The 53,789-nt window shown below is 36.1% G+C and overlaps 1 long non-coding RNA gene across 3 annotated transcripts; it reads right to left on the reverse strand.

Moving 5' to 3' along the window:
• Window positions 1-32,151: 32,151 nt before the first annotated feature.
• On the reverse strand, window positions 32,152-51,346 carry LOC127931597 (uncharacterized). 3 transcript variants are annotated; one of them, XR_008141889.1, is made up of 4 exons: window positions 51,230-51,346; window positions 43,010-43,097; window positions 41,173-41,260; window positions 32,152-32,234 (listed from the first exon to the last, which is right to left on the reverse strand). It is a non-coding gene; the product is annotated as an uncharacterized LOC127931597 (long non-coding RNA). The 3 variants fall into 3 exon arrangements; XR_008141890.1 differs by lacking the exon at window positions 32,152-32,234 and adding an exon at window positions 34,077-34,159; XR_008141888.1 differs by lacking the exon at window positions 32,152-32,234 and adding an exon at window positions 38,062-38,150.
• Window positions 51,347-53,789: the final 2,443 nt, after the last annotated feature.

The raw sequence follows: 53,789 nt of genomic DNA on the forward strand, positions 1-53,789 counted from the left end.
CTAAAATTTAGAAGTAGTATAAGACCAAATAATGTAAGATTAAATAAATATAGAATTTAAGTAATATAAGTTTAGGAATTTAGAAGTAGTATAGGTTAAATAATAGAGATCCAAATAGTATAAGGTTGCGACCTAGTATAAAGGTTAAATAGTAACAAAGGAGTTGGAAATATAGTATAGGGTTAGGGTTAGGTAGTATAGGGTTAGATAGTATAGGGTTAGGGTTAGATAGTATAGGGTTAGATAGTATAGGGTTAGATAGTATATGGTTAGGTAGTATAGGGTTAGGTAGAATAGGGTTAGATAGTATAGGGTTAGGTAGTATAGGGTTAGGTAGTATAGTGTTAGATAGTATAGGGTTAGATAGTATAGGGTTAGGGTTAGATAGTATAGGGTTAGATAGTATAGGGTTAGGGTTAGATAGTATAGGGTTAGATAGTATAGGGTTAGGGTTAGATAGTATAGGGTTAGATAGTATATGGTTAGTTAGATTGTATAGGGTTAGATAGTATAGGGTTAGATAGTATAGTTTTAGATAGTATAGGGGTTAGGTAGTATAGTTAGGTAGTATAGGTTAGATAGTATAGGGTTAGATCGTATAGGTTTAGGTAGTATAGGGTTAGATAGTATAGGGTTAGGGTTAGGTAGTATAGGGTTAGATAGTATAGGGTTAGATAGTATAGGGTTAGATAGTATAGGGTTAGGGTTCGATAGTATAGGGTTAGGTAGTATAGGGTTAGGTAGTATAGGGTTAGATAGTATAGTGTTAGATAGTATAGGGTTAGGGTTAGATAGTATAGGGTTAGATAGTATAGGGTTAGGGTTAGATAGTATAGGGTTAGATAGTATAGGGTTAGGGTTAGATAGTATAGGGTTAGATAGTATAGGGTTAGGGTTAGATAGTATAGGGTTAGATAGTATAGGGTTAGATAGTATAGTTTTAGATAGTATAGGGTTAGATAGTATAGGGTTAGATAGTATAGTGTTAGATAGTATAGGGTTAGATCGTATAGGTTTAGGTAGTATAGGGTTAGATAGTATAGGGTTAGGGTTAGGTAGTATAGGGTTAGATAGTATAGGGTTAGATAGTATAGGGTTAGATAGTATAGGGTTGGGTTCGATAGTATAGGGTTAGGTAGTATAGGGTTAGGTAGTATAGGGTTAGATAGTATAGTGTTAGATAGTATAGGGTTAGGTAGTATAGGGTTAGGTAGTATAGGGTTAGATAGTATAGGTTTAGATAGTATAGGGTTAGGGTTAGGTAGTATAGGGTTAGGGTTAGATAGTATAGGGTTAGGTAGTTAGATAGTATAGGGTTAGGGTTAGATAGTATAGGTTAGATAGTATAGGGTTAGATAGTATAGGGTTAGATAGTATAGGGTTAGATAGTATAGGGTTAGGGTTAGATAGTATAGGGTTAGATAGTATAGTGTTAGATAGTATAGGGTTAGATAGTATAGGGTTAGATAGTATAGGGTTAGATAGTATAGGGTTAGGGTTAGATAGTATAGGGTTAGATAGTATAGGGTTAGATAGTATAGGGTTAGATAGTATAGTGTTAGTAATATAGGGTTAGATAGTATAGGGTTAGATAGTATAGGGTTAGATAGTATAGGGTTAGATAGTATAGGGTTAGATAGTATAGGGTTAGGGTTCGATAGTATAGGGTTAGATAGTATGGAGTATTAGAGGGTTAGGTAGTATAGGGTTAGATAGTATAGGGTTAGGGTATAGGGTTAGGTAGTATAGGGTTAGATAGTATTGGTAGTAGGGTTAGTATAGGGTTAGGTAGTATAGGGTTAGGGTTCGATAGTATAGGGTTAGGTAGTATAGGGTTAGGTAGTATAGGGTTAGATAGTATAGTGTTAGATAGTATAGGGTTAGGTAGTATAGGGTTAGGTAGTATAGGGTTAGATAGTATAGGTTTAGATAGTATAGGGTTAGGGTTAGGTAGTATAGGGTTAGGGTTAGATAGTATAGGGTTAGATAGTATAGGGTTAGGTAGAATAGGGTTAGGTTTAGATAGTATAGGGTTAGATAGTATAGGGTTAGGTAGTATAGGGTTAGATAGTATAGGGTTAGGTAGTATAGGGTTAGGTAGTATAGGGTTAGATAGTATAGGGTTAGGTAGTATAGGGTTAGGTAGTATAGGGTTAGATAGTATAGGGTTAGATAGTATAGGGTTAGATAGTATAGGGTTAGATAGTATAGGGTTAGATAGTATAGGGTTAGATAGTATAGGGTTAGATAGTATAGGGTTAGATAGTATAGGGTTAGGTTTAGATAGTATAGGGTTAGGTAGTATAGGGTTAGATAGTATAGGGTTAGATAGTATAGGGTTAGGGTTAGATAGTATAGGGTTAGGTAGTATAGGGTTAGAGTATAAGTTAGAATAGTATAGGTTAGATAGTATAGGGTTAGGCAGTATATAGGGTTAGATAGTATAGGGTTAGATAGTATAGGGTTAGATAGTATAGGGTTAGATAGTATAGGTTAGATAGTATAGGTTTAGTAAGTTAGATAGTATAGGGTTAGATAGTATAGGGTTAGAATAGTATAGGGTTAGGGTTAGATAGTATAGGGTTAGGGTTAGATAGTATAGGGTTAGATAGTATAGGGTTAGATAGTATAGGGTTAAATAATATATTAGGGTATAGGGTTAGATAGTATAGGGTTTAGATAGTATAGGGTTAGGTAGTAGATAGTATAGGGTTAGATAGTATAGTGGTTTAGATAGTATAGTGTTAGATAGTATAGGGTTAAATAGTATAAAATTAGAAATAGTATAAGGGTTAGATAGTATAAGGTTAGATAATATAGGGTTAGAATAGTATAGGTTGGGTTAGATAGTATATAACTAGATAGTATAAAATTAGATAGTATATAGGGTTAGATAGTATAGGGTTAGCTAGTATATATAGTTAGGGTTAGGTAGTATAGGGTTAAATAATATAAGTATAGGGTTAGATAATATAAGTATAAATTAGATAGTATAGGGTTAGAAATAGTATAGGGTTAGATAGTATAAGGGTGTTAGATAGTATAAAATTTAGATAGTATAGGGTTAAATAATAAGTATATAGTATTAGTTAAATAGTATAAAATTAGGTAGTATAGTATTAGTATATTAGGGGTTAGGGTAGTATATAGGGTTAGTAGTATAAAAAAGTTATAGTATAGGGTTAGATAGTATAGGGTTAGGTAGTATAGGGTTAGATAGTATAGGGTTAAATAGTTCGATAGTATAGGGTTAAATAGTATAGGGTTAGATAGTATAAGGTTAGATAAATAGGGTATAAAGTTTAGATAGTATATTGGTAGTATAAGGTTAGATAGTATAGGGTTAGGTAGTATAGGTTTAGATAGTATAGGGTTAAAATTAGGGTATAGGGTTTAGATAGTATAGGGTTAGATAGTATAGGGTTAGATAGTATAGGGTTAGATAGTATAGGGTTAGGTAGTATAGGGTTAGGGTTAGATAGTATAATTAGATAATATAAATTAAATAGTATAAAGATTCAAATAATATAGGGTTAAATAATTAGAATAGTATAAAATTTAGATAATATAAAATAGAAATAATATAAGGTTAAATAGTATAAAATTTAAATAATATAGGGTTAGATAGTATAGGGTTATAAATTAGGGTTAGATAGTATAGGGTTAGATAGTATAGTAGATAGTATAGGGTTAGATAGTATAGGGTTAGATAGTATAGGGTTAGATAGTATAGGGTTTAGATAGTATAGGGTTATATAGTATAGATAGTATTAGGTAGATAGTATAGTGTTATATAGTATAGGGTTAGATAGTATAGGGTTAGGGTTCGATAGTATAGGGTTAGGTAGTATAGGGTTAGGTAGTATAGGGTTAGATAGTATAGGTTTAGATAGTATAGGGTTAGGGTTAGGTAGTATAGGGTTAGGGTTAGATAGTATAGGGTTAGATAGTATAGGGTTAGCTAGTATAGGGTTAGGGTTAGATAGTATAGGGTTAGATAGTATAGGGTTAGATAGTATAGGGTTAGATAGTATAGGGTTAGGGTTAGATAGTATAGGGTTAGGGTTAGATAGTATAGGGTTAGGGTTAGATAGTATAGTGTTAGATAGTATAGGGTTAGATAGTATAGTGTTAGATAGTATAGGGTTAGATAGTATAGGGTTAGATAGTTTAGGGTTATGGTTAGATAGTATAGGGTTAGATAGTATAGTGTTAGATAGTATAGGGTTAGATCGTATAGGGTTAGATAATATAGTGTTAGATAGTATAGGGTTAGCTAGTATAGGGTTAGCTAGTATAGGGTTAGGTAGTATAGGGTTAGATAGTATAGGGTTAGGGTTAGGTAGTATAGGGTTAGATAGTATAGGGTTAGATAGTATAGGGTTAGATAGTATAGGGTTAGATAGTATAGGGTTAGATAGTATAGGGTTAGGGTTAGATAGTATAGGGTTAGGTAGTATAGGGTTAGGTAGTATAGGGTTAGATAGTATAGTGTTAGATAGTATAGGGTTAGGTAGTATAGGGTTAGGTTTAGATAGTATAGGGTTAGATAGTATAGGGTTAGGTAGTATAGGGTTAGATAGTATAGGGTTAGGGTTCGATAGTATAGGGTTAGGTAGTATAGGGTTAGGTAGTATAGGGTTAGATAGTATAGTGTTAGATAGTATAGGGTTAGGTAGTATAGGGTTAGGTAGTATAGGGTTAGATAGTATAGGTTTAGATAGTATAGGGTTAGGGTTAGGTAGTATAGGGTTAGGGTTAGATAGTATAGGGTTAGATAGTATAGGGTTAGGTAGAATAGGGTTAGGTTTAGATAGTATAGGGTTAGATAGTATAGGGTTAGGTAGTATAGGGTTAGATAGTATAGGGTTAGGTAGTATAGGGTTAGGTAGTATAGGGTTAGATAGTATAGTGTTCGATAGTATAGGGTTAGGTAGTATAGGGTTAGATAGTATAGGGTTAGGTTTAGATAGTATAGGGTTAGGTAGTATAGGGTTAGATAGTATAGGGTTAGATAGTATAGGGTTAGGTAGTATAGGGTTAGATAGTATAGTGTTAGATAGTATAGGGTTAGGTAGTATAGGGTTAGGGTTAGGTAGTATAGGGTTAGGTAGTATAGGGTTAGATAGTATAGGGTTAAATAGTATAGGGTTATATAGTATAGGGTTAGATAGTATAGGGTTAGGTAGTATAGGGTTAGGGTTAGGTAGTATAGGGTTAGATAGTATAGGGTTAGGGTTAGGTAGTATAGGGTTAGGGTTAGATAGTATAGTGTTAGATAGTATAGGGTTAGCTAGTATAGGGTTAGGGTTAGATAGTATAGGGTTAGATAGTATAGGGTTAGATAGTATAGGGTTAGGGTTAGATAGTATAGGGTTAGAAGTAGTATAGGGTTAGGTTAGTATATAGGGTTAGATAGTATAGGGTTAGATAGTATAGGGTTAAATAATATAGTATAGTATAGGGTTAGATAGTATAGGGTTAGATAGTATAGGGTTAGATAGTATAGGGTTAGGGTATAGGGTTATAGTATAGGGTTAGATAGTATAGGGTTAGAATAGTATAGGGTTAAATAGTATAGGGTTAGATAGTATAGGGTTAGATAGTATAGGGTTAAATAGTATAGGAGTTAGATAGTATAGGGTTAGATAATATATAGGGTTAGGTAGTATAGGGTTAGATAGTATAGGGTTAGGGTTAGTATAGGATAGTATAGGGTTAGATAGTATAGGGTTAGATAGTATAGGGTTAGATAGTATAGGGTTAGGGTTCGATAGTATAGGGTTAGGTAGTATAGGGTTAGGTAGTATAGGGTTAGATAGTATAGTGTTAGATAGTATAGGGTTAGGTAGTATAGGGTTAGGTAGTATAGGGTTAGGTAGTATAGGGTTAGATAGTATAGGGTTAGGGTTCGATAGTATAGGGTTAGGTAGTATAGGGTTAGGGTTAGATAGTATAGGGTTAGGTAGTATAGGGTTAGGTAGTATAGGGTTAGATAGTATAGGGTTAGATAGTATAGGGTTAGGTAGTATAGGGTTAGGGTTAGATAGTATAGGGTTAGATAGTATAGGGTTAGATAGTATAGGGTTAGATAGTATAGGGTTAGATAGTATAGGGTTAGATAGTATAGGGTTAGGTAGTATAGGGTTAGGGTTAGATAGTATAGGGTTAGATAGTATAGTGTTAGATAGTATAGGGTTAGATCGTATAGGGTTAGATAGTATAGGGTTAGGTAGTATAGGTAGTATAGGGTTAGTATAGGGTTAGGTAGTATAGGGTTAGATAGTATAGGGTTAGATAGTATAGGGTTAGGTAGTATAGGGTTAGATAGTATAGGGTTAGATAGTATAGGGTTAGATAGTATAGGGTTAGGTAGTATAGGGTTAGATAGTATAGGGTTAGATAGTATAGGGTTAGATAGTATAGGGTTAGATAGTATAGGGTTAGATAGTATAGGGTTAGATAGTATAGGGTTAGGGTTAGATAGTATAGGGTTAGATAGTATAGGGTTAGGGTTAGATAGTATAGGGTTAGATAGTATAGGGTTAGGTAGTATAGGGTTAGATAGTATAGGGTTAGGGTTAGGTAGTATAGGGTTAGATAGTATAGGGTTAGATAGTATAGGGTTAGATAGTATAGGTTAGATAGTATAGGGTTAGGGTTAGATAGTATAGGGTTAGATAGTATAGGGTTAGGTAGTATAGGGTTTAGATAGTATAGGGTAAAGTTAGATAGTATAGGGTTAGGTAGTATAGGGTTAGATAGTATAGGGTTAGAGTATAGGGTTAGGGTATAGGGTTAGATAGTATAGGGTTAGATAGTATAGGGTTAGGTAGTATAGGGTTAGATAGTATAGGGTTAGGGTTAGATAGTATAGGGTTAGGTAGTATAGGGTTAGGTAGTATAGGGTTAGATAGTATAGTGTTAGATTGTATAGTGTTAGATAGTATAGGGTTAGGGTTAGGTAGTATAGGGTTAGGGTTAGGTAGTATAGGGTTAGGTAGTATAGGGTTAGATAGTATAGGGTTAAATAGTATAGGGTTATATAGTATAGGGTTAGATAGTATAGGGTTAGGGTTAGATAGTATAAGGTTAGGGTTAGATAGTATAGGGTTAGGTAGTATAGGGTTAGGGTTAGGTAGTATAGGGTTAGATAGTATAGGGTTAGATAGTATAGGGTTAGGTAGTATAGGTTTAGGGTTAGGTAGTATAGGGTTAGATAGTATAGGGTTAGATAGTATAGGGTTAGATAGTATAGGGTTAGATAGTATAGGGTTAGATAGTATAGGGTTAGATAGTATAGGGTTAGATAGTATAGGGTTAGGGTTAGATAGTATAGGGTTAGATAGTATAGTGTTAGATAGTATAGGGTTAGATCGTATTAGTATAGGGTTAGATAGTAAAATATTATAGTTTAGATAGTATAGGGTTAGATAGTATAGGGTTAGATAGTATAGGGTTAGATAGTATAGGGTTAGGTAGTATAGGTTAGATAGTATAGGGTTAGATAGTATAGGGTTAGATAGTATAGTGTTAGATAGTATAGGGTTAGATAGTATAGGGTTAGGGTTAGATAGTATAGGGTTAGGTAGTATAGGGTTAGGTAGTATAGGGTTAGATAGTATAGGGTTAGATAGTATAGGGTTAGGTAGTATAGGGTTAGATAGTATAGGGTTAGATAGTATAGGGTTAGATAGTATAGGGTTAGGTAGTATAGGGTTAGATAGTATAGGGTTAGATAGTATAGGGTTAGAATAGTATAGGGTTAGATAGTATAGGGTTAAATAGTATAGTGTTAGATAATATAAAATTAGGTAGTATAGGGTTAGAAATAGTATAGGGTTAGATAGTATAAATTAGATAGTATAGGGTTAGGGTTAGATAGTATAGGGTTAGATAGTATAGGGTTAGATATAATATAGGGTTAGAAATAGTATAGTGTTAGATAGTATAGGGTTAGATAGTATAGGGTTAGATAGTATAGGGTTAGATAGTATAGGGTTAGATAGTATAGGGTTAGGGTTAGATAGTATAGGGTTAGATAGTATAGGGTTAGATAGTATAGGGTTAGATAGTATAGTGTTAGATAGTATAGGGTTAGATCGTATAGGGTTAGGTAGTATAGGGTTAGATAGTATAGGGTTAGGGTTAGGTAGTATAGGGTTAGATAGTATAGGGTTAGATAGTATAGGGTTAGATAGTATAGGGTTAGGGTTCGATAGTATAGGGTTAGGTAGTATAGGGTTAGGTAGTATAGGGTTAGATAGTATAGGTTTAGATAGTATAGGTTTAGGGTTAGGTAGTATAGGGTTAGATAGTATAGGGTTAGATAGTATAGGGTTAGATAGTATAGGGTTAGGTAGTATAGGGTTAGGTAGTATAGGGTTAGATAGTATAGGGTTAGGTAGTATAGGGTTAGGTAGTATAGGGTTAGATAGTATAGTGTTAGATAGTATAGGGTTATAGGGTTAGGTAGTATAGGGTTAGATAGTATAGGGTTAGATAGTATAGGGTTAGATAATAGTATAGGGTTAGGTAGTATAGGGTTAGGGTTAATAGTATAGGGTTAGTATAGGGTTAGATAAATAGTATAGGGTTAGGTAGTATAGGGTTAGATAGTATAGGGTTAGATAGTATAGGGTTAGATAGTATAGGGTTAGGTAGTATAGGGTTAGATAGTATAGGGTTAGATAGTATAGGGTTAGGGTTAGGTAGTATAGGGTTAGGGTTAGTTAGTATAGGGTTAGATAGTATAGGGTTAGATAGTATAGGGTTAGATAGTATAGGGTTAGATAGTATAGGGTTAGATAGTATAGGGTTAGGGTTAGGTAGTATAGGGTTAGATAGTATAGGGTTAGATAGTATAGGGTTAGGTAGTATAGGGTTAGATAGTATAGGGTTAGGTAGTATAGGGTTAGATAGTATAGGGTTAGATAGTATAGGGTTAGGTAGTATAGGGTTAGATAGTATAGGGTTAGGTAGTATAGGGTTAGATAGTATAGGGTTAGATAGTATAGGGTTAGATAGTATAGGGTTAGATAGTATAGGGTTAGATAGTATAGGGTTAGATAGTATAGGGTTAGGTTTAGATAGTATAGGGTTAGGTAGTATAGGGTTAGGTAGTATAGGGTTAGATAGTATAGGGTTAGATAGTATAGGGTTAGGGTTAGATAGTATAGGGTTAGATAGTATAGGGTTAGGGTATAGGGTTAGATAGTATAGGGTTAGAGATAGTATAGGGTTAGATAGTTAGGGTATAGGGTTAGATAGTATAGGGTTAGATAGTATAGGGTTAGATAGTATAGGGTTAGATAGTATAGGGTTAGTTATAGTATAGGGTTAGATAGTATAGGGTTAGATAGTATAGGGTTAGATAGTATAGGTTAGGTAGTATAGGGTTAGATAGTATAGGGTTAGGGTAAGTAGTAGGGTTAGATAGTATAGGGTTAGGGTTAGTATAGTTAGGGTTAGTATAGGGTTAGATAGTATAGGGTTAGATAGTATAGGGTTAGATAGTATAGGGTTAGGTAGTATAGGGTTAGATAGTATAGGGTTAGGGTTCGAGGTAGTATAGGGTTAGATAGTATAGGGTTAGATAGTATAGGGTTAGATAGTATAGTGTTATATAGTATAGGGTTAGGTAGTATAGGGTTAGGTTTAGATAGTAGTATAGGGTTAAATAAATATAAGGGTTAAATAGTATAAAATTAGATAGTATAAATTAAATAGTAATAAATATAAAATTAGGGTTAGTATAAAATTAAATAATATAAATATAGTATAGGGTTAGATAGTATAGGGTTAGGTAGTATAGGGTTAGATAGTATAGGGTTAGATAGTATAGGGTTAGATAGTATAGGGTTAGATATATAGGGTTAGATAGTATAGGGTTAGATAGTATATGGTTAGGTAGTATAGGGTTAGGGTTAGATAGTATAGGGTTAGATAGTATAGGGTTAGATAGTATAGGGTTAGATAGTAGTATAGGGTTAGATAGTATAGGGTTAGATAGTATAGGGTTAGGGTTAGATAGTATAGGGTTAGATAGTATAGGGTTAGATAGTATAGGGTTAGGTAGTATAGGGTTAGGGTTAGATAGTATAGGGTTAGATAGTTATAGGGTTATAGGGTTAGATAGTATAGGGTTAGATAGTATAGGGTTAGATATAGTATTAGATAGTATAGGGTTAGTATAGTTAGGTAGTATAGGGTTAGATAGTATAGGGTTAGATAGTATAGGGTTAGGTAGTATAGGGTTAGATAGTATAGGGTTAGATAGTATAGTTAGGGTAGTATAAGGGTTAGATAGTATAGGGTTAGGGTTAGGGTTAGATAGTATAGGGTTAGGTAGTATAGGGTTAGATAGTATAGGGTTAGATAGTATAGTGTTAGATTGTAGGGTTAGATAGTATAGGGTTAGATAGTATAGGGTTAGATAGTATAGGGTTAGATAGTATAGGGTTAGATAGTATAGGGTTAGGGTTAGATAGTATAGGGTTAGATAGTATAGTGTTAGATAGTATAGGGTTAGATCGTATAGGGTTAGGTAGTATAGGGTTAGATAGTATAGGGTTAGGGTTAGGTAGTATAGGGTTAGATAGTATAGGGTTAGATAGTATAGGGTTAGATAGTATAGTGTTATATAGTATAGGGTTAGATAGTATAGGGTTAGGGTTCGATAGTATAGGGTTAGGTAGTATAGGGTTAGGTAGTATAGGGTTAGATAGTATAGGGTTAGATAGTATAGGGTTAGATAGTATAGGGTTAGATAGTATAGGGTTAGATAGTATAGGGTTAGATAGTATAGGGTTAGATAGTATAGGGTTAGATAGTATAGGGTTAGGTAGTATAGGGTTAGATAGTATAGGGTTAGATAGTATAGGTTAGATAGTATAGGGTTAGATAGTATAGGGTTAGGGTTAGATAGTATAGGGTTAGATAGTATAGGGTTAGGGTTAGATAGTATAGGGTTAGATAGTATAGGGTTAGATAGTATAGGGTTAGATAGTATAGGGTTAGATAGTATAGGGTTAGATAGTATAGGGTTAGATAGTATAGGGTTAGGTAGTATAGGGTTAGGTAGTATAGTGTTAGATAGTATAGGGTTAGGTAGTATAGGGTTAGGTTTAGATAGTATAGGGTTAGATAGTATAGGGTTAGGTAGTATAGGGTTAGATAGTATAGGGTTAGGGTTCGATAGTATAGGGTTAGGTAGTATAGGGTTAGGTAGTATAGGGTTAGATAGTATAGTGTTAGATAGTATAGGGTTAGGTAGTATAGGGTTAGGTAGTATAGGGTTAGATAGTATAGGTTTAGATAGTATAGGGTTAGGGTTAGGTAGTATAGGGTATAGGGTTAGATAGTATAGGGTTAGATAGTATAGGGTTAGATAGTATAGTTAGGTTTAGATAGTATAGGGTTAGATAGTATAGGGTTAGGTAGTATAGGGTTAGTTAGATAGTATATAGGGTTAGATAGTATAAAAAGTTAGATAGTATAGGGTTAGGTAGTATAGGGTTAGGGGTTAGGTAGTATAGATAGTATAGGGTTAGATAGTATAGGGTTAGATAGTATAGGGTTAGATAGTATAGGGTTAGATAGTATAGGGTTAGATAGTATAGGGTTAGGGTTAGGTAGTATAGGGTTAGATAGTATAGGGTTAGGTAGTATAGGGTTAAATAGTATAGGGTTAGATAGTATAGGGTTAGATAGTATAGGGTTAGGGTAGTATAGGGTTAGATAGTATAGGGTTAGATAGTATAGGGGTTAGGGTTAGATAGTATAGGGTTAGATAGTATAGGGTTAGATAGTATATGGTTAGGTAGTATAGGGTTAGATAGTATAGGGTTAGATAGTATAGGGTTAGATAGTATAGGGTTAGATAGTATAAGTTAGTATAGGGTTAGATAGTATAGGGTTAGGGTTAGATAGTATAGGGTTAGATAGTATAGGGTTAGATAGTATAGGGTTAGATAGTATAGGGTTAGATAGTATATTAGGTTAGATAGTATAGGGTTAGATAGTATAGGGTTAGATAGTATAGGGTTAGATAGTATAGGGTTAGTATAGTATAGGGTATAGGGTTAGATAGTATAGGGTTAGATAGTATAGGGTTTTAGATAGTATAGGGTTAGATAGTATAGGGTTAGATAGTATAGGGTTAGATAGTATAGGGTTAGGTAGTATAGGGTTAGATAGTATAGGGTTAGGTAGTATAGGTAGTATAGGGTTAGGTAGTATAGGGTTAGGTAGTATAGGGTTAGATATAGGGTATAGTATAGGTTAGATAGTATAGGGTTAGGGTTAGGTAGTATAGGGTTAGGTAGTATAGGGTTAGATAGTATAGGGTTAGATAGTATAGGGTTAGGTAGTATAGGGGTTAGATAGTATAGGGTTAGATAGTATAGGGTTAGGTTAGATAGTATAGGGTTAGATAGTATAGGGTTAGATAGTATAGGTTAGATAGTATAGGGTTAGATAGTATAGGGTTAGGTAGTATAGGGTTAGAATAGTATAGGGTTAGCTAGTATAGGTTAGGTAGTATAGGGTTAGATAGTATAGGGTTAATAGTATTGGTAGTATAGGGTTATTATAGTATAGGGTTAGATAGTATAGGGTTAGATAGTATAGGTTAGTAAATAGGGTTAGATAGTATAGGGTTAGGTAGTATAGGGTTAGATAGTATAGGGTTAGGGTATAGGGTTAGATAGTATAGGGTTAGATAGTATAGGGTTAGATAGTATAGGGTTAGATAGTATAGGGTTAGGGTTAGATAGTATAGGGTTAGATAGTATAGGGTTAGGGTTAGATAGTATAGGGTTAGATAGTATAGGGTTAGGGTTAGATAGTATAGGGTTAGATAGTATAGGGTTAGATAGTATAGGGTTAGATAGTATAGGGTTAGATAGTATAGGGTTAGATAGTATAGGGTTAGATAGTATAGGGTTAGATAGTATAGGGTTAGATAGTATAGGGTTAGATAGTATAGGGTTAGATAGTATAGGTTAGATAGTATAGGGTTAGATAGTATAGGAATTAGAGTAGTATAGGGTTAGATAGTATAGGGTTAGATAGTATAGGGTTAGATAGTATAGGGTTAGATAGTATAGGGTTAGATAGTATAGGGTTAGGGTTAGATAGTATAGGGTTAGAATAGTATAGGGTTAGATAGTATAGGGTTAGATAGTATAGGGTTAGGGTTAGATAGTATAGGGTTAGGGTTAGATAGTATAGGGTTAGATAGTATAGGGTTAGATAGTATAGGGTTAGATAGTATAGGGTTAGATAGTATAGGGTTAGATAGTATAGGGTTAGATAGTATAGGGTTAGATAGTATAGGGTTAGATAGTATAGGGTTAGGGTTAGATAGTATAGGGTTAGATAGTATAGGGGTTAGATAGTATAGGGTTAGATAGTATAGGGTTAGATAGTATAGGGTTAGGGTTAGATAGTATAGTGTTAGATAGTATAGGGTTAGATAGTATATGGTTAGGTAGTATAGGGTTAGGGTTAGATAGTATAGGGTTAGATAGTATATGGTTAGGTAGTATAGGGTTAGATAGTATAGGGTTATTAGATAGTATAGGGTTAGATAGTATAGGGTAAATAGTATTGGTTAGATAGTATAGGGTTAGATAGTATAGGGTTAGATAGTATAGGGTTAGGTAGTATAGGGTTAGGTAGTATAAGGGTTAGATAGTATAGGGGTTTAGATAGTATAGGGTTAGATAGTATAGGGTTAGATAGTATATAGGGTTAGATAGTATAGGGTTAGATAGTATAGTGTTAGATAGTATAGGGTTAGGTAGTATAGGGTTAGTAGTATAGGGTTAGATAGTATAGGGTTAGGGTAGTATAGGGTTAGGGTATAGGTATAGGGTTAGATAGTATAGGGTTAGATAGTATAGGGTTAGATAGTATAGGGTTAGGGTTAGTATAGGGTTAGATAGTATAGGGTTAGGTTAGATAGTATAATATAGGGTTAGATAGTATAGGGTTAGATAGTATAGGGTTAGGTAGTATAGGGTTAGAATAGTATAGGGTTAGATAGTATAGGGTTAAAATTTAAATAATATAAAATTTAAATATAGTATAGGGTTAGGTAGTTAGGGTTAGATATATAAATATTAAAATTAGATAGTATAGTGTTAGATAGTATAGGGTTAGATAGTATAGGGTTAGATAGTATAGGGTTAGATAGTATAGGGTTAGATAGTATAGGGTTAGATAGTATAGGGTTAGATAGTATAGGGTTAGATAGTATAGGGTTAGATAGTATAGGGTTAGATAGTATAGTGTTAGATAGTATAGGGTTAGGTAGTATAGGGTTAGGGTTAGGTAGTATAGGGTTAGGTAGTATAGGGTTAGATAGTATAGGGTTAGATAGTATAGTGTTAGATAGTATAGGGTTAGATAGTATAGGGTTAGGGTTAGGTAGTATAGGGTTAGATAGTATAGGGTTAGATAGTATAGTATTAGGTTTAGGGTTAGATAGTATAGGTTAGTTATAGTGTTAGATAGTATAGGGTTAGATAGTATAGGGTTAGGTAGTATAGGGTTAGATAGTATAGGGTTAGATAGTATAGGGTTAGGTAGTATAGGGTTAGATTATAGGTAGTTAGGGTTAGATAGTATAGGGTTAGATAGTATAGTGTTAGATAGTATAGGGTTAGATAGTATAGGGTTAGATAGTATAGGGTTAGATAGTATAGGGTTAGGGTTAGATAGTATAGGGTTAGTATAGGTTAGATAGTATAGGGTTAGATAGTATAGGGTTAGATAGTATAGGGTTAGGTTAGATAGTATAGGGTTAGATAGTATAGGTTAGGGTTAGGTAGTATAGGGTTAGATAGTATAGGGTTAGATAGTATAGGGTTAGATAGTATAGGTTAGATAGTATAGGGTTAGGTAGTATAGGGTTAGATAGTATAGGGTTAGATAGTATAGGTTAGGTTAGATAGTATAGGGTTAGGTAGTATAGGGTTAGGTAGTATAGGGTTAGGGTTAGGTAGTATAGGGTTAGATAGTATAGGGTTAGATAGTATAGGGTTAGATAGTATAGGGTTGATAGTAAAAAAGTTAGATAGCATAGGTTAGATAGTATAGGGTTAGGTAGTATAGGGTTAGATAGTATAGGGTTAGGTAGTATAGTGTTAGATAGTATAGGGTTAGATAGTATAGGGTTAGATAGTATAGGGTTAGATAGTATAGATAGTATAGGGTTAGATAGTATATAAAGGTTAGAATAGTATAGGGTTAGGGTTATAGTATAGGGTTAGATAGTATAGGGTTAGGGTTAGATAGTATAGGGTTAGATAGTATAGGGTTAGATAGTATAGGGTTAGATAGTATAGGGTTAGATAGTATAGGGTTAGATAGTATAGGGTTAGATAGTATAGGGTTAGGGTTAGATAGTATAGGGTTAGATAGTATAGGGTTAGATAGTATAGGGTTAGATAGTATAGGGTTAGATAGTATAGGGTTAGATAGTATAGGGTTAGATAGTATAGGTTAGATAGTATAGGGTTAGATAGTATAGGGTTAGGGTTCGATAGTATAGGGTTAGATAGTATAGGGTTAGATAGTATAGGGTTAGATAGTATAGGGTTAGATAGTATAGGGTTAGATAGTATAGGGTTAGGGTTCGATAGTATAGGGTTAGGTAGTATAGGGTTAGGTAGTATAGGGTTAGATAGTATAGGTTTAGATAGTATAGGGTTAGGGTTAGGTAGTATAGGTTAGGTTAGGATAGTATAGGGGTTAGATTATAGATTAGTATAGGGTTATAAGGGTAGTATAGGGTTAGGTAGTATAGGGTTAGATAGTATAGGGTTAGATAGTATAGGGTTAGGGTAGTATAGGGTTAGATAGTATAGGGTTAGATAGTATAGTGTTAGATAGTATAGGGTTAGGGTTATAGTATAGGGTTAGGTAGTATAGGGTTAGGTAGTATAGGGTTAGATAGTATAGGTTAGATATTAAGGTAGATAGTATAGGGTTAGGTAGTATAGGGTTAGGGTTAGATAGTATAGGGTTAGATAGTATAGGGTTAGGGTATAGGGTTAGATAGTATAGGGTTAGGGTTAGATAGTATAGGGTTAGATAGTATAGGGTTAGATAGTATAGGGTTAGATAGTATAGGGTTAGAGATAGTATAGGGTTAGATAGTATAGGGTTAGGTAGTATAGGGTTAGATAGTATAGGTTAGATAGTATAGGGTTAGATAGTATATAGGTTAGATAGTATAGGGTTAGATAGTATAGGGTTAGGTTAGATAGTATAGGGTTAGATAGTATAGTTTTAGATAGTATAGGTTAGGTAGTATAGGGTTAGGTATAGGTTAGATAGTATAGGGTTAGGTAGTATAGGTTAGATAGAATAGTATAGGGTTAGATAGTATAGGGTTAGGTAGTATAGGGTTAGATAGTATAGGTTAGGTAGTATAGGGTTAGATAGTATAGGGTTAGGTAGTATAGGGTTAGATAGTATAGGGATAGTATAGGTTAGATAGTATAGGGTTAGGTAGTATAGGGTTAGATAGTATAGGGTTAGTAGTATAGGTTAGGTAGTATAGGTAGTTAGGGTTAGTAGTATAGGGGTTAGGTAGTATAGGGTTAGGTAGTATAGGGTTAGGTAGTATAGGGTTAGATAGTATAGGGTTAGGTAGTATAGGGTTAGATAGTATAGGGTTAGGGTTAGATAGTATAGGGTTAGAGGTAGTATAGGTTAGGGTTAGATAGTATAGGGTTAGATAGTATAGGGTTAGGTAGTATAGGGTTAGATAGTATAGGGTTAGGTAGTATAGGGTTAGATAGTATAGGGTTAGAGATAGTATAGGGTTAGATAGTATAGTGTTAGATAGTATAGGGTTAGATCGTAGTTAGGTAAATATAGGGTTAGATAGTATAGGGTTAGGGTTAGGTAGTATAGGGTTAGATAGTATAGGGTTAGATAGTATAGGGTTTTAGATAGTATAGGGTTAGGGTTAGATAGTATAGGGTTAGGGTAGTATAGGGTTAGATAGTATAGGGTTAGGTAGTATAGTGTTAGATAGTATAGGGTTAGGGTAGTATAGTATTAGGGTTAGATAGTATAGGGTTAGGGTTAGGTAGTATAGGGTTAGATAGTATAGGGTTAGATAGGGTATAGGGTTAGGTAGTATAGGGTTAGATAGTATAGGGTTAGATAGTATAGGGTTAGATAGTATAGGGTTAGATAGTATAGGGTTAGATAGTATAGGGTTAGGTAGTATAGGGTTAGATAGTATAGGGTTAGATAGTATAGTGTTAGGGTATAGGGTTAGATAGTATAGGGTTAGATAGTATAGGGTTAGATAGTATTAGGGTTAGATAGTTAGGGTTAATATAAAATTAGATAGTATAGGGTTAGATAGTATAGGGTTATAAAGTTAAATAGTATAGGGTTAGATATAGGGTTATATAGTATAGGGTTAGATAGTATAGGGTTAGGTTAGATAGTATAGGGGTTAGATAGTATAGGGTTAGGTAGTATAGGGTTAGATAGTATAGGGTTAGATAGTATAGATAGTATAGGGTTAGATAGTATAGGGTTAGATAGTATAGTATATGGTTAGATAGTATAGGGTTAGATAGTATAGGGTTAGGGTAGTATAGGGTTAGATAGTATAGGTTAGATAGTATAGGGTTAGATAGTATAGGGTTAGGGTTAGATAGTATAGGGTTAGATAGTATAGGTTAGGTTAGATAGTATAGGGTTAGATAGTATAGGTTAGATAGTATAGGGTTAGATAGTATAGGGTTAGATAGTATAGGTTAGGGGTTAGATAGTATAGGGTTAGATAGTATAGGGTTAGATAGTATAGGGTTAGATAGTATAGGGTTAGATAGTATAGGGCCAGTTAGATAGTATAGGGTTAGGGTTAGATAGTATAGGGTTAGATAGTATAGGGTTAGGGTAGTAGTATAGGGTTAGATAGTATAGGGTTAGGGTATAGGGTTAGATAGTATAGTGTAGGTAGTATAGGTTAGGGTATAGGGTTAGATAGTATAGGGTTAGATAGTATAGGGTTAGGTAGTATAGTGTAGTATAGGGTTAGATAGTATAGTGTTAGGGTAGAGTATAGGGTTAGATAGTATAGGGTTTAGGTTAGATAGTATAGGGTTAGGTAGTATAGGGTTAGGTAGTATAGGGTTAGATAGTATAGGTTAGATAGTATAGGGTTATATAGTAAGGTTAGGTAGTATAGGGTAGGGGTTAGATAGTATAGGGTTAGTAATATAGGGTTAGATAGTATAGGGTTAGGTAGTATAGGGTTAGATAGTATAGGGTTAGATAGTATAGGTTAGATAGTATAGGGTTAGGGTTAGATAGTATAGGGTTAGATAGTATAGTTAGGGTTAGATAGTATAGGGTTAGATAGTATAGGGTTAGGTAGTATAGGGTAGGGTTAAATAGTATAGGGTTAGGTAGTATAGGGTTAGATAGTATAGGGTTAGATAGTATAGGTTATAGTATAGGGTTAGGTAGTATAGGGTTAGGGTTAGGTAGTATAGGTTAGGTAGTATAGGGTTAGATAGTATAGGGTTAGATAGTATAGGGTTAGATAGTATAGGGTTAGGTAGTATAGGGTTAGATAGTATAGGGTTAGGGTTAGATAGTATAGGGTTAGATAGTATAGGGTTAGATAGTATAGGGTTAGATAGTATAGGGTTAGGTAGTATAGGGTTAGATAGTATAGGGTTAGGGTTAGATAGTATAGGGTTAGATAGTATAGGGTTAGATAGTATAGGGTTAGATAGTATAGGGTTAGATAGTATAGGGTTAGATTAGGTAGGTTAGGGTTAGATAGTATAGGGTTAGATAATATAGTGTTAGCTAGTATAGGGTTAGTTAGGGTTAGATAATATAGGGTTAGATAATATAGGGTTAGATAGTATAGGGTTAGTAGTATAGGGTTAGGGTAGTATAGGCTATAGGGTTTAGATAGTATAGGGTTAGGGTTAGATAGTATAGGTTAGATAGTATAGGGTTAGATAGTATAGGGTTAGATAGTATAGGGTTAGATAGTATAGGGGTTAGATAGTATAGGTTAGGGTTAGATAGTATAGGGTTAGATAGTATAGGGTTAGATAGTATAGGGTTAGATAGTATAGGTTAGTTAGATAGTATAGGGTTAGATAGTATAGGGTTAGATAGTATAGGGTTAGATAGTATAGGGTTAGGGTAGTATATAGGGTTAGATAGTATAGGGTTAGGGGTTAGGTAGTATAGGGTTAGATAGTATAGGGTTAGATAGTATAGGTTAGTTAGATAGGGTAAGGTTAGATAGTATAGGGTTAGATAGTATAGGTTAGGGTTAGATAGTATAGGGTTAGGTAGTATAGGGTTAGATAGTATAGGGTTAGATAGTATAGGGTTAGATAGTATAGGGTTAGATAGTATAGGGTTAGTATAGGGTTAGATAGTATAGGGTTAGATAGTATAGGGTTAGATAGTATAGGGTTAGGGTTAGATAGTATAGGGTTAGGTAGTATAGGGTTAGATAGTATAGGGTTAGGGTTAGATAGTATAGGGTTAGATAGTATAGGGTTAGATAGTATAGGGTTAGGGTAGTATAGGGTTAGATAGTATAGGGTTAGATAGTATAGGGTTAGGGTTAGATAGTATAGGGTTAGGGTTAGATAGTATAGGGTTAGATAGTATAGGGTTAGATAGTATAGGGTTAGGGGTTAGATAGTATAGGGTTAGATAGTATAGGTTAGATAGTATAGGGTTAGATAGTATAGGGTTAGGGTAGTAGTAGGTTAGGGTTAGATAGTATAGGGTTAGATAGTATAGGGTTAGGTAGTATAGGTTAGATAGTATAGGTTAGATAGTATAGGGTTAGATAGCATAGTATAGGGTTAGTATAGGTATAGTATAGGGTTAGATAGTATAGGTTAGATAGTATAGGGTTAGATAGTATAGGGTTAGATAGTATAGGGTTAGATAGGGGTTAGATAGTATAGGGTTTAGATAGTATAGGGTTAGATAGTATAGGGTTAGGGAATAGGTAGTAGGGTTAGATAGTATAGGTTAGATAGTATAGGGTTAGGGTTAGTTAGGGTTAGATAGTATAGGGTTAGGGTTCGATAGTATAGGGTTAGATAGTATAGGGTTAGGTAGTATAGGGTTAGATAGTATAGGGTTAGATAGTATAGGGTTAGGTAGTATAGGTTAGGGTTAGATAGTATAGGTTAGATAGTATAGGGTTAGATAGTATAGGGTTTAGATAGTATAGGGTTAGATAGTATAGGGTTAGATAGTATAGGGTTAGATAGTATAGGGTTAGGGTATAGATAGTAAGGTTAGAAAATAGTATAGGGTTAGATAGTATAGGGTTGAAGTATAGGGTTAGATAGTATAGGGTTAGATAGTATAGGTTAGATAGTATAGGGTTAGGGTTAGGGTAGTAATAGGGTTAGGGTTAGATAGTATAGGGTTAGATAGTATAGGGTTAGATAGTATAGGGTTAGATGAGGGTTAGATAGTATAGGGTTAGATAGTATAGGGTTAGATAGTATAGTGTTAGATAGTATAGGGTTAGGTAGTATAGGGTTAGTAGGGTTAGGGTTAGATAGTATAGGGTTAGATAGTATAGGTTAGATAGTATAGGGTTAGATAGTATAGGGTTAGATAGTATAGGGTTAGTTAGGTAGTATAGGGTTAGATAGTATAGGGTTAGATAGTAAGGGTTAGGGGATTAGATAGTATAGGGTTAGATAGTATAGTGTTAGATAGTATAGTATAGGGTTAGATAGTATAGGGTTAGATAGTATAGGGTTAGATAGTATAGGGTTAGATAGTATAGGGTTAGATAGTATAGGGTTAGATAGTATAGTGTTAGATAGTATAGGGTTAGATAGTATAGGTTTAGGTAGTATAGGGTTAGATAGTATATAGGTTTAGGGTTAGGGTTTAAATAGTATAGGGTTAGGTATAGTATTAAAATAGGGTAGGTTAGATATATAGGTTAGATAGTAGAGGTTAGATAGTATAGGGTTATAGTATAGGGTTAGGTAGTATAGGGTTAGGTAGTATAGGGTTAGATAGTATAGTGTTAGATAGTATAGGGTTAGATAGTATAGGTTAGATAGTATAGGGTTAGATAGTATAGGGTTAGGTAGTATAGGGTTAGATAGTATAGGTTAGATAGTATAGGGTTAGATAGTATAGGGTTAGATAGTATAGGGTTAGGTAGTATAGGGTTAGGTAGTATAGGGTTAGGTAGTATTTAGATAGTATAAAATTTAAATAATATAAAATTTAGATAATATAGGGTTAAATAGTATAGGGTAGTATATAATAGTATAGGTTAGATAGTATAGTTTAGATAGTATAGGGTTAGATAGTATAGTTAGGGTATAGGGTTAGATAGTATAGGGTTAGATAGTATAGTATAGGGTTAGGGTTAGATAGTATAGGTTAGATAGTATAGGTTAGATAGTATATAGGGTTAGATTATAGGGTTAGGTTAGATAGTATAGGGTTAGTATAGGGTTAGATAGTATAGGTTTATAGTATAGTGTTAGATAGTATAGGTTAGATAATATAGGGTTAGTAGTATAGTATTGGAAATAGGTTTAGATAGTATAAGGTTAGATAGTATAGTGTTAGATAGTATAGGTTTAGTATAGGGTTATAGGGTTAGATAGTATAGGGTTAGATAGTATAGGGTTAGGGTTAGGGTTAGGGTTAGATAGGTATTAGATAGTATAGGGTTAGATAGTATAGGGTTAGATAGTATAGGGTTTAGATAGTATAGGGTTAGGTATAGGGTTAGTAGTATAGGGTTAGTTAGATAGTATAGGGTTAGATAGTATAAAAATTGGGTTAGATAGTATAGGGATAGTTAGGTTAGTAGTATAGGGTTAGATAGTATAGGGTTAGATAGTATAGGGTTAGATTATAGGTTAGTATATAGGTTAGATAGTATAGGGTTAGTTATAGGGTTAGTATAGGGTTAGATAGTATAGGGTTAGATAGTATAGGTTAGGTAGTATAGGGTTAGATAGTATAGGGTTAGATAGTATAGGGTTAGATAGTATAGGGTTAGATAGTATAGGTTAGATAGTATAGGGTTAGGTAGTATAGGGTTAGATAGTATAGGGTTAGGGTAGTATAGGGTAGTATAGGGTATAGGGTTAGATAGTATAGGGTTAGATAGTATAGGGTTAGATAGTATAGGGTTAGGTTTAGAATAGTATAGGGTTAGATAGTATAGGGTTAGATAGTATAGGTTAGGTAGTATAGGGTTAGATAGTATAGATAGTAGGGTTAGGGTTAGATAGTATAGGGTTAGGTAGTATAGGGTTAGATAGTATAGTTAGTTAGATAGTATAGGGTTAGATAGTATAGGGTTAGTTAGGTAGTATAGGGTTAGATAGTATAGGGTTAGATAGTATAGTATAGGTTAGATAGTATAGGGTTAGGTAGTTAGGGTTAGGTAGTATAGGGTTAGATAGTATAGGGTTAGGTAGTATAGGGTTAGGGTTAGATAGTATAGGGTTAGATAGTATAGGGTTAGATAGTATAGGGTTAGATAGTATAGGGTTAGGTAGTATAGGGTTAGGATAGTATAGGGTTAGATAGTATAGTGTTAGATAGTATAGGGTTAGGTAGTATAGGGTTAGATAGTATAGGGTTAGGTAGTATAGGGTTAGGTAGTATAGGGTTAGATAGTATAGGGTTAGACAATAGTATAGGGTTAGATAGTATAGGGTTAGATAGGGTTAGATAGTATAGTGTTAGATAGTATAGGTTAGGTAGTATAGGGTTAGGTAGTATAGGGTTATAGTTAGGTAGTATAGGGTTAGATAGTATAGGGTTAGGTAGTATAGGGTTAGATAGTATAGGGTTAGGGTAGTAGTATAGGTTAGATAGTATAGGGTTAGATAGTATAGGGTTAGGTAGTATAGGGTTAGATAGTATAGGGGTTAGGGTTATAGTATAGGGTTAGATAGTATAGGGTTAGATAGTATAGGTTAGATAGTATAGGGTTAGATAGTATAGGGTTAGATAGTATAGGGTTAGATAGTATAGGGTTAGATAGTATAGGGTTAGATAGTATAGGGTTAGATAGTATAGGGTTAGATAGTATAGGGTTAGGTAGTATAGGGTTAGATAGTATAGGGTTAGATAGTATAGGGTTAGATAGTATAGGGTTAGGTAGTAGTATAGGGTTAGATAGTATAGGGTTAGGTAGTATAGGGTTAGATAGTATAGGGTTAGATAGTATAGGGTTAGATAGTATAGGGTTAGATAGTATAGGGTTAGATAGTATAGGGTTAGATAGTATAGGGTTAGATAGTATAGTATAGGGTTAGATAGTATAGGGTTAGATAGTATAGGGTTAGATAGTATAGGGTTATAGGGTTAGATAGTATAGGGTTAGATAGTATAGGGTTTAGGTATAGAGGTAGTATAGGGTAGTAGGGTTAGATAGTATAGGGTTAGATAGTATAGGGTTAGGTAGTATAGGGTTAGGTAGAATAGGGTTAGGTAGTATAGGGTTAGGGTTAGATAGTATAGGGTTAGGTAGTATAGGGTTAGGTAGTATAGGGTTAGATAGTATAGGGTTAGATAGTATAGGGTTAGATAGTATAGGTTAGGGTTAGATAGTATAGGGTTAGGGTTAGATAGTATAGGGTTAGATAGTATAGGGTTAGGTAGTATAGGGTTAGGTAGTATAGGGTTAGATAGTATAGGGTTAGGTAGTATAGGGTTAGATAGTATAGGGTTAGATAGTATAGGGTTAGATAGTATAGTGTTAGATAGTATAGGGTTAGATAGTATAGGGTTAGGGTTCGATAGTATAGGGTTAGGTAGTATAGGGTTAGGTAGTATAGGGTTAGATAGTATAGGTTTAGATAGTATAGGGTTAGGGTTAGGTAGTATAGGGTTAGGGTTAGATAGTATAGGGTTAGATAGTATAGGGTTAGATAGTATAGGGTTAGGTAGTATAGGGTTAGGTAGTATAGGGTTAGATAGTATAGGGTTAGGTAGTATAGGGTTAGATAGTATAGGGTTAGATTGTATAGTGTTAGATAGTATAGGGTTAGGGTTAGATAGTATAGGGTTAGGTATAGATAGTATAGGGTTAGATAGTAGGGTTAGATAGTATAGGGTTAGGGTTAGGTAGTATAGGGTTAGATAGTATAGGGTTAGGTAGTATAGGGTTAGATAGTATAGGGTTAGATAGTATAGGGTTAGATAGTATAGGGTTAGATAGTATAGGGTTAGATAGTATAGGGTTAGGTAGTATAGGGTTAGATAGTATAGGGTTAGGTAGTATAGGGTTAGATAGTATAGGGTTAGGGTTAGGTAGTATAGGGTTAGGTAGTATAGGGTTAGGGTTAGATAGTATAGGGTTAGGTAGTATAGTGTTAGATAGTATAGGGTTAGGTAGTATAGGGTTAGGGTTAGGTAGTATAGGGTTAGGTAGTATAGGGTTAGGTAGTATAGGGTTAGGTAGTATAGGGTTAGGGTTAGGTAGTATAGGGTTAGATAGTATAGGGTTAGATAGTATAGGGTTAGGTAGTATAGGGTTAGGGTTAGGTAGTATAGGGTTAGATAGTATAGTGTTAGATAGTATAGGGTTAGATAGTATAGGGTTAGGGTTCGATAGTATAGGGTTAGGTAGTATAGGGTTAGGTAGTATAGGGTTAGATAGTATAGGGTTAGATAGTATAGGGTTAGGGTTAGATAGTATAGGGTTAGATAGTATAGGGTTAGGGTTAGATAGTATAGGGTTAGATTAGATAGTATAGGGTTAGATAGTATAGTGTTAGATAGTATAGGGTTAGATAGTATAGGGTTAGATAGTATAGGGTTAGGGTTAGATAGTATAGGGTTAGATAGTATAGTGTTAGATAGTATAGGGTTAGATCGTATAGGGTTAGATAATATAGTGTTAGATAGTATAGGGTTAGCTAGTATAGGGTTAGCTAGTATAGGGTTAGGTAGTATAGGGTTAGATAGTATAGGGTTAGGGTTAGGTAGTATAGGGTTAGATAGTGTAGGGTTAGATAGTATAGTGTTAGATAGTATAGGGTTAGATAGTATAGGGTTAGGGTTCGATAGTATAGGGTTAGGTAGTATAGGGTTAGGTAGTATAGGGTTAGATAGTATAGTGTTAGATAGTATAGGGTTAGGTAGTATAGGGTTAGGTTTAGATAGTATAGGGTTAGATAGTATAGGGTTAGGTAGTATAGGGTTAGATAGTATAGGGTTAGGGTTCGATAGTATAGGGTTAGGTAGTATAGGGTTAGGTAGTATAGGGTTAGATAGTATAGTGTTAGATAGTATAGGGTTAGGTAGTATAGGGTTAGATAGTATAGGGTTAGGTAGAATAGGGTTAGGTTTAGATAGTATAGGGTTAGATAGTATAGGGTTAGGTAGTATAGGGTTAGATAGTATAGGGTTAGGGTTCTATAGTATAGGGTTAGGTAGTATAGGTTTGGTAGTATAGGGTTAGATAGTATAGGGTTAGGTAGTATAGGGTTAGATAGTATAGTGTTCGATAGTATAGGGTTAGGTAGTATAGGGTTAGATAGTATAGGGTTAGATAGTATAGGGTTAGATAGTATAGGGTTAGGTAGTATAGGGTTAGATAGTATAGGGTTAGGTAGTATAGGGTTAGATAGTATAGGGTTAGGTAGTATAGGGTTAGATAGTATAGGGTTAGGTAGTATAGGGTTAGGGTTAGATAGTATAGGGTTAGGTAGTATAGTGTTAGATAGTATAGGGTTAGGTAGTATAGGGTTAGGGTTAGGTAGTATAGGGTTAGGTAGTATAGGGTTAGGTAGTATAGGGTTAGGTAGTATAGGGTTAGGGTTAGGTAGTATAGGGTTAGATAGTATAGGGTTAGATAGTATAGGGTTAGGTAGTATAGGGTTAGATAGTATAGGGTTAGGTAGTATAGGGTTAGATAGTATAGGGTTATATAGTATAGGGTTAGATAGTATAGGGTTAGGTAGTATAGGGTTAGATAGTATAGGGTTAGATAGTATAGGGTTAGGGTTAGATAGTATAGGGTTAGATAGTATAGGGTTAGATAGTATAGGGTTAGGTAGTATAGGGTTAGATAGTATAGGGTTAGATAGTATAGGGTTAGATAGTATAGGGTTAATAGTATAGGGTTAGATAGTATAGGGTTAGGGTTAGATAGTATAGGGTTAGATAGTATAGGGTTAGATAGTATAGGGTTAGGTAGTATAGGGTTAGATAGTATAGGGTTAGATAGTATAGGGTTAGATAGTATAGGGTTAGATAGTATAGGGTTAGGTAGTATAGGGTTAGATAGTATAGGGTTAGGGTTAGATAGTATATGGTTAGGTAGTATAGGGTTAGGTAGAATAGGGTTAGATAGTATAGGGTTAGGTAGTATAGGGTTAGGTAGTATAGGGTTAGGTAGTATAAGGTTAGGTAGTATAGTGTTAGATAGTATAGGGTTAGATAGTATAGGGTTAGGGTTAGATAGTATAGGGTTAGATAGTATAGGGTTAGGGTTAGATAGTATAGGGTTAGATAGTATAGGGTTAGGGTTAGATAGTATAGGGTTAGATAGTATAGGGTTAGGGTTAGATAGTATAGGGTTAGATAGTATAGGGTTAGATAGTATAGTTTAGATAGTATAGGGTTAGATAGTATAGGGTTAGGGTTAGATAGTATAGGGTTAGATAGTATAGTGTTAGATAGTATAGGGTTAGATCGTATAGGGTTAGGTAGTATAGGGTTAGATAGTATAGGGTTAGGTAGTATAGGGTTAGATAGTATAGGGTTAGATAGTATAGGTTAGATAGTATAGGGTTAGGGTTAGATAGTATAGGGTTAGGGTTAGATAGTATAGGGTTAGATAGTATAGTGTTAGATAGTATAGGGTTAGATAGTATAGGGTTAGATAGTATAGGGTTAGGGTTAGATAGTATAGGGTTAGATAGTATAGTGTTAGATAGTATAGGGTTAGATCGTATAGGGTTAGATAATATAGTGTTAGATAGTATAGGGTTAGCTAGTATAGGGTTAGCTAGTATAGGGTTAGGTAGTATAGGGTTAGATAGTATAGGGTTAGGGTTAGGTAGTATAGGGTTAGATAGTATAGGGTTAGATAGTATAGGGTTAGATAGTATAGTGTTAGATAGTATAGGGTTAGATAGTATAGGGTTAGGGTTCGATAGTATAGGGTTAGGTAGTATAGGGTTAGGTAGTATAGGGTTAGATAGTATAGTGTTAGATAGTATAGGGTTAGGTAGTATAGGGTTAGGTAGTATATAGGGTTAGATAGTATAGGGTTAGGTAGTATAGGGTTAGATAGTATAGGGTTAGATAGTATAGGGTTAGATAGTATAGGGTTAGATAGTATAGGGTTAGGGTTCGATAGTATAGGGTTAGGTAGTATAGGGTTAGGTAGTATAGGGTTAGATAGTATAGGTTTAGATAGTATAGGGTTAGGGTTAGGTAGTATAGGGTTAGGGTTAGATAGTATAGGGTTAGATAATATAGGGTTAGCTAGTATAGGGTTAGGGTTAGATAGTATAGGGTTAGATAGTATAGGGTTAGGTAGTATAGGGTTAGATAGTATAGGGTTAGGGTTCTATAGTATAGGGTTAGGTAGTATAGGTTTGGTAGTATAGGGTTAGATAGTATAGGGTTAGGTAGTATAGGGTTAGATAGTATAGGGTTCGATAGTATAGGGTTAGGTAGTATAGGGTTAGATAGTATAGGGTTAGATAGTATAGGGTTAGATAGTATAGGGTTAGGTAGTATAGGGTTAGATAGTATAGGGTTAGGTAGTATAGGGTTAGATAGTATAGGGTTAGGTAGTATAGGGTTAGATAGTATAGGGTTAGGTAGTATAGGGTTAGGGTTAGATAGTATAGGGTTAGGTAGTATAGGGTTAGATAGTATAGGGTTAGGTAGTATAGGGTTAGATAGTATAGTGTTAGATTGTATAGTGTTAGATAGTATAGGGTTAGGGTTAGGTAGTATAGGGTTAGATAGTATAGGGTTAGATAGTATAGGGTTAGGTAGTATAGGGTTAGGGTTAGGTAGTATAGGGTTAGATAGTATAGGGTTAGGTAGTATAGGGTTAGGTAGTATAGGTTTAGATAGTATAGGGTTAGGTAGTATAGGGTTAGGTAGTATAGGGTTAGATAGTATAGGGTTAGGTAGTATAGGGTTAGGTAGTATAGGGTTAGATAGTATAGGGTTAGGTAATATAGGGTTAGGTAGTATAGGGTTAGATAGTATAGGGTTAGATAGTATAGGGTTAGGTAGTATAGGGTTAGGTAGAATAGGGTTAGATAGTATAGGGTTAGGTAGTATAGGGTTAGGTAGTATAGGGTTAGATAGTACAGGGTTAGGTAGAATAGGGTTAGATAGTATAGGGTTAGATAGTATAGAGTTTGGTGATGATAACTGTGTCAGAAGGTGTGGTGGTATAGGGTCGAAGGTCACAGGGGATTTTTCCAACACAAGTCTCTCAACCCTATTTGGGCTATTTGCCTTTTGATCAAAAGATAAATAATGGTTCCACAAGATGGGCCTCGCCCTGAAAGCTTTCTATCTAGGTGAATGAACAAAGACAGGGGGGCAAAGAGAAAGAGATGAGTGAGGGAAAGAGAGAGTGAGAGGCAAACTCCAAAGTATTATTTTGTTTTTATTCAGTTGACTTGAAGCCGAATAGATGGAAGACACATCGCTGTAGCATAATAATATAATATATATATATATAACATAATATATATAACATATAATAATAGCTAGGACCCTCCTGACTAAAATCGAAAACTGACCCTAACCCTAAATACATTTGATCATATTCTGAAGCTAAATATAACTTTGCAGTTCAGTAGTGTCCCTATACCCGTTTCCATCATAATATCCCTACAAGCTTGGCTTGAGTTCCCATAGCAACAGGTTACCATGTGAACAACAGCTGCAGCACAGTGATATGGCATGTCTCCCTCAGTTTGATTGTCAGTGACTCCGTTCCAAATGGTCTCAAATGGCATTCTATTTCCTATATAGTGCACTACTACATAGGGCTCTGGTCTCTACTGTATATAGCCCCTCTACTGTATATAGCCTCTCTACTGTATACAGCCTCTCTACTGTATATAACCTCTCTACTGTATATAGCCTCTCTACTGTATATAGCCTCTCTACTGTATATAGCCCCTCTACTGTATATAGCCTCTCTACTGTCTATAGCCTCTCTACTGTATATAGCCTCTCTACTGTATATAGCCTCTCTACTGTATATAGCCTCTCTACTGTATATAGCCTCTACTGTTATAGCCTCTCTACTGTATATAGCCTCTCTACTGTATATAGCCTCTCTACTGTATGTAGCCTCTCTACTGTATATAGTCTCTCTACTGTATGTAGCCTCTCTACTGTATATAGTCTCTCTACTGTATATAGCCTCTCTACTGTATATTTCCTCTCTACTGTATATAGCCTCTCTACTGTATATAGCCTCTCTACTGTATATAGCCTCTACTGTATATAGCCTCTACTGTATATAGCCTCTACTGTATATATCATCTCTACTGTATATAGCCTCTCTACTGTATATAGTCCCTCTACTGTATATAGCCTCTACTGTATACAGCCTCTCTACTGTATATAGTCTCTCTACTGTATATAGCCTCTCTACTGTATATAGTCTCTACTGTATATAACCTCTCTACTGTATATAGCCTCTCTACTGTATATAGCCTCTCTACTGTATATAGCCTCTCTACTGTATATAGCCTCTCCACTGTATATAGCCTCTACTGTATATAACCTCTCTACTGTATATAGCCTCTCTACTGTATATAACCTCTCTACTGTGTATAGTCTCTCTACTGTATATAGCCTCTACTGTATATAACCTCTCTACTGTATATAGCCTCTCTACTGTATATAACCTCTCTACTGTGTATAGTCTCTCTACTGTATATAGCCTCTACTGTATATAACCTCTCTACTGTATATAGCCTCTCTACTGTATATAACCTCTCTACTGTATATAACCTCTCTACTGTATATAACCTCTCTACTGTGTATAGTCTCTCTACTGTATATAGCCTCTACTGTATATAACCTCTCTACTGTATATAGCCTCTCTACTGTATATAGCCTCTCTACTGTATATAGCCTCTCTACTGTATATAGTCTCTCTACTGTATATATCCTCTCTACTGTATATAGCCTCTCTACTGTATATAGCCTCTCTACTGTATATAGCCTCTCTACTGTATATAGCCTCTACTGTATATAGCCCTCTACTGTATATAACCTCTCTACTGTATATAGCCTCTCTACTGTATATAGCCTCTCTACTGTATATAACCTCTCTACTGTATATAGCCTCTCTACTGTATATAACCTCTCTACTGTATATAGCCTCTCTGCTGTATACAGCCCTCTACTCTATATAGCCTCTCTACTGTATATAGCCTCTCTACTGTATATAGCCTCTCTACTGTATACAGCCTCTCTACTGTATATAGTCTCTCTACTGTATATAGCCTCTCTACTGTATATAGCCTCTACTGTATATAGCCTCTCTACTGTATATAGCCCCTCTACTGTATATAGCCCCTCTACTGTATATAGCCTCTCTACTGTATATAGTCTCTCTACTGTATATAGCCCCTCTACTGTATATAGCCTCTCTACTGTATATAGTCTCTCTACTGTATACAGCCTCTCTACTGTATATAGCCTCTCTACTGTATATAGTCTCTCTACTGTCTATAGCCTCTCTACTGTATATAGCCTCTCTACTGTATATAACCTCTCTACTGTATATAACATCTCTACTGTATATAACCTCTCTACTGTATATAGCCTCTCTACTGTATATAGCCTCTCTACTGTCTATAGCCTCTCTACTGTATATAGCCTCTCTACTGTATATAACCTCTCTACTGTATATAACCTCTCTACTGTATATAGCCTCTCTACTGTATATAGCCTCTCCACTGTATATAGCCTCTCTACTGTATATAGCCTCTCTACTGTTATAGCCTCTCTACTTTATATTGCCTCTCTACTGTATATAGTCTCTCTACTGTATATAGCCTCTACTGTATATAGTCTCTACTGTATATAGCCTCTCTACTGTATATAACCTCTCTACTGTATATAGTCTCTCTACTGTATATAGCCTCTACTGTATACAGCCTCTCTACTGTATACAGCCTCTCTACTGTATATAGCCTCTCTACTGTATATAGCCTCTACTGTATATAGCCCCTCTACTGTATATAGTCTCTCTACTGTATATAGCCTCTACTGTATATAACCTCTCTACTGTATACAGCCTCTCTACTGTATGTAGCCTCTCTACTGTATATAGCCTCTCTACTGTATATAGTCTCTCTACTGTATATATCCTCTCTACTGTATATAGCCTCTCTACTGTATATAGCCTCTCTACTGTATATAGCCCCTCTACTGTATATAGCCTCTACTGTATATAGCCCCTCTACTGTATATAACCTCTCTACTGTATATAGCCTCTCTACTGTATATAGCCTCTCTACTGTATATAACCTCTCTACTGTATATAGCCTCTCTACTGTATATAACCTCTCTACTGTATATAGCCTCTCTACTGTATACAGCCCCTCTACTGTATATAGCCTCTCTACTGTATATAGCCTCTCTACTGTATATAGCCTCTCTACTGTATATAGCCTCTCTACTGTATATAGCTCTCTACTGTATATAACCTCTCTACTGTATATAGCCTCTCTACTGTATATAGCCTCTCTACTGTATATAGCCCCTCTACTGTATATAGCCCCTCTACTGTATATAGCCTCTCTACTGTATATAGCCTCTCTACTGTATATAGCCCCTCTACTGTATATAGCCTCTCTACTGTATATAGTCTCTCTACTGTATATAGCCTCTCTACTGTATATAGCCTCTCTACTGTATATAGTCTCTCTACTGTCTATAGCCTCTCTACTGTATATAGCCTCTCTACTGTATATAACCTCTCTACTGTATATAACATCTCTACTGTATATAACCTCTCTACTGTATATAGCCTCTCTACTGTATATAGCCTCTCTACTGTCTATAGCCTCTCTACTGTATATAGCCTCTCTACTGTATATAACCTCTCTACTGTATATAACCTCTCTACTGTATATAACCTCTCTACTGTATATAGCCTCTCTACTGTATACAGCCTCTCTACTGTATATAACCTCTCTACTGTATATAGCCTCTCTACTGTATATAGCCTCTCTACTGTATATAACCTCTCTACTGTATATAGCCTCTCTACTGTATATAACCTCTCTACTGTATATAGCCTCTCTACTGTATACAGCCTCTCTACTGTATATAACCTCTCTACTGTATATAGCCTCTCTACTGTATATAGCCTCTCTACTGTATATAACCTCTCTACTGTATATAGCCTCTCTACTGTATATAGCCTCTCTACTGTATATAGCCTCTCTACTGTATATAGCCTCTCTACTGTATACAGCCTCTCTACTGTATGTATCCTCTCTACTGTATATAGCCTCTCTACTGTATATAGTCTCTCTACTGTATATAGCCTCTCTACTGTATATTTCCTCTCTACTGTATATAGCCTCTCTACTGTATATAGCCTCTACTGTTATAGCCTCTCTACTGTATAGAGCCTCTCTACTGTATATAGCCTCTACTGTATATAGTCTCTACTGTATATAACCTCTCTACTGTATATAGTCTCTCTACTGTATATAGCCTCTCTACTGTATACAGCCACTCTACCATATATAGCCTCTCTACTGTATATAGTCTCTACTGTATATAACCTCTCTACTGTATATAACCTCTCTACTGTATATAGCCTCTCTACTGTATACAGCCTCTCTACTGTTATAGCCTCTCTACCGTATACAGCCTCTCTACTGTTATAGCCTCTCTACTGTATAGAGCCTCTCTACTGTATATAGCCTCTCTACTGTATATATTCTCTCTACTGTATATAGTCTCTCTACTGTATATAGCCTCTACTGTATATAGTCTCTCTACTGTATATAGCCTCTCTACTGTATATAACCTCTCTACTGTATATAGTCTCTCTACTGTATATAGCCTCTACTGTATACAGCCTCTCTACTGTATACAGCCTCTCTAATGTATATAGCCTCTCTACTGTATATAGCGTCTACTGTATATAACCTCTCTACTGTATATAGCCTCTCTACTGTATATAGCCTCTCTACTGTATATAGCCTCTCTACTGTATATAGCCTCTCCACTGTATGTAGCCTCTCTACTGTATATAGCCTCTCTACTGTATATAGTCTCTCTACTGTATATATCATCTCTACTGTATATAGCCTCTCTACTGTATATAGCCTCTCTACTGTATATAGCCCCTCTACTGTATATAGCCTCTACTGTATATAGCCCCTCTACTGTATATAACCTCTCTACTGTATATAGCCTCTCTACTGTATATAGCCTCTCTACTGTATATAACCTCTCTACTGTATATAGCCTCTCTACTGTATATAACCTCTCTACTGTATATAGCCTCTCTGCTGTATACAGCCCCTCTACTGTATATAGCCTCTCTACTGTATATAGCCTCTCTACTGTATATAGCCTCTCTACTGTATACAGCCTCTCTACTGTATATAGTCTCTCTACTGTATATAGCCTCTCTACTGTATATAGCCTCTCTACTGTATATAGCCCCTCTACTGTATATAGCCCCTCTACTGTATATAGCCTCTCTACTGTATATAGTCTCTCTACTGTATATAGCCCCTCTACTGTATATAGCCTCTCTACTGTATATAGTCTCTCTACTGTATACAGCCTCTCTACTGTATATAGCCTCTCTACTGTATATAGTCTCTCTACTGTCTATAGCCTCTCTACTGTATATAGCCTCTCTACTGTATATAACCTCTCTACTGTATATAACATCTCTACTGTATATAACCTCTCTACTGTATATAGCCTCTCTACTGTATATAGCCTCTCTACTGTCTATAGCCTCTCTACTGTATATAGCCTCTCTACTGTATATAACCTCTCTACTGTATATAACCTCTCTACTGTATATAACCTCTCTACTGTATATAGCCTCTCTACTGTATACAGCCTCTCTACTGTATATAACCTCTCTACTGTATATAGCCTCTCTACTGTATATAGCCTCTCTACTGTATATAACCTCTCTACTGTATATAGCCTCTCTACTGTATATAACCTCTCTACTGTATATAGCCTCTCTACTCTATACAGCCTCTCTACTGTATATAACCTCTCTACTGTATATAGCCTCTCTACTGTATATAGCCTCTCTACTGTATATAACCTCTCTACTGTATATAGCCTCTCTACTGTATATAGCCTCTCTACTGTATATAGCCTCTCTACTGTATATAGCCTCTCTACTGTATATAGCCTCTCTACTGTATACAGCCTCTCTACTGTATGTATCCTCTCTACTGTATACAGCCTCTCTACTGTATATAGCCTCTCTACTGTATATAGTCTCTCTACTGTATATAGCCTCTCTACTGTATATAGCCTCTCTACTGTATATAGCCTCTCTACTGTATATAGCCTCTCTACTGTATATAGCCTCTACTGTATATAGCCTCTACTGTATATAGCCTCTACTGTATATATCATCTCTACTGTATATAGCCTCTCTACTGTATATAGCCTCTCTACTGTATATAGTCCCTCTACTGTATATAGCCTCTACTGTATACAGCCTCTCTACTGTATATAGTCTCTCTACTGTATATAGCCTCTCTACTGTATATAGCGTCTACTGTATATAACCTCTCTACTGTATATAGCCTCTCTACTGTATATAGCCTCTCTACTGTATATAGCCTCTCTACTGTATATAGCCTCTCCACTGTATATAGCCTCTCTACTGTATATAGCCTCTCTACTGTATATAGCCTCTCTACTGTTATAGCCTCTCTACTTTATATTGCCTCTCTACTGTATATAGTCTCTCTACTGTATATAGCCTCTACTGTATATAGTCTCTCTACTGTATATAGCCTCTCTACTGTATATAACCTCTCTACTGTATATAGTCTCTCTACTGTATATAGCCTCTACTGTATACAGCCTCTCTACTGTATACAGCCTCTCTACTGTATATAGCCTCTCTACTGTATATAGCCTCTACTGTATATAGCCCTCTACTGTATATAGTCTCTCTACTGTATATAGCCTCTACTGTATATAACCTCTCTACTGTATATAGCCTCTCTACTGTATATAGCCCTCTACTGTATATAGCCTCTACTGTATATAGCCCTCTACTGTATATAACCTCTCTACTGTATATAGCCTCTCTACTGTATATAGCCTCTCTACTGTATATAACCTCTCTACTGTATATAGCCTCTCTACTGTATATAACCTCTCTACTGTATATAGCCTCTCTACTGTATACAGCCCCTCTACTGTATATAGCCTCTCTACTGTATATAGCCTCTCTACTGTATATAGCCTCTCTACTGTATACAGCCTCTCTACTGTATATAGCCTCTCTACTGTATATAGCCTCTCTACTGTATATAGCCTCTCTACTGTATATAGCCTCTCTACTGTATATAGCCCCTCTACTGTATATAGCCCCTCTACTGTATATAGCCTCTCTACTGTATATAGTCTCTCTACTGTATATAGCCCCTCTACTGTATATAGCCTCTCTACTGTATATAGTCTCTCTACTGTATATAGCCTCTCTACTGTATATAGCCTCTCTACTGTATATAGTCTCTCTACTGTCTATAGCCTCTCTACTGTATATAGCCTCTACTGTATATAACCTCTACTGTATATAACATCTCTACTGTATATAACCTCTCTACTGTATATAGCCTCTCTACTGTATATAGCCTCTACTGTCTATAGCCTCTCTACTGTATATAGCCTCTCTACTGTATATAACCTCTCTACTGTATATAACCTCTCTACTGTATATAACCTCTCTACTGTATATAGCCTCTACTGTATATAGCCTCTCTACTGTATATAACCTCTACTGTATATAGCCTCTCTACTGTATATAGCCTCTCTACTGTATATAGCCTCTCTACTGTATATAACCTCTTCTGTATATAGCCTCTCTACTGTATATAGCCTCTCTACTGTATATAGCCTCTCTACTGTATATAACCTCTCTACTGTATATAGCCTCTACTGTATATAGCCTCTCTACTGTATATAACCTCTCTACTGTATATAGCCTCTCTACTGTATATAGCCTCTCTACTGTATATAACCTCTTCTGTATATAGCCTCTCTACTGTATATAGCCTCTACTGTATATAGCCTCTCTACTGTATATAGCCTCTCTACTGTATATAGCCTCACTACTGTATATAGCCTCTCTACTGTATATAACCTCTACTGTATATAACCTCTCTACTGTATATAACCTCTCTAATGTATATAACCTCTCTACTGTATACAGCCTCTCTACTGTATATAGCCTCTCTACTGTATATAGCCTCTCTACTGTATATAACCTCTCTACTGTATATAGCCTCTCTACTGTATATAGCCTCTCTACTGTTATAGCCTCTCTACTTTATATTGCCTCTCTACTGTATATAGTCTCTCTACTGTATATAGCCTCTACTGTATATAGTCTCTCTACTGTATATAGCCTCTCTACTGTATATAACCTCTCTACTGTATATAGTCTCTCTACTGTATATAGCCTCTACTGTATACAGCCTCTCTACTGTATACAGCCTCTCTACTGTATATAGCCTCTCTACTGTATATAGCCTCTACTGTATATAGCCCCTCTACTGTATATAGTCTCTCTACTGTATATAGCCTCTACTGTATATAACCTCTCTACTGTATACAGCCTCTCTACTGTATGTAGCCTCTCTACTGTATATAGCCTCTCTACTGTATATAGTCTCTCTACTGTATACAGCCTCTCTACTGTATATAGCCTCTCTACTGTATATAGTCTCTCTACTGTATATAGCCTCTACTGTATATAGTCTCTCTACTGTATATAGCCTCTACTGTATATAACCTCTCTACTGTATATAGTCTCTCTACTGTATATAGCCTCTACTGTATACAGCCTCTCTACTGTATACAGCCTCTCTAATGTATATAGCCTCTCTACTGTATATAGCCTCTACTGTATATAGCCCTCTACTGTATATAGTCTCTCTACTGTATATAGCCTCTACTGTATATAACCTCTCTACTGTATACAGCCTCTCTACTGTATGTAGCCTCTACTGTATATAGCCTCTCTACTGTATATAGTCTCTCTACTGTATATATCATCTCTACTGTATATAGCCTCTCTACTGTATATAGCCTCTCTACTGTATATAGCCCTCTACTGTATATAGCCTCTACTGTATATAGCCCCTCTACTGTATATAACCTCTCTACTGTATATAGCCTCTCTACTGTATATAGCCTCTCTACTGTATATAACCTCTACTGTATATAGCCTCTCTACTGTATATAACCTCTCTACTGTATATAGCCTCTCTGCTGTATACAGCCCTCTACTGTATATAGCCTCTCTACTGTATATAGCCTCTCTACTGTATATAGCCTCTCTACTGTATACAGCCTCTCTACTGTATATAGTCTCTCTACTGTATATAGCCTCTCTACTGTATATAGCCTCTCTACTGTATATAGCCTCTCTACTGTATATAGCCCCTCTACTGTATATAGCCCTCTACTGTATATAGCCTCTCTACTGTATATAGTCTCTCTACTGTATATAGCCCTCTACTGTATATAGCCTCTCTACTGTATATAGTCTCTCTACTGTATACAGCCTCTCTACTGTATATAGCCTCTCTACTGTATATAGTCTCTCTACTGTCTATAGCCTCTCTACTGTATATAGCCTCCTACTGTATATAACCTCTACTGTATATAACATCTCTACTGTATATAACCTCTCTACTGTATATAGCCTCTCTACTGTATATAGCCTCTCTACTGTCTATAGCCTCTCTACTGTATATAGCCTCTCTACTGTATATAACCTCTCTACTGTATATAACCTCTCTACTGTATATAACCTCTCTACTGTATATAGCCTCTCTACTGTATACAGCCTCTCTACTGTATATAACCTCTCTACTGTATATAGCCTCTCTACTGTATATAGCCTCTCTACTGTATATAACCTCTCTACTGTATATAGCCTCTCTACTGTATATAACCTCTCTACTGTATATAGCCTCTCTACTCTATACAGCCTCTCTACTGTATATAACCTCTCTACTGTATATAGCCTCTCTACTGTATATAGCCTCTCTACTGTATATAACCTCTCTACTGTATATAGCCTCTCTACTGTATATAGCCTCTCTACTGTATATAGCCTCTCTACTGTATGTAGCCTCTCTACTGTATATAGCCTCTCTACTGTATACAGCCTCTCTACTGTATGTATCCTCTCTACTGTATACAGCCTCTCTACTGTATATAGTCTCTCTACTGTATATAGCCTCTCTACTGTATATTTCCTCTCTACTGTATATAGCCTCTCTACTGTATATAGCCTCTCTACTGTATATAGCCTCTCTACTGTATATAGCCTCTACTGTATATAGCCTCTACTGTATATAGCCTCTACTGTATATATCATCTCTACTGTATATAGCCTCTCTACTGTATATAGCCTCTCTACTGTATATAGTCCCTCTACTGTATATAGCCTCTACTGTATACAGCCTCTCTACTGTATATAGTCTCTCTACTGTATATAGCCTCTCTACTGTATATAGCGTCTACTGTATATAACCTCTCTACTGTATATAGCCTCTACTGTATATAGCCTCTCTACTGTATATAGCCTCTCTACTGTATATAGCCTCTCCACTGTATATAGCCTCTCTACTGTATATAGCCTCTCTACTGTATATAGCCTCTCTACTGTTATAGCCTCTACTTTATATTGCCTCTCTACTGTATATAGTCTCTCTACTGTATATAGCCTCTACTGTATATAGTCTCTCTACTGTATATAGCCTCTCTACTGTATATAACCTCTCTACTGTATATAGTCTCTCTACTGTATATAGCCTCTACTGTATACAGCCTCTCTACTGTATACAGCCTCTCTACTGTATATAGCCTCTCTACTGTATATAGCCTCTACTGTATATAGCCCCTCTACTGTATATAGTCTCTCTACTGTATATAGCCTCTACTGTATATAACCTCTCTACTGTATATAGCCTCTCTACTGTATATAGCCCCTCTACTGTATATAGCCTCTACTGTATATAGCCCCTCTACTGTATATAACCTCTCTACTGTATATAGCCTCTCTACTGTATATAGCCTCTCTACTGTATATAACCTCTCTACTGTATATAGCCTCTCTACTGTATATAACCTCTCTACTGTATATAGCCTCTCTACTGTATACAGCCCCTCTACTGTATATAGCCTCTACTGTATATAGCCTCTCTACTGTATATAGCCTCTACTGTATACAGCCTCTACTGTATATAGTCTCTCTACTGTATATAGCCTCTCTACTGTATATAGCCTCTCTACTGTATATAGCCTCTCTACTGTATATAGCCCCTCTACTGTATATAGCCCCTCTACTGTATATAGCCTCTCTACTGTATATAGTCTCTCTACTGTATATAGCCCCTCTACTGTATATAGCCTCTCTACTGTATATAGTCTCTCTACTGTATACAGCCTCTCTACTGTATATAGCCTCTCTACTGTATATAGTCTCTCTACTGTCTATAGCCTCTCTACTGTATATAGCCTCTCTACTGTATATAACCTCTCTACTGTATATAACATCTCTACTGTATATAACCTCTCTACTGTATATAGCCTCTCTACTGTATATAGCCTCTCTACTGTCTATAGCCTCTCTACTGTCTATAGCCTCTACTGTCTATAACCTCTCTACTGTATATAGCCTCTCTAATGTATATAACCTCTCTACTGTATATAGCCTCTCTACTGTATACAGCCTCTCTACTGTATATAACCTCTCTACTGTATATAGCCTCTACTGTATATAGCCTCTCTACTGTATATAACCTCTACTGTATATAGCCTCTACTGTATATAACCTCTCTACTGTATATAGCCTCTCTACTCTATACAGCCTCTCTACTGTATATAACCTCTCTACTGTATATAGCCTCTCTACTGTATATAGCCTCTCTACTGTATATAACCTCTCTACTGTATATAGCCTCTCTACTGTATATAGCCTCTCTACTGTATATAGCCTCTCTACTGTATGTAGCCTCTCTACTGTATATAGCCTCTCTACTGTATACAGCCTCTCTACTGTATGTATCCTCTCTACTGTATACAGCCTCTCTACTGTATATAGCCTCTCTACTGTATATAACCTCTCTACTGTATATAACCTCTCTACTGTATATAACCTCTCTAATGTATATAACCTCTCTACTGTATACAGCCTCTCTACTGTATATAGCCTCTCTACTGTATATAGCCTCTCTACTGTATATAACCTCTCTACTGTATATAGCCTCTCTACTGTATATAGCCTCTCTACTGTTATAGCCTCTCTACTTTATATTGCCTCTCTACTGTATATAGTCTCTCTACTGTATATAGCCTCTACTGTATATAGTCTCTCTACTGTATATAGCCTCTCTACTGTATATAACCTCTCTACTGTATATAGTCTCTACTGTATATAGCCTCTACTGTATACAGCCTCTACTGTATACAGCCTCTACTGTATATAGCCTCTCTACTGTATATAGCCTCTACTGTATATAGCCCCTCTACTGTATATAGTCTCTCTACTGTATATAGCCTCTACTGTATATAACCTCTCTACTGTATACAGCCTCTCTACTGTATGTAGCCTCTCTACTGTATATAGCCTCTCTACTGTATATAGTCTCTCTACTGTATACAGCCTCTCTACTGTATATAGCCTCTCTACTGTATATAGTCTCTCTACTGTCTATAGCCTCTCTACTGTATATAGCCTCTCTACTGTATATAACCTCTCTACTGTATATAACATCTCTACTGTATATAACCTCTCTACTGTATATAGCCTCTCTACTGTATATAGCCTCTCTACTGTCTATAGCCTCTACTGTATATAGCCTCTCTACTGTATATAACCTCTACTGTATATAACCTCTCTACTGTATATAACCTCTCTACTGTATATAGCCTCTCTACTGTATACAGCCTCTCTACTGTATATAACCTCTACTGTATATAGCCTCTCTACTGTATATAACCTCTCTACTGTATATAACCTCTACTGTATATAGCCTCTCTACTGTATATAACCTCTCTACTGTATATAGCCTCTCTACTTTATATAGCCTCTCTACTGTATATAACCTCTCCTGTATATAGCCTCTCTACTGTATATAGCCTCTCTACTGTATATAGCTTGTCTACTGTATATAGCCTCTCTACTGTATATAGCCTCTCTACTGTATATAGCCTCTCTACTGTATGTAGCCTCTCTACTGTATATAGCCTCTCTACTGTATACAGCCTCTCTACTGTATGTATCCTCTCTACTGTATACAGCCTCTCTACTGTATATAGCCTCTCTACTGTATATAACCTCTCTACTGTATATAACCTCTCTACTGTATATAACCTCTCTACTGTATATAACCTCTCTACTGTATACAGCCTCTCTACTGTATATAGCCTCTCTACTGTATATAGCCTCTCTACTGTATATAACCTCTCTACTGTATATAGCCTCTCTACTGTTATAGCCTCTCTACTTTATATTGCCTCTCTACTGTATATAGTCTCTCTACTGTATATAGCCTCTACTGTATATAGTCTCTCTACTGTATATAGCCTCTCTACTGTATATAACCTCTCTACTGTATATAGTCTCTCTACTGTATATAGCCTCTACTGTATACAGCCTCTACTGTATACAGCCTCTACTGTATATAGCCTCTCTACTGTATATAGCCTCTACTGTATATAGCCCCTCTACTGTATATAGTCTCTCTACTGTATATAGCCTCTACTGTATATAACCTCTCTACTGTATACAGCCTCTCTACTGTATGTAGCCTCTCTACTGTATATAGCCTCTCTACTGTATATTGTCTCTCTACTGTATATATCCTCTCTACTGTATATAGCCTCTACTGTATATAGCCTCTCTACTGTATATAGCCCCTCTACTGTATATAGCCTCTACTGTATATAGCCCTCTACTGTATATAACCTCTCTACTGTATATAGCCTCTCTACTGTATATAGCCTCTCTACTGTATATAACCTCTCTACTGTATATAGCCTCTACTGTATATAACCTCTCTACTGTATATAGCCTCTCTACTGTATACAGCCCTCTACTGTATATAGCCTCTCTACTGTATATAGCCTCTCTACTGTATATAGCCTCTCTACTGTATACAGCCTCTACTGTATATAGTCTCTCTACTGTATATAGCCTCTCTACTGTATATAGCCTCTCTACTGTATATAGCCTCTACTGTATATAGCCCTCTACTGTATATAGCCCCCTCTACTGTATATAGCCTCTCTACTGTATATAGTCTCTCTACTGTATATAGCCCTCTACTGTATATAGCCTCTCTACTGTATATAGTCTCTCTACTGTATACAGCCTCTCTACTGTATATAGCCTCTCTACTGTATATAGCCTCTCTACTGTATATAGCCCTCTACTGTATATAGCCCCTCTACTGTATATAGCCTCTCTACTGTATATAGTCTCTCTACTGTATACAGCCTCTCTACTGTATATAGCCTCTCTACTGTATATAGTCTCTCTACTGTCTATAGCCTCTCTACTGTATATAGCCTCTCTACTGTATATAACCTCTCTACTATATATAACATCTCTACTGTATATAACCTCTCTACTGTATATAGCCTCTCTACTGTATATAGCCTCTCTACTGTCTATAGCCTCTCTACTGTATATAGCCTCTCTACTGTATATAACCTCTACTGTATATAACCTCTCTACTGTATATAACCTCTCTACTGTATATAGCCTCTCTACTGTATACAGCCTCTCTACTGTATATAACCTCTCTACTGTATATAGCCTCTCTACTGTATATAGCCTCTCTACTGTATATAACCTCTCTACTGTATATAGCCTCTCTACTGTATATAACCTCTCTACTGTATATAGCCTCTCTACTCTATACAGCCTCTCTACTGTATATAACCTCTCTACTGTATATAGCCTCTCTACTGTATATAGCCTCTCTACTGTATATAGCCTCTCTACTGTATGTAGCCTCTCTACTGTATATAGCCTCTCTACTGTATACAGTCTCTCTACTGTATGTATCCTCTCTACTGTATACAGCCTCTCTACTGTATATAGCCTCTCTACTGTATATAACCTCTCTACTGTATATAACCTCTCTACTGTATATAACCTCTCTACTGTATACAGCCTCTCTACTGTATATAGCCTCTCTACTGTATATAGCCTCTCTACTGTATATGACCTCTCTACTGTATATAGCCTCTCTACTGTATATAGCCTCTCTACTGTTATAGCCTCTCTACTTTATATTGCCTCTCTACTGTATATAGTCTCTCTACTGTATATAGCCTCTACTGTATATAACCTCTCTACTGTATATAGTCTCTCTACTGTATATAGCCTCTACTGTATACAGCCTCTCTACTGTATACAGCCTCTCTACTGTATATAGCCTCTCTACTGTATATAGCCTCTACTGTATATAGCCCCTCTACTGTATATAGTCTCTCTACTGTATATAGCCTCTACTGTATATAACCTCTCTACTGTATACAGCCTCTCTACTGTATGTAGCCTCTCTACTGTATATAGCCTCTCTACTGTATATAGCCTCTCTACTGTATATAGCCTCTCTACTGTATATAACCTCTCTACTGTATATAGCCTCTCTACTGTATATAGCCTCTACTGTTATAGCCTCTCTACTTTATATTGCCTCTCTACTGTATATAGTCTCTCTACTGTATATAGCCTCTCTACTGTATATAACCTCTCTACTGTATATAGTCTCTCTACTGTATATAGCCTCTACTGTATACAGCCTCTACTGTATACAGCCTCTCTACTGTATATAGCCTCTCTACTGTATATAGCCTCTACTGTATATAGCCCTCTACTGTATATAGTCTCTCTACTGTATATAGCCTCTACTGTATATAACCTCTCTACTGTATACAGCCTCTCTACTGTATGTAGCCTCTACTGTATATAGCCTCTACTGTATATATCCTCTCTACTGTATATAACCTCTCTACTGTATATAGCCTCTCTACTGTATATAGCCTCTCTACTGTTATAGCCTCTCTACTTTATATTGCCTCTCTACTGTATATAGTCTCTCTACTGTATATAGCCTCTACTGTATATAACCTCTCTACTGTATATAGTCTCTCTACTGTATATAGCCTCTACTGTATACAGCCTCTACTGTATACAGCCTCTCTACTGTATATAGCCTCTCTACTGTATATAGCCTCTACTGTATATAGCCCCTCTACTGTATATAGTCTCTCTACTGTATATAGCCTCTACTGTATATAACCTCTCTACTGTATACAGCCTCTCTACTGTATGTAGCCTCTCTACTGTATATAGCCTCTCTACTGTATATAGCCTCTCTACTGTATATAGCCTCTCTACTGTATATAACCTCTCTACTGTATATAGCCTCTCTACTGTATATAGCCTCTCTACTGTTATAGCCTCTCTACTTTATATTGCCTCTCTACTGTATATAGTCTCTCTACTGTATATAGCCTCTCTACTGTATATAACCTCTCTACTGTATATAGTCTCTCTACTGTATATAGCCTCTACTGTATACAGCCTCTCTACTGTATACAGCCTCTCTACTGTATATAGCCTCTCTACTGTATATAGCCTCTACTGTATATAGCCCCTCTACTGTATATAGTCTCTCTACTGTATATAGCCTCTACTGTATATAACCTCTCTACTGTATACAGCCTCTCTACTGTATGTAGCCTCTCTACTGTATATAGCCTCTCTACTGTATATATCCTCTCTACTGTATATAGCCTCTCTACTGTATATAGCCTCTCTACTGTATATAGCCCCTCTACTGTATATAGCCTCTACTGTATATAGCCCCTCTACTGTATATAACCTCTCTACTGTATATAGCCTCTCTACTGTATATAGCCTCTCTACTGTATATAACCTCTCTACTGTATATAGCCTCTCTACTGTATATAACCTCTCTACTGTATACAGCCTCTCTACTGTATACAGCCCCTCTACTGTATATAGCCTCTCTACTGTATATAGCCTCTCTACTGTATATAGCCTCTCTACTGTATACAGCCTCTCTACTGTATATAGTCTCTCTACTGTATATAGCCTCTCTACTGTATATAGCCTCTCTACTGTATATAGCCTCTCTACTGTATATAGCCCCTCTACTGTATATAGCCCCTCTACTGTATATAGCCTCTCTACTGTATATAGTCTCTCTACTGTATATAGCCCCTCTACTGTATATAGCCTCTACTGTATATAGTCTCTCTACTGTATACAGCCTCTCTACTGTATATAGCCTCTCTACTGTATATAGCCTCTCTACTGTATATAGCCTCTCTACTGTATATAGCCTCTCTACTGTATATAGCCTCTCTACTGTATATAGCCTCTCTACTGTATATAGCCTCTACTGTATATAGCCTCTACTGTATATAACCTCTCTACTGTATATAGCCTCTCTACTGTATATAGCCTCTCTACTGTATATAACCTCTACTGTATATAGCCTCTCTACTGTATATAACCTCTCCTGTATATAGCCTCTCTACTTTATATAGCCTCTCTACTGTATATAACCTCTCCTGTATATAGCCTCTCTACTGTAAATAGCCTCTCTACTGTATATAGCTTGTCTACTGTATATAGCCTCTCTACTGTATATAGCTTGTCTACTGTATATAGCCTCTCCCCTGTATATAACCTCTCCTGTATATAGCCTCTCTACTGTATATAGCCTCTCTACTGTATATAGCCTCTCTACTGTATATAGCCTCTACTGTATATAGCCTCTCTACTGTATATAACCTCTCTACTGTATATAACCTCTCTACTGTATATAACCTCTCTACTGTATATAACCTCTCTACTGTATACAGCCTCTCTACTGTATATAGCCTCTCTACTGTATATAGCCTCTCTACTGTATATAACCTCTCTACTGTATACAGCCTCTCTACTGTATATAGCCTCTCTACTGTATAGAGCCTCTCTACTGTATACAGCCTCTCTACTGTATATAGCCTCTCTACTGTATATAGCCTCTCTACTGTATACAGCCTCTCTACTGTATACAGCCTCTCTACTGTATATAACCTCTCTACTGTATACAGCCTCTCTACTGTATACAGCCTCTCTACTGTATATAGCCTCTCTACTGTATATAGCCTATCTACTGTATATAACCTCTCTACTGTATATAGCCTCTCTACTGTATATAGCCTCTCTACTGTATATAGCCTCTCTACTGTATGTAGCCTCTCTACTGTATATAGCCTCTCTACTGTATACAGCCTCTCTACTGTATGTATCCTCTCTACTGTATACAGCCTCTCTACTGTATATAGCCTCTCTACTGTATATAGCCTCTCTACTGTATATAACCTCTCTACTGTATACAGCCTCTCTACTGTATAGAACCTCTCTACTGTATATAGCCTCTCTACTGTATACAGCCTCTACTGTATATAGCCTCTCTACTGTATATAGCCTCTCTACTGTATATAGCCTCTCTACTGTATATAGCCTCTACTGTATATAACCTCTCTACTGTATATAGTCTTTCTACTGTATATAGCCTCTCTACTGTATATAGCCTCTCTACTGTATATAGCCTCTCTACTGTATATAGCCTCTCTACTGTATATAGCCTCTCTACTGTATATAACCTCTCTACTGTATATAGCCTCTCTACTGTATATAGCCTCTCTACTGTATATAGCCTCTCTACTGTATATAGCCTCTCTACTGTATATAACCTCTCTACTGTATATAGCCTCTCTACTGTGTATAACCTCTCTACTGTATATAGCCTCTCTACTGTATATAGCCTCTCTACTGTCTATATCCTCTCTACTGTTTATAACCTCTCTACTGTATATAGCCTCTCTACTGTATATAGTCTCTCTACTGTATATAGTCTCTCTACTGTATATAGCCTCTCTACTGTATATAGTCTCTCTACTGTATATAGCCTCTCTACTGTATATAGCCTCTCTACTGTATATAGCCTCTCTACTGTATATAGCCTCTCTACTGTATACAGCCTCTCTACTGTATATAGTCTCTCTACTGTATATAGTCTCTCTACTGTATATAGCCTCTCTACTGTATATAGCCTCTCTACTGTATACAGCCTCTCTACTGTATATAGTCTCTCTACTGTATATAGCCTCTCTACTGTATACAGCCTCTCTACTGTATACAGCCTCTCTACTGTATATAGTCTCTCTACTGAATATAGTCTCTCTACTGTATATAGCCTCTCTACTGTATATAGTCTCTCTACTGTATATAGCCTCTCTACTGTATATAGTCTCTCTACTGTATATAGTCTCTCTACTGTATATAGTCTCTCTACTGTATATAGCCTCTCTACTGTATATAGTCTCTCTACTGTATATAGCCTCTCTACTGTATATAGTCTCTCTACTGTATATAGTCTCTCTACTGTATATAGCCTCTCTACTGTATATAACCTCTCTACTGTATACAGCCTCTCTACTGTATATAGCCTCTCTACTGTATATAGCCTCTCTACTGTATATAGCCTCTCTACTGTATACAGCCTCTCTACTGTATACAGCCTCTCTACTGTATATAGCCTCTCTACTGTATATAGCCTCTCTACTGTATATAGCCTCTCTACTGTATATAGCCTCTCTACTGTATATAGTCTCTCTACTGTATATAGCCTCTCTACTGTATATAGCCTCTCTACTGTATATAGCCTGGCTACTGTATATAGCCTCTCTACTGTATACAGCCTCTCTACTGTATATAGCCTCTCTACTGTATATAGCCTCTCTACTGTATACAGCCTCTCTACTGTATACAGCCTCTCTACTGTATATAACCTCTCTACTGTATACAGCCTCTCTACTGTATACAGCCTCTCTACTGTATATAGCCTCTCTACTGTATATAGCCTATCTACTGTATATAACCTCTCTACTGTATATAGCCTCTCTACTGTATATAGCCTCTCTACTGTATATAGCCTCTCTACTGTATGTAGCCTCTCTACTGTATATAGCCTCTCTACTGTATACAGCCTCTCTACTGTATGTATCCTCTCTACTGTATACAGCCTCTCTACTGTATATAGCCTCTCTACTGTATATAGCCTCTCTACTGTATATAACCTCTCTACTGTATACAGCCTCTCTACTGTATATAGCCTCTCTACTGTATATAGCCTCTCTACTGTATACAGCCTCTCTACTGTATATAGCCTCTCTACTGTATATAGCCTCTCTACTGTATATAGCCTCTCTACTGTATATAGCCTCTCTACTGTATATAACCTCTCTACTGTATATAGTCTTTCTACTGTATATAGCCTCTCTACTGTATATAGCCTCTACTGTATATAGCCTCTCTACTGTATATAACCTCTCTACTGTATATAGCCTCTCTACTGTATATAGCCTCTCTACTGTTATAGCCTCTCTACTTTATATTGCCTCTCTACTGTATATAGTCTCTCTACTGTATATAGCCTCTCTACTGTATATAACCTCTCTACTGTATATAGTCTCTCTACTGTATATAGCCTCTACTGTATACAGCCTCTACTGTATACAGCCTCTCTACTGTATATAGCCTCTCTACTGTATATAGCCTCTCTACTGTATACAGCCTCTCTACTGTATATAGTCTCTCTACTGTATATAGTCTCTACTGTATATAGCCTCTCTACTGTATATAGCCTCTCTACTGTATACAGCCTCTCTACTGTATATAGTCTCTCTACTGTATATAGCCTCTCTACTGTATATAGCCTCTCTACTGTATACAGCCTCTCTACTGTATATAGTCTCTCTACTGAATATAGTCTCTCTACTGTATATAGCCTCTCTACTGTATATAGTCTCTCTACTGTATATAGCCTCTCTACTGTATATAGTCTCTCTACTGTATATAGTCTCTCTACTGTATATAGTCTCTCTACTGTATATAGCCTCTCTACTGTATATAGTCTCTCTACTGTATATAGCCTCTCTACTGTATATAGTCTCTCTACTGTATATAGTCTCTCTACTGTATATAGCCTCTCTACTGTATATAACCTCTCTACTGTATACAGCCTCTCTACTGTATATAGCCTCTCTACTGTATATAGCCTCTCTACTGTATATAGCCTCTCTACTGTATACAGCCTCTCTACTGTATACAGCCTCTCTACTGTATATAGCCTCTCTACTGTATATAGCCTCTCTACTGTATATAGTCTCTCTACTGTATATAGCCTCTCTACTGTATATAGTCTCTCTACTGTATATAGCCTCTCTACTGTATATAGCCTCTCTACTGTATATAGCCTGGCTACTGTATATAGCCTCTCTACTGTATACAGCCTCTCTACTGTATATAGCCTCTCTACTGTATATAGCCTCTCTACTGTATACAGCCTCTCTACTGTATACAGCCTCTCTACTGTATATAACCTCTCTACTGTATACAGCCTCTCTACTGTATACAGCCTCTCTACTGTATATAGCCTCTCTACTGTATATAGCCTATCTACTGTATATAACCTCTACTGTATATAGCCTCTCTACTGTATATAGCCTCTACTGTATATAGCCTCTCTACTGTATGTAGCCTCTCTACTGTATATAGCCTCTCTACTGTATACAGCCTCTCTACTGTATGTATCCTCTCTACTGTATACAGCCTCTCTACTGTATATAGCCTCTCTACTGTATATAGCCTCTCTACTGTATATAACCTCTCTACTGTATACAGCCTCTCTACTGTATATAGCCTCTCTACTGTATATAGCCTCTCTACTGTATACAGCCTCTCTACTGTATATAGCCTCTCTACTGTATATAGCCTCTCTACTGTATATAGCCTCTCTACTGTATATAGCCTCTCTACTGTATATAACCTCTCTACTGTATATAGTCTTTCTACTGTATATAGCCTCTCTACTGTATATAGCCTCTCTACTGTATATAGCCTCTCTACTGTATATAACCTCTCTACTGTATATAGCCTCTCTACTGTATATAGCCTCTCTACTGTTATAGCCTCTCTACTTTATATTGCCTCTCTACTGTATATAGTCTCTCTACTGTATATAGCCTCTCTACTGTATATAACCTCTCTACTGTATATAGTCTCTCTACTGTATATAGCCTCTACTGTATACAGCCTCTCTACTGTATACAGCCTCTCTACTGTATATAGCCTCTCTACTGTATATAGCCTCTACTGTATATAGCCCCTCTACTGTATATAGTCTCTCTACTGTATATAGCCTCTACTGTATATAACCTCTCTACTGTATACAGCCTCTCTACTGTATGTAGCCTCTCTACTGTATATAGCCTCTCTACTGTATATAGCCTCTCTACTGTATATAGCCCCTCTACTGTATATAGCCTCTACTGTATATAGCCCCTCTACTGTATATAACCTCTCTACTGTATATAGCCTCTCTACTGTATATAGCCTCTACTGTATATAGCCTCTCTACTGTATATAGCCTCTACTGTATATAACCTCTCTACTGTATACAGCCTCTCTACTGTATACAGCCCCTCTACTGTATATAGCCTCTCTACTGTATATAGCCTCTCTACTGTATATAGCCTCTCTACTGTATACAGCCTCTCTACTGTATATAGTCTCTCTACTGTATATAGCCTCTACTGTATATAGCCTCTCTACTGTATATAGCCTCTCTACTGTATATAGCCCTTCTCTACTGTATATAGCCTCTCTACTGTATATAGTCTCTCTACTGTATATAGCCCCTCTACTGTATATAGCCTCTCTACTGTATATAGTCTCTCTACTGTATACAGCCTCTCTACTGGATATAGCCTTCTACTGTATATAGTCTCTCTACTGTCTATAGCCTCTACTGTATATAGCCTCTCTACTGTATATAACCTCTACTGTATATAACCTCTCTACTGTATATAACCTCTCTACTGTATATAGCCTCTCTACTGTATATAGCCTCTCTACTGTCTATAGCCTCTACTGTATATAGCCTCTCTACTGTATATAACCTCTCTACTGTATATAACCTCTACTGTATATAACCTCTACTGTATATAGCCTCTCTACTGTATACAGCCTCTACTGTATATAACCTCTCTACTGTATATAGCCTCTACTGTATATAGCCTCTCTACTGTATATAACCTCTCTACTGTATATAGCCTCTCTACTGTATATAACCTCTCTACTGTATATAGCCTCTACTCTATACAGCCTCTCTACTGTATATAACCTCTCTACTGTATATAGCCTCTCTACTGTATATAGCCTCTCTACTGTATATAACCTCTCTACTGTATATAGCCTCTCTACTGTATATAGCCTCTCTACTGTATATAGCCTCTACTGTATGTAGCCTCTCTACTGTATATAGCCTCTACTGTATACAGCCTCTCTACTGTATGTATCCTCTCTACTGTATACAGCCTCTACTGTATATAGCCTCTCTACTGTATATAGCCTCTACTGTATATAGCCTCTCTACTGTCTATAGCCTCTACTGTATATAGCCTCTCTACTGTATATAACCTCTACTGTATATAACCTCTACTGTATATAACCTCTCTACTGTATATAGCCTCTACTGTATACAGCCTCTCTACTGTATATAACCTCTACTGTATATAGCCTCTCTACTGTATATAGCCTCTACTGTATATAACCTCTCTACTGTATATAGCCTCTCTACTGTATATAACCTCTCTACTGTATATAGCCTCTACTCTATACAGCCTCTCTACTGTATATAACCTCTCTACTGTATATAGCCTCTCTACTGTATATAGCCTCTCTACTGTATATAACCTCTACTGTATATAGCCTCTACTGTATACAGCCTCTACTGTTATAGCCTCTCTACTGTATATAGCCTCTCTACTGTATATAGCCTCTCTACTGTTATAGCCTCTACTGTATATAACCTCTCTACTGTATACAGCCTCTCTACTGTTATAGCCTCTCTACTGTATATAACCTCTCTACTGTATATAACCTCTCTACTGTATATAACCTCTCTACTGTATACAGCCTCTCTACTGTATATAGCCTCTACTGTATACAGCCTCTACTGTTATAGCCTCTCTACTGTATACAGCCTCTCTACTGTATATAGCCTCTCTACTGTTATAGCCTCTCTACTGTATACAGCCTCTCTACTGTTATAGCCTCTACTGTATATAGCCTCTCTCTACTGTATATAGCCTCTACTGTATATAACCTCTCTACTGTATATAACCTCTCTACTGTATACAGCCTCTACTGTATATAGCCTATCTACTGTATATAACCTCTCTACTGTATATAGCCTCTCTACTGTATATAGCCTCTCTCTACTGTATATAGCCTCTCTACTGTATGTAGCCTCTCTACTGTATATAGCCTCTACTGTATACAGCCTCTACTGTATGTATCCTCTACTGTATACAGCCTCTACTGTATATAGCCTCTACTGTATATAGCATCTCTACTGTATATAACCTCTACTGTATATAGCCTCTACTGTATATAGCCTCTCTACTGTATATAGCCTCTCTACTGTATATAGCCTCTCTACTGTATATAGCCTCTACTGTATATAACCTCTCTACTGTATATAGTCTTTCTACTGTATATAGCCTCTCTACTGTATATAGCCTCTCTACTGTATATAGCCTCTACTGTATATAGCCTCTACTGTATATAGCCTCTCTACTGTATATAACCTCTCTACTGTATATAGCCTCTCTACTGTATATAGCCTCTCTACTGTATATAGCCTCTCTACTGTATATAGCCTCTACTGTATATAACCTCTCTACTGTATATAGCCTCTCTACTGTGTATAACCTCTCTACTGTATATAGCCTCTACTGTATATAGCCTCTACTGTCTATATCCTCTCTACTGTTTATAACCTCTCTACTGTATATAGCCTCTCTACTGTATATAGTCTCTCTACTGTATATAGCCTCTCTACTGTATATAGCCTCTCTACTGTATACAGCCTCTCTACTGTATATAGTCTCTCTACTGTATATAGTCTCTCTACTGTATATAGCCTCTCTACTGTATATAGTCTCTCTACTGTATATAGCCTCTCTACTGTATATAGTCTCTCTACTGTATATAGTCTCTCTACTGTATATAGTCTCTCTACTGTATATAGCCTCTCTACTGTATATAGTCTCTCTACTGTATATAGCCTCTACTGTATATAGTCTCTCTACTGTATATAGTCTCTCTACTGTATATAGCCTCTCTACTGTATATAACCTCTCTACTGTATACAGCCTCTACTGTATACAGCCTCTCTACTGTATATAGCCTCTACTGTATATAGCCTCTACTGTATATAGCCTCTCTACTGTATACAGCCTCTACTGTATATAGCCTCTCTACTGTATATAGTCTCTCTACTGTATATAGCCTCTACTGTATATAGCCTCTCTACTGTATATAGTCTCTACTG

The sequence above is a fragment of the Oncorhynchus keta genome, chromosome 8 (genome assembly GCF_023373465.1).
Source record: "Oncorhynchus keta strain PuntledgeMale-10-30-2019 chromosome 8, Oket_V2, whole genome shotgun sequence".
NCBI classification, from domain to species: Eukaryota; Metazoa; Chordata; class Actinopteri; order Salmoniformes; family Salmonidae; genus Oncorhynchus; species Oncorhynchus keta.